Source organism: Podarcis muralis, chromosome 3 (genome assembly GCF_964188315.1).
Source record: "Podarcis muralis chromosome 3, rPodMur119.hap1.1, whole genome shotgun sequence".
NCBI lineage: Eukaryota > Metazoa > Chordata > Lepidosauria > Squamata > Lacertidae > Podarcis > Podarcis muralis.
The window spans coordinates 54,990,840-55,062,928 of NC_135657.1; the positions used below are offsets into that span (position 1 = coordinate 54,990,840).

The 72,089-nt window shown below is 42.6% G+C and overlaps 1 protein-coding gene across 2 annotated transcripts; it reads right to left on the reverse strand.

Annotated features, from left to right (window-relative positions):
- Nucleotides 1-11,251: 11,251 nt before the first annotated feature.
- On the reverse strand, nucleotides 11,252-32,229 carry OPRM1 (opioid receptor mu 1). 2 transcript variants are annotated; one of them, XM_028723709.2, is made up of 5 exons: nucleotides 31,423-32,229; nucleotides 20,310-20,662; nucleotides 18,456-18,565; nucleotides 18,045-18,184; nucleotides 11,252-13,032 (listed from the first exon to the last, which is right to left on the reverse strand). In XM_028723709.2, exons 1-5 carry the CDS (start codon nucleotides 31,635-31,637, stop codon nucleotides 12,936-12,938), a joined length of 915 nt encoding a protein of 304 aa, XP_028579542.2. In that variant the 5' UTR covers nucleotides 31,638-32,229; the 3' UTR covers nucleotides 11,252-12,935. The 2 variants fall into 2 exon arrangements, with proteins under 2 accessions (XP_028579542.2, XP_028579541.2); XM_028723708.2 differs by having other exon boundaries at nucleotides 18,045-18,565; nucleotides 31,423-32,228.
- Between the last annotated feature and the right edge of the window lie 39,860 nt (nucleotides 32,230-72,089).

Below are 72,089 nucleotides of genomic sequence, written 5' to 3' on the forward strand. Positions count from 1 at the left end.
AACCTCCAGTGAAGGAGATGTCAGTCTACCCGAGCTGAATTAAGTACTTCCTGAAAAGCACTCCTCCCAGAGCAATTCTGGCTTGCTCCCAGGTAAGAGATTGCACCTTTAGTAAAAGATGACTTCCATTGTGATTGCAAACTTAAGAATTGACTGAACATGGTAAAGAAATGGGTTTAATTTATTGTCCGTGACATGACTTATTCTAAATGTTTTTAAAGATGCAAAACAAAGTGTTCTAATATCTATGACAGCAGAATATGGTACCTGAAAACTGCTTGTATCACTAGAAAAAGCAGTATGTGTGTTTGTGTGTGTGTGTTTCTCTCTGCTGGGTTTTTGAAAATGGCACACAAGCGCAACCTGCTGGGTTTTCATGGTACTACAAGGACTTGTTAGAGTATATTTTCCTTTTTGTTCCTGTTTTGTATTATGGATGCATTTATTTGATCAACTGAAGATGCCTTGGCCAGAGGGCAGAATATAATTTACTTATATTTGCATAAGTAATGGGTTTCGCCTATCCATGTCACACTGAAGCAAAGAGATGCAGCTGTTTCCTAGCTCTTTGTAAGCACTTGGACTAAAAGCTTCATTGAACTGTGCTGATATGTGCTTAGAGGCAGAGACCCACCACAATGCAGAGCAATAACTCCCAACCCTTAGAGTCATGGTTCAGTTCCAGCCATGACTTGCCATGCCCTAGGCATAATTTCTCACATACAAACAACCCTTGTTAAAAATAAATTTCACGTAAAGGTGCTGGATTTCTTTTCTAGATGAGTGCTATGGCTAGTTGGCTGGTGTTTGTTTTTGTTTTGTGCTAATTCATAAACTAGCAAAGCACCCATGAGAATGATGGGCTGGTTCTCTGACAGATTGTCCTGAGGACGAGACCTCTCTCTTCCTCCTTTATTCTCACCACATACTTAAAGCACTAGGATATCACTTTAAACAGTCATGACTTTCCCCAAAGAATTCTGGGACCTGCTATTTGTTAAGGGTGCTGGGAGTTGTTAGGAGACCCTATTCCACTCCCAGAGTTCCCTGGGAGGAAAGATTGCTAAAGCGCCCTGAGAATTGTAGCCCTGGAAGGGGAATCTGGGATCTTCTAACAACTCTCAGCCCCTTTAACAGAATTATTTTTTTGGGGGGGGGGGAGCCATGACTGTTTAAAGTGCTTTCATAGTGCTTTCAATGTATGATATGAATGTGCTTATTCTCTCTACCCTCCTGCCTCTCCCCAATTTAGAACCCAATTTCTCCAGGAGAAGGTCACTTTACTAGGAACATAGGAAACTGTCTCAGGCCATTGGTCCATCTAGCTCAGTATTGTCTACACACTGACTAGCAGGGCCTCACCAAGGCTTGAGGCAGGGGACTCTCTTAGCCCTTCATGGAGATGCTGAATATTGAACATGGGGCCTTCTGCATGCAAGGCAGGTGTACCACCACAGTGCTATGGCTCTGGCAATGTCAGCTGGACATAGAAATCTGAGGTGAACCCAGAACCAGAAGCTGTGGGACAAGCCAATAGCCAGGCTTAAAGAGCAAATCTGAATTGGAGGACAAGTCAATAATGAAGGATACAGGAATACACCACAGCTCAAGGAAGACTCAGCTGAATTGGGAAACCCTTTCTACTCCTTTCTGCCCAGGGGTTTCCACATGGCTAATCCTGTGGGAGTAAATCCAATTGAACTCAACAGGGCTTACCAAGAATCATAGTTGGATGGGATCCTGAAGATTACCAGGTCCAACCCTCTGTATTTCAGGAATGTCAACCAAAGCATCCACAACAGATGGCCACCACCCAACCTCTGCTTTACAACCTCCAATGAAGGAGAGTCCACCATCTCATGTGGGAGTCTGTTCCACTGCCAACCAGGGTGGGTGGAGTCAGTCCAGGGCCGAGGGAGCTTTATAGAGAAAGTTGTCCAGTGCAGTTCAGTGTTTCACCACACGGGGAAGCTGCACACTGATTAAACACCTTCTGCTAAGTGATAGCACTTATTTGAGGGAGCCTGCCCATTCACACCCACAAACTACAAGTTGGGTGAGTTGGCTGGAGCTGGTGGGATGCCAGGTGGCCCCTGGAAAGTTGCCCACAAGGGTGAAAGGGATTCCCCACCTTTGAGGAGCAGGTGCAAGAACAGGCCAAAACAAGTCAAAACTTTGACACTATTAGTCTCCAGCGTTTTCTGTTCTGGGACCCACCTTTAGCCCAAACATGCACTTGAGGACTAAGATCTCTCTCTTTTTAAGCCACATATCTGGATGTGGTACTGATGTTGCTCCTGCAACAACTTAGATCAGCAGGGATGGGGAATCTGTAATCTTCAGATTTTGTTGGCCAGCATGGTTAATGGCCTGGGATTTGGGGAGTAGTAGTAGTAGTTATTTGAGTTTATATACTGCCCTATACCCGGGGGTCTCAGGGCAGTTCACAGAATAAAATCAAGATATAAAACCACAAAATACCTAATAAAAATAAAAATAGCAACCCAATACCCCCCAAAAAAACACATTTAAAAAGGGCATAGGATGTCAATCGGATAAACCGAAGGCCTGGTTAAAAAGGAACGTTTTTGCCGGGTGCCTAAAGGTGTAGAATGAAGGTTCCAGGCAAACTTCCCTGGGGAGGGTATTCCACAGACAGTGAGCCACAGCAGAGAAGGCCTGTTCTCGTGTTGCCACCCTCAGGACCTCCTGAGGAGGCGCTGAGGAAGGAAGAGGAGTGCGAGGGCAGTGCACTGCCCCCGGCAGCATGATCCCAGTGGGGTGCCATTGCGGCTGCTGCCCCCCTGCCTGCGCTGGGCACCACGCCCCCGCAGGCAGCATGCCACGCCCCCAGGAGGCAGTCCTAAGCTGATTAAGGCTTTATAGGTCAAAACCAGCACTTTGAATTGGGCCCGGAAACTAATTGGTAACCAGTGCAGTCGGACCAGGATCCGTGTAATATGCTCAAATCGCATTCCTCCGGTGAGCAGCCTGGCCACTGAATTATGCACCAGCTGAAGTTTCTGAACCAACTTCAGAGCCAGCCCTACATATAATGTGTTGCAGTTATCTAACCTTGAGGTTACCAGAGCACAGACAACAGTAGTCAGGCTATCCCTGTCCCACAACATCTGGAGGGACACACGTCCTTTTACCCTTGCAGTAGTGATCCCAGCCCACCAGTTGAAGACCAATCACTCACACAGAGTGCTAAGCCAACTTTGGTTTCCTGCGTCATTTTTTGGTGCGTAGCAGGGCAGACTAAATTTGAAGAGGACAGTAATTCATACAGTGAATCTTTATCCTCATGGAAGTTGTAGTGACCCCTTTCTTCCCCCACCCCTCTTTCTGTTCAAACTCTGCCCTTGCCTGAAAGCCTCTCCTTTTGTTCACATTCTCTTCCTTTCCTCTGCTAAGTGTCTCAGGCAACCAGGTACTTCTCATAAGGCAGAAGTTTCACTCCATAAGGTAATGGTAAAGGGACCCCTGACCGTTAGGTCCAGTCGCGGACGACTCTGGAGTTGCACGCTCATCTAGCTCTATAGGCTAAGGGAGCCGGGTCATGTGGCTAGCATGACTAAGCCACTTAGAATCATAGAATCATAGAATCATAGAGTTGGAAGAGACCACAAGGGCCATCGAGTCCAACCCCCTGCCAAGCAGGAAACACCATCAGAGCACTCCTGACATATGGTTGTCAAGCCTCTGCTTAAAGACCTCCAAAGAAGGAGACTCCACCACACTCCTTGGCAGCAAATTCCACTGTCGAACAGCTCTTACTGTCAGGAAGTTCTTCCTAATGTTTAGGTGGAATCTTCTTTCTTGTAGTTTGGATCCATTGCTCCGTGTCCGCTTCTCTGGAGCAGCAGAAAACAGCCTTTCTCCCTCCTCTATGTGACATCCTTTTATATATTTGAACATGGCTATCATATCACCCCGTAACCTCCTCTTCTCCAGGCTAAACATGCCCAGCTCCCTTAGCCGTTCCTCATAAGGCATCGTTTCCAGGCCTTTGACCATTTTGGTTGCCCACCTCTGGACACGTTCGAGTTTGTCAGTGTCCTTCTTGAACTGTGGTGCCCAGAACTGGACACAGTACTCCAGGTGAGGTCTGACCAGAGCAGAATACAGTGGCACTATTACTTCCCTTGATCTAGATGCTATACTCCTATTGATGAGGCCCAGAATTGCATTGGCTTTTTTAGCTGCCGCGTCACATTGTTGGCTCATGTCAAGTTTGTGGTCAACCAAGACTCCTAGATCCTTTTCACATGTACTGCTCTCAAGCCAGGTGTCCCCCATCTTGTATTTGTGCCTCTCATTTTTTTTGCCCAAGTGCAATACTTTACATTTTTCCCTGTTAAAGTTCATCTTGTTTGTTTTGGCCCAGTTCTCTAATCTGTCAAGGTCGTTTTGAAGTGTGATCCTGTCCTCTGGGGTGTTAGTCACCCCTCCCAGTTTGGTGTCATCTGCAAATTTGATCAGGATGCCCTTGAGTCCATCATCCAAGTCGTTGATAAAGATGTTGAATAAGACTGGGCCCAAGACAGAACCCTGTGGCACCCCACTAGTCACTCTTCTCCAGGATGAAGAGGAACCATTGATGAACACCCTTTGGGTTCGGTCAGTCAGCCAGTTACAAATCCACTGAGTGGTAGCATAGTCAAGACCGCATTTTACCAGCTTCTTTACAAGAATATCATGGGGCACCTTGTCAAATGCCTTGCTGAAATCAAGGTAGACTACATCCACTGCGTTCCCTTCATCTACCAGGCTTGTAATTCTGTCAAAAAACGAGATCAGGTTAGTCTGACATGACTTATTTTTCAGAAATCCATGCTGACTATTGGTGATCACAGCATTCCTTTCTAGGTGCTCACAGACTGTTTGCTTAATGATCTGCTCCAGAATCTTCCCTGGTATTGATGTCAGACTGACTGGGCGGTAATTATTTGGGTCCTCTCTTTTCCCCTTTTTGAAAATAGGGACAACATTTGCCCTCCTCCAGTCTGCCGGGACTTCGCCTGTTCTCCAGGAATTCTCAAAGATGACTGCCAGTGGTTCTGAAATCACATCTGCCAGTTCTTTTAATACTCTTGGATGCAGTTCATCTGGCCCTGGAGACTTGAATACATCTAGACTAGCCAAGTATTCTTGTACTATCTCCTTAGTTATTCTGGGTTGTGTTTCCTCTGCTGAATCATTTGCTCCAAATTCTTCAGGTCGGGCATTGTTTTCTTTATCGGAGAAGACTGAGGCAAAGAAAGCATTGAGGAGTTCAGCCCTTTCTGTGTCCCCTGTTTGCATTTCACCATCTTCTCCTCTGAGTGACCCCACGGTTTCTTTGTTCTTCCTTTTGCTACGAACATACCCATAAAAGCCTTTTTTGTTGCTTTTAACCTCTCTAGCAAGCCTGAGTTCATTTTGTGCTTTAGCTTTTCTGACTTTGTGTCTACACGTGCTGGCTATTTGTTTGAATTCCTCTTTGGTGGTTTCCCCCCTTTTCCATTTTTTGTACACATCCTTTTTTAATCTTAACTCAGTTAAAAGTTCTTTAGATAGCCACCCTGGCTTCTTTAGGCACCTTCCATGTTTCCGTCTCATTGGTATTGCCTGAAGTTGTGCTTTTACTATCTCCCTCTTAACAAACTCCCAGCCATCTTGAACTCCCTTTCCTTTTAGTATTACTGTCCATGGGATCTCACCCAGCACTTCCCTAAGCTTTATGAAGTCGGCTTTCTTAAAGTCGAGAAATTGAGTCCTAGTATGCTTGGCTGCTCCTTTCCGCTGTATAGTAAACTTCAGAAGAGCATGATCACTCGCGCCTAATGATCCTTCCACTTCTACCCCACTAACCAGGTCATCAACATTGGTTAGGACCAGATCTAAAATGGCTGTTCCTCTTGTTGCTTCTCCCACTTTCTGGACAATGAAGTTGTCTGCAAGGGCAGTGAGGAATCTGTTTGACCTTATGCTCTTGGCTGAGTTTGACATCCAACAAATATCAGGGTAATTGAAGTCCCCCATTACTACTATCTCCCTTCCTTTTGCATGCTTGGCCATCTGTTCCAGGAAGGCATCATCTATGTCCTCCGTTTGGCTTGGGGATCTATAGTAAACTCCCACAATGAGGTCACTGTTATTCTTCTCTCCCTTAATTTTCACCCAAATGCTCTCACTTTGGCTTTGAGGTTCTAAATCTTGGATCTCTTCACAGGTATACACATCCCTGACATATAACGCCACTCCTCCTCCTTTCTTGTCTGGTCTGTTTCTTTGAAATAGATTGTATCCCTCCATTATTACATTCCAATTGTGGGATTTATCCCACCAGGTTTCAGTGATTCCTATTATGTCATATTTAGTTTGCTGTACCAGGAGCTCAAGCTCATCTTGTTTATTTCCCATGCTTTGCGCATTAGTGTACAGACATTGAAGTCCATTAATCATTCCCCCGTGTCTCTTATTTAAGGATTTTCTCCTCCCACCACTAGGTCTGCATGCTCTTTGCTCCATTCGGTCTATGACATTTGGATGATCATCTTCATCAATTGATAGACTCCTACCTTCAGGAGCACTGTCTCCCTCCCCCACATTAGTCAGTTTAAAGCCCTCCTGATGAGGTTTCTGAGATTTTTTGCAAAAACATTCCTCCCAACCGTTGTGAGGTGCAGCCCATCGCTTGCCAGAAGTCCATCTTCAAGAAACTGCATTCCGTGATCTAAGAATCCAAACCGTTCCTGTTTGCACCATTTGCGAAGCCAGTTGTTCACTTCCACTATTTTTCCCTCTCTCCCTGGGCCACGTCGTTCAACTGGGAGGACAGATGAGATGACAATTTGTGCATTTAATTGCTTCACTTCTGGCGAACCAGAGCAGCGCATGGAAATGTCATTTACCTTCCCACCGGAACTGTACTTATTTATCTACTTGCACTTGACGAGCTTTCGTAGGTGGGCAGGAGCTGGGACCAAGCAATGGGAGCAGGGATTCGAACTGCCAACCTTCTGATCAGCAAGCCCTAGGCTCTGACCCCATCACTCCCATAAGATCAACACTATTTTTTTTAAAAAGAGGTTTCAGACCTACTGAGTTTCTTTTCTATTGCTGAGCTCAGCATGAAAGCTAATTTTGTTTAATAAGACCTATTCCTGTTCTTGTTGCAACTGCAAACTAGCCTTGATTGCTAATTAAAATGCAGAATTTATTGAGCAATCTAACCTAATTATAGGAGATTATGTGTGTGTGGTTTTTGTAACGGTAACTGACTATGAAAGCTGATTTGTGACAAAGATGTTTTCATAAGCATTGTTGTTTCAGGGTTTTTTTGTTTTTTAAAAAAGTACAATTCAAAACCGATGGGTACATGAGTACCTTTAGATATTCCTCAATAATGTTTACATCTCGGAATGCTGAATCTAAAAAGTATTGTAGTGAGTTGTATTGTCAATAAAATATTTTGACATGGGAGGCAGATAATGGTATGGGACCTTCCGCATATTATCTCCTAGAAAGTTCCAGTCAGAAGCCCCACTACAACGAATGGTTGTGAAATTGATTTCAGTGAGTCTTGCTGAGAAGAATTTTTCAATGGATTTGGCCCTTTAGCTCAATGTCTCAGTATCACAGGAAATAATGCCCCAAATTTACTGCTTGAAGATGGTTACATAACCTGCTTCATGGACGGGTTGTTTCAGGTGACTAGGGCTATAATCCAATACCCTCTTACCCGAGAGTAAGCCCTAGTGAACTCGGTTGGATTTACTTCTGAATAGACATGCATAGGAGTCTTCTGTAAATATATTTGTGCTACTGACTGTACAACTCCAATGGACTGACCCAAGAGAGAGTGGAAGGGAGGATCTCTGACCTTGTTTGGCAGCTGGACCTGGGGTGTGGGCCGTGGAGAGATGGGCCCACACAAGCAGTGCTGTGTCTCCATGGAGAGCCACGCAGCGATGGCTGATTTCCTGACCACCCGCCCTCCCCTTCTGCTGCTTGTTTCCACCAGCTTCACCTGCTGTACACCACACATAAATGAAAAAAAGTTTGATTCAGATTTTTCTTTAATAATGCATCGGGGGCAAAGAAGTCAGGTCACGATTTGTTATAACACATTTACAATGAATATTCATGCCTTCTCAGAAAAGTTCAGCAGTGTTTGTTTATGCTTTGATACGAGGTCCCCCCATCATCACTTTCAGCAAGATACGTTGAATAATGTACTGAAAACAGTTCCGATATTGCACACAAACGAATATTTCAAATTCTTGTGCTTGACTAACCCATGGAGAGAGGTTGTGATGCTCAGAGACATCGTTCTACTCCTGGCATAAAAGAAATAATGGTCTGACGTAACCGAGAGGATGTGGGAGAGCTCTTGAATGCAGTAACCTCTGAGCTCTGCTTTAATTATGCTTTCTTCAAGAGGTTCATAATGGACATGGAGTATTGGAGCGCTGAGGGTAGATCAGTAACGTTAATTGTGTTGTTTAGACAAGTTGGCTGCTGGGGCTACCCTTGTGTTCAGTTTTTCATCTGATAACAAGTAAGATGCTTCCAATAATAATGTAACATCCTTGCAAGAGCCATTGGGCTTTTCTTTAGAATTGAGGAGCCTTAAGATCAGCCTTACCCAACATGGTGACCTCCAAATGTTGTTGAACTACAACTCCCAGTAGCCTCAGCCAGAATGAGTCAGTGATGAGGGAGTTGTACTCCAAAACATCTGGGGGATACCAGATATGGGGAAGTTGCTTAAGACAATGGCCAACTGCTGCCTAGAAAATAGTTGGGCTTGCAAACAACCTGGTCAGAGTTATATCTATGGTTTGCTAGTTCAGTCTCCAGGCCAAAGACTGGTGCTGGTTTGCATGTTTGTTTCCTGACTTTCTGGAGTAAAGAAAGTGCTTTGTCCCTTTTACTATTAGTACTGAAACTTGTCTTTTTCCACCTGTAGAGCCCTATCCCTTAACTGTAAGAAACTGGGCCTGGTTTGCACTGTAGATGCTAGGACTCTTCCTTCCCATATATCAGGAATTGGCATAACTAGGGTGAACCAGCTCACATCTGTGCAAGGAAAACTTTTACATGTTGATTCTCAAAAGCCAGATTTGAGGATGCAGATGCATACTGTGCTGGGTGCTTTACAAACATACTTAAATTAGTTTTAATCCAGGGACTAACTTGCCTGGATTCTATCTGCGAGGGATTGCAGTGTTTCAGTAGCTCTAATTAGGAGGCCAAGAGTGATGTGTAAAACAATTTACAGAGAGATCAGCAGCAGCCTAGTTCTCATCAGCTGTATACACAACTGGTTTGCTGTACAGTATTTGTTTGTTATTATCCTGCCTTTCCACCAGATGGTGCACAGGCAGTCTCCTTGCTGCTGATGGCTGCCCTTTGCTCGCATACTTTGCTGTTAGGAACATAGGAATATAGGAACATATTTAGTCAGGCAATTGGTCCATCAAGTACAATATTGCCTACACTGCCTGGCAACAGCTCTCCGTGGTTTCAGGAAGGAGGCAGGTCTACCTGGAAATATCTGGGAGCTTCTGCATGCAATACTTTCCCACTAAGCTACAAACCTTCATGTTGTTTGATATTTTATGGAAGATCACATTTTGTCCAATGCATCGCTGAACATGTGACCTTGGACTTCTTCTTGGCATAAATGGGAAAAGTTCTTCTGAAGCTCTTCTGCTAAGAGGACTTCCATTTTTTAATTTATTTATTTTTGCTTGCTCTGACCTGGCCTAACCATCAGTCTTGGGACTAATCCAGATCTTAACCTGAGCAAAATTATTTTCTTTCTGATTGAGAATGCTCTTTCCTGACCTTGGGTTGGTGCTCGGTCCAATACCTAGGATCCAATGGAATCTTGGTCCAGAGCCTGCACACCTGTCCCAAAACAGGTCCATTCCTGTGAATTGCTCTTTGGTGTTAGGCACAAATCACACTTTGCAGGGCAAATGGTTTGTTGCCCCCAGTGAACACCTGGGATGTGTTAAGAGGAGGAATGGTGTCTGTAAACATGCAGTTGACATTCACCATGGCCAAACCATAATTTTTGCATTTGTGTGTCCCTGTGTGCTTATTATAGCCACATGCCCCCACTGTTAAATAAATGTTCTCAATAGGACCTTCATAAACATGGACCTTGGTCTCCATTTTAATTTTGCTTTCTGGGATTCATCCAGAGAGTTCCTCACTTAGCATGCTCCTCAACAATCTACTTTATTACTAGGTAGCATGCTGTTTTCGCAAAATCTTTCCCAGCTTTCTTTGATGCTGCTGCTTGAAACAGTGCCCCAGTGAGGACACCCCACACAGAGAAAATGCAGAGATTTGTAGGCAGTTGAGAGCCTTTCCTTCTTGATCTACAATCTAGATGAACCAATACTGAGTGGTAAAGGATGAAGCCTTGTGTTGTACATATTAACACACTTGTATGCATAGGCAGGCCTTTTGTTGGGGGGGGGGAGGGAGAACCTCAGTTTTCTCTGTATTTTTATTGATTTTTATTAATTTAGTGGCGGTAGCTGCCCCTCCCTGCCCCCCCTGGCTATGCCCATGTGCATAGGTGACAGAAAACACTATAGAATTAACTGTTGCCTTCCTGTTGAAGACACTCCCCCCCCCCATTTCTTTCTCCCTCCACCCTTCCTTAGATTTTACCACTCTTTTCTCTCTTTCTTCCTTTGAAGGTTGATTTGAGCCTAGTAGCTTTGATGGTTGGTTAGGTGGGTAACTTCTAAAAATGAAAGATTGGGATGGTGTTCAGCTAAGTTTCAGTCTGAGTGGACCCACTGAAATTTCAGTGGGTTTACGCTGAGTAAAACTCAATTCAACATCAGTAAGAGCCAGTGGTTGGGGGAATGATTTGGTGCAATGCATTATTTTGTGTCAAAATCGGGAAACAGTTAATAACATCAACCTGCATGATACATTTCAGAAAAACTGGTTCACCAAAGGCTGAAGCTAGCAAAAAGCATGATTTCAAAAGAGAATTGAGATGCAAGAGAAAAATAAGGCACTTTTTCATACATGTTTTTACATAATCATGTACACGTGGATACAAAAAGCTAAGGTAACTTGATCTCACTTTTAAAAGGAACTGAACTTCATCATCTCAGTCAAGATGAAGAGTAGACTTCCTTTTTTACACACTAAGCAGATACCACTTCCACAACTGAGCAGAGCAGCAATGAAAATGCAGCGGCAGAAATTTTAAAAAAGAAACCATGGATATGATTTTTCTTTTTTAATGCACACAAATTCATCAAAGTGCTTTTTGCTTCCTGGGTAATTTTTGACCATTTAATTACAGCACACATTAAACAGCAAGTAGAAAATGATATAGAACTACTAATTATGTAGACAATTATTACTGTTGCTTATTCTGGAGATTAGATCCCCCCCCTTTTTTACAGAGTATGCTTTTGTAAGCTGTGAATTATTTTTGCTGCTATCATATAACAGAGGAGCAGATGATGGCATTGGTAACAGAAGACAAAACCTTATATAATATGGCTGCCTATCTTTTAAGTAGTAAATCAATTTTAAGTATATTAGAAATGCTCAACTACTTTACAGGTGTAGTTATTCACACACACAAACAATTATTTTATGCACATGTAATAATATATGGATATAATTTATTTCCTAATCTATCACTGAATAAACAAGTATTGACTATGGTATTTTACAATATTTACAGTTGTCTTCTGTTTTTATACATACATTCAGCAACAACACAAAAGCTTTTCCACACTCCATCTGCTGCCTCACTCCATAATTTTGTACTTCAAATATTTGTAAATGTGTAAAGAAGGAGATTGTTTTTCCAAGTCAGCACAGAATATAGATGAAGAATCTTCTTTGGATGAAATCTTAGTGAAATGGAGGACTTCAACAGATGAGGGTCACAACCTCCACTAACACTCAGAGGTAGCTTTGATCAGTCTTGTTACTGCAGCTAGCTTGAAAATCATTTTTTCTCACTGAGAATGATATGTTGGAAATAATTGTATTGGGGGGGGGAGAGAATCTGCACATCTAAACACATATAGATAAAAATGAACTATTTCAAGTCCTATGCAAATGCATTGGCTATATACCTTATTTTTCTGTGTATAAGATGCCCACTACTTTTGGGGACTCCAATTTAAGAAAATGAGGTGAGATGGCCCAGAGGTTTTTGGGGGAGGATTGCCAAAGTTGTTGAGCCACGAAAATCACTCACCCGACGCTGAAATCTCACGCGTCACAGAAGAAAACAAGCGTCAGCCCACTCGCCGCCAGCAGACACCAATTGCACACACAGTTGCCACAGCAACAGCCAATCCACAGCAGCCCTTGTCGCAGCCACCAATCAGCCACCCAATTGCCGCTGCCACAGCCAATCTAAGCAGCCTTTGCAGCAGCCACTAATCACCCACCCAATCGCCGCTGACAAGTTCCTGCTTGCAGCTGCAACCAATTGCCCATCCCGCATATGCACTATCCGTGTATAAGACGCCCCCCCCCCCATTTTTAACATTATTTTAGAGTAAAAAAACCTTGTCTTATACACGGAAAAGTACGGTTCTTCTGAGTGATAATCTCCACTGGATTCCCTTTTCCCATACCTCTGATCCTTTTAGGGAGTGGAGTAGGGGGAAGATGGGATTACTCTGGCTTTGAGCCACTGCAGTTTGAGTCTGGTTTCAGGTAAGGCTGTCTAATCTCAGAATCATGTTCTGTGTGGCTCGATTTCTCAGTACCGTAGACGAGTGCAAAGTTCCCATTTGGTCAGACTCTCTTTTGAAGTTATTTGTGCAATGGGATTTTGCCACAGGGGCAAATCATTCTGATGGATACTATATGCAGGCACTTGCCTTGGGGCAGGTGGGCAAGAGAGAGCACCATTCTCCTCCATATCCCCACCACACTTATAGCACAGCCACCCAGTGGCACTGGTTTGGGGTTGCTACACGGCAGGGGGCCCTGTCACGGCAGAGGTGCAGTTTCAGCTTCCAGAAGTTCCAACTGAAAGGAAAGAAATACAGTGAGAGAGAAAAGAAATGAGCTAATTTCTCCACCCTGCTGCTTGCAAATGATGCTGGGCGAATTTGCTCAGCATGAGCCATCCCTTTCTCAGGGGGCAAATCAGAGTGGAGCCATTTTGAGGTGGTAGGAATACCCTTTTACATGACAACAAAGTCTGAGGAACCCAGGCTAGTTCCAGTGTAAACCTTGACGCTTCATCTCTGCAATACATGCAATGTATCCGATACATCACTAATGTATTTTCGTAGAATAAGTAACCCAATCTGAGGCAATAGATGGCTTGGTAGGAGACCCAAGCTTCCAATTCCCTTCACTCCCCTGGTAGTCATGGAGAAGCCATCATCTTGCAGCCTCAGTTACTCCTGTGTAAATGGTAATCAGCCTGCCTCTCAGGACTCCTTTTGATACTGGATGAGCTAAAAATTGCACAACAGTATCTGAGTGTAAAATACAGAACTGCAGGATGGAAAATAGAAGCAGTGGACATGGACACTTCTCCTGAGTGGGGTAGAGCTGCTTCTCAGTGGTGAGGCATCAGCTTTGCATGCAGAAGGTCACAGGTTTAAGCCCTGACATCTCTAGGTAGGGCTGGGAGAGCCTTTTCTGATACCTTGGAAAGTGGTGACAGTCAGCATGGACAATATTCAGTTGGATGGACACAAGTGGCCTGACTCATTCTAAGGCAGCATCCCATGGTGCACTTCCTTCAAAAGACTCTTCTGCCCCATAGGCTTGGAACTGTCTCTCAGATCAGCTGGGTGATGCCATTTCTCTCTCTTACCTCAAAACCTTTCTAAAAGCCCATCTGGTTGAAACTGACCTATTATCCCAGAAAGGAGGTGGGCAGTTGCAAGATTAAAGGAGAAAATATCTGAAGGTGCACACAAAGAAACATATTTGCTTTTCAGGTTTCAAGTTAATAACCACCAATAGAACCACAATGTTCAAGAAGTTGTCAAAATGGATCTGCTTCTTAAATTCAAAGTGTGGATTCCTTTTAAATGTTGGGATTCCCACCCCACTCCAACACACACTGTGCACATCCCCCACAACTTCTCACTAGGGATGGAAGGAGCTGTCAGTTTTTGTTCTTAATTTCCAAGCCTAAATTCAGTCCTCCACTTTTCTTCAGCAATTTGCAAGTTTTGTTTTTTAAAGTTTCAGTTCTCATATTGTTTCAGAAAGTGTGGATTTGTTTTTCAGTGTGAACTGAATCAAATTCCGCCACCATTCCTCCTTCTCACCCATGCAAACTTCCCCTCTCCCCAGTTGCCAACATTTCACACTCCATAAGTTGTTTCTAACATTATCTTCGCTTTCTCTAGCAACATGCCAACATGAGAGTGATTTGTGGGAAAAGTTCATTTGTAGATCCATTTGGACTTTGAAACTGAGATGGCAGTTCCCTTTGTGACAAGCTTTTGGTCAACTGTTCAGTGTCTGCCTTGTGGGTTCATGTTATGAAACTTGTAGTTCAGAACTTCAGAAGATTCTTAATAATGAAAGATTCTACCCAGAGGACGGGGCATGCTGGGCAGAGCTTCATCTTGATATCTTCACCGAGTTGAACAAAGTTTCATTAACCTACACCAATTGAAAATTTGGACCTACACAACCCAGACTATATAGAATATAAAAATACAACACACACTACGTTACATAACATATCAAACACAGAGTACAATTGTTCCTTTGCTTCAATGGGTCCTTTGTAGACTGCATTAATAGATGTTATCTTTTCTGTAGCCATTGATGAAAAACTATTGTTTGAAACCTGACCCTATTTTTGAATGTAATGTTATCTACAGTAATGTCTTAAGCAACAATCCTATCCTCAGGCCACTAAAATCCAGTTGATTTCAGCAGTATTTAAGCATTTTTTGTTTATGACTGCAGACTCACATTGCTACTACTAAGTAAAAACACCCCCATCACTTTTAAGGTTTTATTTTTAAAGTTGAAATGCTGGGAAAACAAACAAATTCAACAAAAATATGAGGTAGTTCTCATTTCCTCCTTCACCTGCTAGAGGGCCATGGAACAGTTTTGAAAATGAGTCATATAAATAAGAGGTATAGCAAGCGGAAAGGAAATGATCCCAGAATGTCCCTACACAGTGGGTTCCTTTTAAATTTTGGAGCATTCTGAAGAGCTGCAGTCCTATGGGCGTGTGTGCCATTCACAAGATTTAGCATGCATCTGTAGCTTTGGGAAGCAGTACGGTCTGTTTCAGAGCTGTTCTGTATCTTTCCTATTTAACTCATTAATTGGGACCAAATTCCATCTGCTAACAGTAAAGCTTCTCTGGCCCACTTTCACTATAATGGGGAATCTGAAAATAGTGATTCTTTTCTTTTCACAGAACTAGATGAAATTTGCAGGAATAGCAGCCCTGGCAGATATATCCAGGGGATTTGCATGCAGGGTACCTTTGAAATTTGATATTAAAAAAGAAAAAGAAAATCTTTTTCATTTTGTTCCAGAATTGGATAGAATTTGCAGGTATTATCACCTCCTCTGATGGGGTGCAGCCTGCACATTTCAGAATGATAGTTGCAGTGGTTCTCCCAAACACCTGAAACTAGCCTGCTGCCCTCAGGTGCAGTGAAGAACACTATCCCATTGCCAGTATTGAAATCAGAACTGGCTGTCAGACCAGTCAGTTTCTGTACATGGAACTGGGGGTTGTTGCCATCCCACCACTTGCCTCAGATACTAAAATGCCTTGGGCAAAATCTCCTGGCTTAAATAAATATTGGAAAGGATGCACATGTGGCATTTTTGGACTGATGCAGTAGGACACGGGCCTTGAACCTGAATCTCAGAACTACTTCAAATGAAGAATGTGAAGAGAAATGGAAAGCTGGAGAGCTGAATTAGAGTAGTGGGAGGATGGGAGGACTCAGTTTAATTCCTTGTTCAGCCATGAAACACATGGAGTCACCTTGGACTGGTTTCCTATCATCATCCAGCCAAACCTACCTCACTTGTTGTGGTGAGGATTAAATTGCAGTAAGGGAGGGGAGAACCACACATACTCACCTGAACTCTGTGGTTATGAATGCTATAGATAAGAATGAAATTTTACAATATTGCCAAGTGCCTACAGTTTGCCATTTCAAGGCAAGGTTCAACAAACCGCACAGGCAAAGTGGGAGGACTTCATAAATATTCCTAGATTTTTCACCTAAGTTGGTCTTTTCTTAGAAACAGGCACATAAATTCCTTTAATGTGCCAATTTTAGAGTACTTCTGTTAGACAAGGGCACTCAAAGTTCCTGTTGAAACATTAAGGCATTTAGGAGGCCTCCGTAAGTTTACCATATCTCCATACCAATTTTAGTAGTGTGACCCCTTTCCCCATCCTCAGAGTCATCGAATTTCAGTTCAGCCACAATGCTCGTCTCAAGATAATGAAGTAACACTTTTAAATGATCTTGATATCTTTGCTTGCTACTTAGAGTTGGTAACTACACTTCAGGTAAATTCTGAGCAGGCCTTGGTTGGAGAGATTTTACAGCTTTAGATCTGGGGACCCAAACCAGCTTGCAAAAGGAGCATCTATTCCCTTCTCCTGCTGCTCTTCACCAACAGCAACCTTGTTAACTGTCTGATCAGCTGTCCCTTATTTCTGCAATGATTTCTCCACCGCCATTGCAAATGCCCACCATGCATGCACAATGAAAATCTGTCATGGAGCCCCAGAAATGTGGTCTGTGGTGGAGGACAAAGGGGAGGAATTACTAAGAAGAGGAAGAGAGCCACCATGGAGGATAAAGAAGAAATATGCAAAAGGGCCAGACTTGGAGAAAGGGTTGTTTGAACAATTCTGAAAGTAGGGGGTCTGTGTATCACATGAGTGGTTGATAGCTGTGGTGGGAATCAACCCTGGCAGTTACTCTTTACAAAATGAAGGTGAAACAAACCTGTACTTTGGGTAGTTCACAGGGCTGGGATATTGGGGCAAGTACTGTTGGGCACCGACAGATGCTGAACACTAGTCCTCTAGACCTGCTGGCCCCTCTCCATGGTGTTGCTCCCTCTTCACTTGTCCCCTCTAAGCTTATGAGCAGTGGCAGGAGCAAAGAGAAGAATGAGCATCCTTCAAGTGCTTTTTCTTTCCCTCTGAACATTTGTGTGGGTTGTGCCCAAGGAGCACAACAGAGGGCATCTTTCCCAAGAACACCTTCCCCCAAGACACACACACACATGCCCCTGGAATGAGCACCGGGAATACCTCTACTGAATAAATTGTGAATACTCAACAGAAGATCAGGGGCTTGTTGTGAGTTCAGCCCAACCGAGCTTGCTCACAAAAACACCTCCCCATTGTGAATTTCCATATGACCCATTGCAAAATAGATAGCTATTTCAAGGTGAGATCACAACCAAATAATTCTATGGGTTACTTGTTCACAAAAGCCATGGTAGGAAAATGGATCATCAGGGTCTGCTCATGTAGTAAGAATCATAGTGATGCAGACATGTCTAAAAGCATTGACTGAAAGTCTATTGCTTGCCAATCAGAAGTCTAAAGAAGGAGGGCTATCAAGGGCCCTGTGGGCTGGCAGTAAGGCCAGGTGCTAGAAGGGCTGATAGACCTTAGTTACATTGATTCTGACTGGGTAAAAGGCAGTTCTTAAAATATATACAGTTCTAGAATGTTAAGCAATAGCAAACATTCTGTTGCTTCAAAAACTATGAAAGCATCTCCTCCTTTCTCAGCTATGGAATAAATATCACAATGATACACAGACAAGGGCCTGGCCATGCAAGGTACATCTGGGAGCTCTCTAGTTTCCCAAAACCCAATTGGGACTGATGATGTCTGGATTCATCATTCCATCACTCCCCAGCTAGGGAAGATAAATCAAAAAGAGTGGCACATCTTCCAGAAGCTACACATCAGTAAAAACTGTAATTTCAGAATTCAGGTCATCTCCAGGAGGGATTCCCGAATCCAGAGATGACATCTCCACTGCTAGTCATACCTGCTGGTTAGTCCTATCCACCGTGTTGGCAGTGGAGGCACGCTCGCGAGTGTTTTGTCGGATGTGGGTGGAGTTTTGTTGCTCCATGGTTGAAGCTGTGGGGATGCAGAACTCTCTGAAACACCTTTTGAAGTTCTCATCTAGAAAGGCATAAAGGACGGGATTAAGGCAGCTGTTTGTGTAGCCTAAAGCAATACAGAAGTGCCAGGAGACGGTCTGGAAAGTAGTTTCTGGGATATGGATCAAGGCTTTAATGATAACGTAAATATGGATGGGGGTCCAGCAGACGATGAAGACAGCCACAACCACGAGGACCATCCTGGTGATCCTTCTAAGATTCCTGTCCTTCTCCTTGGAGCCAGAGAGCATTCGGACACTCTTCAGGCGTAAAATCATGAGCCCATAGCATACCGTGATAATTAGGACAGGCATGATGAAGGCAAAGATGAAAACACAGATTTTCAGCAAGTTCTCCCAATACCATGCTGGGTGAGAGAATATAAGTGTGCAATCAACAGATCCTAGGAGGAAAAGAAAAAGAAAGAAATGAGGTTTGAGAGAATTATTTATTTACATTTAATCCTGTTCTTCCTCTTGCCCCCTCCATCCAAGGCCATAACTCTACTCTACTGTGATGCGAGCCTGTAAGAAAACTCACTGACTTTTAGTGTGATGTTTACAACATAGAATTTTTTTTGGGGGGGGGGAAGATTCAGTGTTCAAAAGGTTAATAAGGGCAGGGCCACACATACAAGTCCCACTCCAAATGTCCCTATGTATGTCTGCCTGTTCTGTCCCTGAACTTCTCATGTTGACTGGGAGTTGTCTGCAGAATTTTTATTCATGTTTGCTTGAAAATGAGCGGAACCCTCTGCATAATCAGGGACCTTGATAAAGTGCTTCTGTGCAAGGAAAAGATCCCTGAATAGAGTCTTGTTGGCTTAAATGAGCCTATTTTCCATATAGAAGCATTTCTCTAAAAAGAGAAAATAGGAGGTAAGATTCACATAACTAGGCCTCCTTAAGCTGACCAGCAATAGTTTTGGGCAAAAGGCATCACTTTGACTGTTAGATAACTTAGTGGAATTCATAGCTGTCTCCTTCCTTCTTTCCAGTTAGTAGCAAAAGAAAGTCGGAGATAATTTACTATTTAATAACAAAAAGTGTCATTCACTGCTATTAGAAAAAATCATGTTAAATATCTTGCTTTTTCATTCCCTGTTATAAGTAGCTATCTAATTCTAAAATAATTTAAATATAAAAGTGTGCCTTTACATCACAGTGCCACCACTTAAATTGGGTCTCCAGCACTAAATGAACCGCAACTTATATACATTAACTTGGGAGCAAGTCCCACTGGAATGGACCGGCTTACTTTATAGTAGACAAGATATAATCCCATTCTTAGCTGATTAGTTTATTGATTAACAGCAAAATCTTATATGTACTTATGTAGATGTAATTCCCACTGTCTTCTAAGGGGATTACTCCCAGGAAAGTGGGTGCAGGATTGTATCCTAAACTGCTTAGTTTCTATGGGTTACATAAAGAGAGACAGATGTAGCCAAAAAATAAAAACTACTTCTAAATGAGGCTCCGTTTATGCAACCATAATGTTCTTTGCAGCTTCTAGAAATTCTTCTTTCTACCCACATAATCACTGTCTGATGGAAGTGTGTGAAGAACCAACAAACCTTCAACAACTCTATTTTGCATCATACTTGTGGCCTGGCTTGTTCTTTTGCTAGAGTGTCGGCCTCTGTTTTTAGGTAAACATTATTTCTCATTAGGTATTAAAATATCCTATTTTGACACATTCCCAGTAATCACTGTGACTCATGTTTTATGTATGTGTATACCAAATTTCCTACTTCTGGGTGTTCTGGAAGTACCTTAATGTTTAGGAGGGTATCATTCCTCTCCATCTTGATATTAATTTTCAAATGTCCTCCCTTTAAGATCCACTTCCCATTTCCATAATCAGTGTGTCTCAATGTGTGAACCAAATGTCCGATTTCTCACTAGGGTGGAAGTATCACCATTTGGGGGGTGGATGCCTTTTGAGTCCCCCATTTGAGTGTGAGGTATAGAAAAGTCCCCTTTTCATTGTAAATTACATGTAGTACTGAATTTTCTGACTTTCACTGGAAGGTAACCTAGAAATTTGATTTCTGCATGAGTTTTTCTCTCTCCTTCATTCCCTGCCTTCCTGCCACTGCTGAAATAACTGAGCATCTGGAAATGGTCTGTGAAATCCTTACTCACCATTGCTCTCTTTGGTGGTTGCCATCACCATAACTGGGATGCCGATGGCTGAAGAAACAATCCAGTTACAGACGTTGACAATTTTGGCATTTCTGGGGGTGCGGAAATCCAGAGCCTTGACTGGGTGGCAAACTGCTATGTAGCGATCCACACTCATCGTGCAGAGAGTGAAAATACTTGTGAACATGTTGTAGTAATCTATGGAGATAACAATCTTACAAATGGCGGTACCAAACGGCCATGTTCCCAGGAGGTAATTCACACTTTGGAATGGCAGTGTACTTGTTGCCAAGGCATCTGCCAGGGCAAGGTTGAAAATATAGATGTTGGTAGCAGTCTTCATTTTGGTATATCTAAGAAAATCAACAAAGCAGAGGAATGAAAAGCTATAACAAGATCAAACACAGTTATAACCAGACTAGTGTCTGATTTGAGGACTAGGGATTAAGAATATCGTATTTTTGTGCTTTGGTCCAGCAATATAGTACAGAAAGAATTTTTGGGTGGGGGGGGACTTAGTATCAAGCTTATCTGTAGATATTTTATCCCTAATTCCCATTTTTCTCCTTGATCTTGATGAGAAGCGTGCTATTTCCCCCCCCACCTGTTCTAGTAGTAGAAATATAAACATTTCTCATATATTATATACATAATTAGATAAATAATTTTATGCACATATTTTGTACCTATTCATTCTGGGTTTCCTACAGGAACAAGCACATAAACAGATACATACAATAATGTATATAACTGTATATAAATACTTATTTATTAATACTTATAAAACAATGTTCTTACAGAGAGGAGAGCGGAACTCTCCATCATGCCATTGGAAAGCTATTCTAGGCAGGGTGCGAATGCCCCTCCTGTATTGGAGTTTTGCTCTGTCCTGTTCTTCTTGTGGGCCACTTAATTGAGGTGGTAAGCAAGGTGGCTATTTCACAGCATCTTACCAAATGAGAACCACAGTGATTTTAGATCTCTTCTATGGACACAGCCCCAAAGCTCTGCTTCACTCATTGTAGTTGGGATGCTCTTAAGTATCAATGGCATAAACTCCTGTTTGTGCCACAACAGCTAAAGCAGTCCCATAGGACAAGGCAGCCCATTCCACTGAACAGAATTCAACTGAGGTACTTGGGTTTAAGTCCCCTGTATGCTGCCAAAGAGCAACAAATAAATGTCTACCACAAAGTGTCATTGAACCCAACTCAAAGGGCAAAGGGGTCTGCAAGAAAGGCACGTGATGCCTGTGTTTTGAGATATCTAAAAGAGATCAAAAGCAGGAAGGCATGGCTTAAGCTGAGATGTACTCTGGCTGGTTGCATAAATTCACTTTATGTGCTTCCTGTCCTGCACCTGGCAATAGTCACGTGGATTTTGCACAGCTTTAGCATCCACACAGGCCTCTTTATATGTGAAGAGACTGAAAAATAAAATGAGTATTAAAGAAAATGCACTAACTCATAACATGGTTAGCACAACCCTTGTCCAGAGCCTTTATCAATAGCCTTAATGGAGGGGGGGGGGTCTCACTGAGGACATTCCCCTTCTCAAACCTGAGATCAGCGTGAAGATAGTAGGGTTGTGTGAGCATAAGGACAGCTCTTTTTCAAGCTAGGGTTCTGATGCTGACTCAATCCCATCTAAATCTCATTTTTGAAAGAAACCCCTTTCTCTGTCTCCCTAAATTTATGGTGCCTTTTTGCATATGTGCTCCTGCTGCAGCAGAATATCCTGAAGCTTATTTCTTTAAGTCACTAAAATTAAATTATAAGTTGCCCCACTTGACTATGCTACCTGCTTGATATTCAAAGGCTGCAATCCTATCCCTGTGACTAGTTATTTGCTAAGCCAAACAGGCCAGACCCTGTTACTCTTGATTTATACTGTATGTACACACAATTCATAAACCAACCTGAATTCATAAACTGTGCTAATGATATTCCTGAGGAAAAGAAGCAGGCATACCAATGTTTCTCTGGAAAGGTCTCTTCTATCTGATGCTGCAGTACTGGTACCCATTATAAATTGCTGCCCTGGGCAACCATCTATGCAGCTATTGGGAAATCTGGTTAAGAAATATGTGCTGTCCAGCTACTCAAATAGTATCATTTACATTTTTATTAACCTCCTTCTTCATTTTCTCCCTATTACATTTTATATTCTTAGGTTAGGCCATGTTGCATTTTGTCCTATCTTTATGATGAAGTTGTCTCATTTTTCCACACCTATAAAGAATAGCATATTTCTCCATTTAAGAAAGATGATTTCCTGTTTGCGAGGGCAGTGTTTACATTGCTCCTTTATTGTTACCGAGTGAGAATAGGACAGATAAGGAGCCGTATTCAAGATGGAATATGTAATACCCACCTCCAGAATTTTTCTATGATTAAAGTTATTTTCACTTTGACACTTTCTCATAATTTTGTTTCATGGTTTTTATTACATATTTATGACAGGAGCCAAAGCTAAATGAAAAAAGAGGCGATACCAAGCATTTTATTTGTATTTCTTTATTGCAATCCTAGCAGTACAACTCGAGATACTTGGCAGAAGATCTATTATTTTCCTTCCAATATAAACTCATAAGATGCTCCCAATTCTCTTTTATTTGCCTTCCCCAGATGGCTGCTAATATCTTTTCCAAATGAAATTTCTCTTAAGCAATGTTAACATTCAGGTACATAAGCAACGCCAGCAAGTGGCTGTGCTAAGGCTTTTGACCATTAAGGGCAGAATTACACTTAGTAGGGCTTGGAAGCCAGGATGGATTGAGAAGTCCTGCTGCAACTGAAACCTTTAAGAGATGTCACTAGTCAATGTAGACAGTCAGGATGAGGCAGGAGATGGCTTGATTAACTGGCTACAGTAAGGTCTGTGTTTGTATTCCATGCCAAAAAATAAATCTGCAACAAGATCTGTATAAATGATGCATGCTAGTTTATATTTTCTTATCTTCTATCATCTTTTTTGCTGCTTCTACCCATTTTGAGGGGCAAAGATCTAGACAGGCATTGAAGGCTCATCCTTAGCTACTAAAAGTGTTGCTTTACTCCTTCCAACTTCTGAGACTGACAGCACAATTCTCTTCATGCTATTTAGAAGGAAACCCCATGGAATTAAATGGGGTGCCCCACAGGTGTGAGTATAGAATGGAATTGCCCCCTCGGTTTCTCACTGTGAAGCTCAAAAGGCTTAAACATTACATTTTTAAAAGGGAGGGAGGGAGTAGTAGTAGTAATCGTAGTAATTTATTATTATTATTATTATTATTATTATTATTATTATTATTATTATTATTATTATACCCCACCCATCTGCCTGGGTTTCCTCAGCCACTCTTCTAACACTAGAAGGGAATTTCTCAAGGATGCCAGAACTTGACATTATTTGGCATTTAACCCCAACTTCTTGACTTTTGAACATTGTCACATTTTTTTTTTTTTTTGCATTTGAAAATGTTGCAATATAATAGATACCCCTGGTTCTACTGCTGTGGAATCTCTGCATGTTTACCTATGAAAGGTGTGCGAAATGCTACCCTACTCCACTTCTTTCCATCTCATTGTTGTAGCTCTGACCTTGGTCATTGGGCAGCTGATCATACGAGACAAAGAGTGCCTTTTGGTTTGGGTATCAATTGTAACAAGACATCAAGGAGTACCTGTCCCAGTTTTGCAAAACTAGTGCCTAAAATAGTGCTTCCCAAACGTGGGTCTCCAGCTGTTTTTGGACTACACTTCCCAACATCCCTGACCAATGGTCTTGCTAGCTAGGGATGATGGGAGTTGTAGTCCAAAACCAGCTGAAGACTCAAGTTTGGGAAACATTGGCCACAACAAAAGTTGAATCCTGACAAGAAAGACATGATGCTATCAAGAACAAGATTCTAGGCTCTTGAGTGAGGGTTACGTTTGTAATAGGAAGGATGTTAATCATCTTTTGCAGACATAGTGCTCAATCACAGCTGATTGCTATAATAATAATAATAATAATAATAATAATAATAATAATTTATTTCTACCCCGCCCATCTGGCTGGGTTTCCCCAGCCACTCTGTTCTGATCTTTTGTTCTGATCTATCGCTGAAGAGTGGGCTTTCCCTTGGGAAGGAGTGGGGGAAGGGGAAAACCACTTGGACCCATGCTTTCTAGGCATGGCAAATGGAATTGTGGGTGAGCCGTGAGATCAACTGCTTCAAAATGTGCTTTACATGGGACTGTCCTTGAAGACACATTATAAGTTGTTTTGACTTGCCTCCTGAAAAATATTAAGTGGTGACAACATATTTAGCCAATTCTGTGCCAGGCTAAATTGGCTACCTTGAAAGCACTTCTTGGCCTGGACTGGAAGTGGCAAACCAGAGAGTCTTTAATTTCCTGAATGAGCCCCTGCATTGACTGATTATGGACTGCATTTCAAGCCTTCCCTACAGAGCCTCACTGTGTGAGTTAAAACATCCCTGCATAGACTAGAGCCTTTGCCACAATAGCTTAGAATTACCTCCCCAAGAAGGTCAGAATCCACTCTTCCCTCACAGCCGTCTTGGAGAGACTCCAAAATCAGGGAGGTTTTTTGGCTGCTGCAGGAATTGGTAGGTTGCCCAGATTTCAGCTCACAATCATTGAGTTTTGATTTGTATTTTACTTTGGGTGTTTTGTGTTTAATTATTGTTTTAAAAATGCTTTCTTACATTTTCTTTGAGCTGCGTGAAAGTGCTATACAAATATTTTAAATAAACTGACAATTCATTTTCTACCTTAGCAGCAGACTAAGAAAACCAAACATTTCATCTGAAAGAAAATCGCTCAAAGATGTTATTTTTAACTATACATGTTTTAAATGGTGCTTTTAGCAAACTTTACTGAAGACAATATGACTGATTACATCCACAGCAACTAATGCAACATTCCAGTGATTCTCAGTACGCAGCACTGCCTGGTCCACTTCATATGTGTAAAAGGCTGCTATCATTTTGACTGAAAGCTCCATCCTAAAAATACTCTTTGGAAACGGACTGCGTAGCCCCCAATGCAGCTGTTTAAACACTTTGATTCTACTTCTGTTTAGATCTAGCTCATGGCCTCTCTTCCTACAGCAAACAGGCTTATGGGGCAGGGGAGTACACTTGGCATTAATGACAGCTTCCCTCTGAAGCCTAGATAAATGTTTATTACAATGGGGAAAAAAATGCAATCCCTGGCCACCTCACAATGCTAAAGTAAGCTCAAAAATGCACCCCCATCCAATTTCTAAAGCATTTCTAATGTGCCTTGAAGATGGGGCATGAAAACCGAAGCCTCCTTTTCAGAGGAAGAAAGCTTCTGGGAAACCGAAGGAAAAAAATTTGGCACCAACACTAGACATGACAGGAGAGCATGCAAATCATTTGCTTTGTGCTTGAGATCATTTTAATGGATTTGCAAAAAGCAACATATTGCATCCAGATGAATGTTCCTGGCAGAACTATTTCCAGGCCTCTTGATATCGTACGACTCTGACATTCTGGTTTCTTTTTCAGGTCTTTGTTTACAGATCACAATAACTGTGCAGTCTCAAACAAAGAATGTCTCTAGGGAACAGGCCCAAGTTCACCTAGTATTTAAATGCCAAGAAGGTAAATGGAAAGATCAAACAATCCCTCCGTCTGTTAGGGTAAAAGAAGTGCTGGCCCTCAAACTCTGTTATCAGGTCATATAATCAAAGTATGTAAATACTTTTGCAAAGCTTATACAAAGAAAGCCACCTGCTCTCCTGGAAAGGTGTGTGTGGATCAACCAGGCCAGGTTCAAGGTTAGTGTACTAAGCCCTGAATAACTTAGGCCCAGAAAACCTTAATGACCTCTTTACCCTGTATACCCCAAGTCAAGATAATTGAAGGGGAAATCAACATTGTGGGTGTTGATCTATGGAACTCCCTCTCACAATAAGTTAGATAAGCACCGCCCCTACTGAGTTTCAGGTGCCTGGCCAAAATGGCCGCTGACCGGACCTCACTGTGAGTGGCGGTTGTGGCCCACCGCAGCACCTCCACTTTGCCCCACTGCACCGTGACATTTTCCTGGCTGTTATCATGTCTCCTCGGCCGCCGCAGAGGCTCATGGGTTCCCACCAGGCCCGCTATTCAAACTGGCCAGTCTGTGGCAGCCAAAGGGGCATGGCTAGGGGAGCAGAAATGGAGCAAGCAGGCTTCACTCAGGTTCGCCTAGGGGCCGGATATGGCCGTAAGGACCCTCTCTAGGGCACCCTGTCCCCAGCCACCCCCATCTGCCCAGGCCACTCCTCAGCCCTGTTTTGCAATCTCCAAGAGTGCTTTTTGCCTGACTGCCATAAGGCCATGAACTCTGCTAATGCCTCTCATGCGCTTGGATGAAAGAGGATGTGTAAGTGTGTATAGAAATTAGCCTGCTGTACAAAGGTAAACATTTACCATCCATGGCTCCACCCAGTGGCAAGTGGCCCCCAGGAGGTTGCCTAGAAGGCAATGTGGCCCTTTATCTGAAGAAGGTTCCCCACTCCTGATCAAGAACAGAAGAAGTGTCTCTCAGGACCCAACCAAAGGCTTATTGTAACGGTTCACAGTAGCCCATCAGATATGAAGCTCATGAGTAGAAGATGAGATCAATAGTCTTTCTCCACTGTTGTTTCACAGTAAGTAGCACTGAGTGGTATGCTGAATACGAACCTGGAGGTGGTTTAGCCATTGTGACTGTATAGCCTTGTCCTTCATGAATTTGTCTAATCCCCCTTTAAAGTCATCTCAATTGGTGGCCATTAGCACATCAGTAAATACCACCATTTAACTATGCCCTGAGTAAATTAGAGCCCATGATTTAGGGAGGCTTACTGGACTTGTATGCTCTTCTTTCTCAGATGTTTTGAGCAGTCTTGGATTAAACAAATCCTTTCAGTCATTGTATTAACCTAAAATAATTGCCTGTATGGATCTAAAATAATCTACCAGAATGGAAGCATTCTGCATATACTTCCTTTTATGCAGGGTCCTCACACTCTGCAATTTTCAGGCAGGGTGGTCTTTGTATAGCTGAAGACATAAATTGGGATACCCAATTTCTACCTGTTGCAAAAATGACTTAATTCTTTGCATTGCGGGGGCAGGGAGTGTAATCAAACATGACTCAATCAAAATTTCAGGAAGTGAAAAACACTTTGGGGACTGTAACTCTATTCACGTTTATGCAGACACAAGGCTTTCTCAAATCCAGTCAATGGCAGTAAGAAGTGTTTCTTCTGATTGACAGTCTTTACGTCTAGCATGCCATTATTATTCTATAGAACTGTTCACAGTACCAAGAGAAAGTGAGTTCCCCATGGTCATTCATACTCAAAGTACACATGTTCCTCCACTTGATCCACATTTTCTTTTTTAAAAAAGTAAAAAGCAGTTGTGGGAGACTGGTATTTTTATCAGAGCACCAACAGAAGGGAGCTAATCCATTCTGCTTCACTCTTACCTCTCCTTATGCCACTTTCCCTAATCTCATGTTGATTTTCTCTCCAGAATGGGAGACATGCAGGTCCCAATATATTTGTTCCCACAGGTGCGAAAGCTACTGGGGTGGGAATCAATGAACAAATGCTTAAAAAGTAGGAGTTATACAGTCACCCACTCAAGATTGTCTCTTCCAGCAGATACTTTGCTTTATTTCATAATTTTTTAAAGGAACAATGTCTGGATTATGCATTGTCACACTATGCCTGCTACTTTTTAAATGTTCTGTAAAAACAATAAAAAATTAGATTTACCAAAAAATGGGGGGGGGGGTACATGTGAATGAGTATCACATGTAATTTGAGCCTTAGAGAATTTCATAGCCAAGTATAGATTGAAATGCAAGTTCCTCACACCAAAATTCATCTACTCTTTCCTTTTGGCCCCAAAAGGATGCCTGTTACTTTTGGTTTTTTGTATGTTCAGTATTGAGGTTGCTGCTGATGTGCTTCTCAAGGAGCCTCCTAGAGTTCAAATCCACTGCTGTCAATGAAAATGTTGCTCTTGGTCATTGTGGGGTATGGAGTGGGAAACCATTCATCAGCTCAAATACACACCCACACCTATATATATATAATTTCTATTCTATCCTTCCTCCAAAGACCTTTCGGTAGCTCACAATGTTTCTTCTATTTTATTGTCATAACAAGGCCAACTAGTTACCTCAATGGCTTAGTGGAGATTTGAATTGGATCTCCCTGGCACTAATCAGGCACTCTAACCACTGTTGAAAAAGCAATTAAGTCATTATGCAATGATGAGAAGGAAGGAAATGCATTTGAATAATTAGTCTTATAGCAGTGTGGGACTGTGGATTCAACTCCTGGATGTTCAGTGGGAGCCCCATACATGCTGTCCTGAGTCCCATAAAGGAAGAACAGGAGATAAACGAAAGAGCAATGACATTGTAAATGCGTCTACGAAGAAGGAAGCCAATTGAGTCAAGTAGGGCTTACTCCCAGGCAGATGGAAATAGCATTGCAAAGAGACAGAGAAAGTAGATTTCTTATTGCTGCTGCTGAAATAAACAGCAGATGTTGCTGAAATAAACAGTAGATAATCATTGTCAAAGGTGGTGTTGCTTCTCAGTCACAATCCCTACTTGTGCAACCTCAGTTAGCTCAGTTCTTAACCAAAGGATGAAATAATAATAATAATAAAGGCAATACAGGTCAGCCTGCAAGGAGGTCATAGCGCTGTATAAGTAACAACATGCACCACTCCTTCCCGCTAAGAGCAGACATAGGTGGTGAATGCAGGGCTGGTGTCCAGTGTTAGCATGGCTGGACAGCTGCTGAGGACAACCCAGCAAAGAGTTCCCTAACAAGAGCTTCCCTGAACCTATTCCTCTTCCTGTTTGATCACTCACCTCTCTGGTTCAACCAATGGTGGGGGGGGGGGAGGAGCAGTCGATGCCACTGTCTGCTTGCACATTGGCTCTCTGCCTGGCAAGCAAGCGGGTCACCACAATGATGAAGAGGATGGGGACAGCAGTAGGAGCAGCTGGTGATAATGGTGGTGAGGAGGTAGGCTCCCTGAGTGTGGGGGAGAGCACAGTTTTGCCTAAGGCCCCTCTAGAACCTGAAGGGTGATGCTGGTGTTATGCGGTCAAAACTGGGCCATTGAGAGAAAAAGAGGGTGGTATAAGTAAGCTTTGGAAAACTCTGAGGTTTGTTGAAATAGAATGTCAACACACGGACCCAAGGGTTGGGGAGACACACACCCCAACAAAAAGAAATTAAATTCAGTTGCCAATGAATTTTGAGTGTCAGCTGGAAAAAAGAGGCTGACTTCAGCTGCTTATTGCTTATATAGTTTCCCAGGGAAGTAAGTTAAGGGAACTTTTGAGAGGGGTACACTGCAAGATTTTGTTACAGGTGCTACTAAATCTTAAAATATGACTGAATACCTTTATGACTTGCAAATTAAGATTTTGCTTCTTCAGGCTTTTGTCCACCCCAGGTGGGATTTTTCAGATAAATAAACTGGTTTCCGCCCCCCTTCCAATGTTGTCTCAGAAGCACCCGTTTCCACCTGTTGTTATCAATCGTTTCAATAGATGGTGCTGTGTTCTTTTAGATATTGATTGTAATCTCGTTTCTCCTAAATGTTAGCCGGGTGCTAGGAGCAAATTTGATTGCTGTCCTACCTGGCATTCATTAAAGAAATCTAATTTCACAAAGGCAACAAGAAAACCCATTCCACATACAGAAGAGTGTTGTGTCGCCCCCCCCCCCCAAATGGGCAACAAATCTCTTTGCACTAAACTTGCATCTGACAGAAGTATTTCCGTGGAAGAATATTGCACAACATTTCTTTGGAAGAGGAGCTTACTTGCCCAGAAAATGCAAACCTTTAAATGGGGGTGGGTGGTTTTCAGATCTTTTCACAACTGAAATAAAGTGGGAACATTTTGGGATGAAAGTCAGTAGGGCAAATGGAGGGGGGATATGACCATTAAATTCTGCTATTTTTTTCTGAAAGGATTGTTGGTATTCATCTCTTTATATATAAGTAATTTATTAGTTGGGAGGCAGGCAAAAGAGTACAGACATGTATATCTAAGACAGCAAACCTGACCATAGAAGGCACTGCTTTTGAGCTTCTTGTGAAGGGGTTATTGTTTTGTTCTTTTCTCTCTCCATGGATATAGGAAGAGCTATGACCTAAAGTTTTTTCCCCTATCTAATACATATATATTTCACCCGTAAAAAAATCATATTCTCACTCAAGAAGAATTTCTTCTCTTTTTAAAAATAAGGTCTTATCACCTGACCACCACTCCAACTCCAAAGCGATTTACTTGCACAATCAGACATGCTCCCTGTTACAACTTTCTTTTTTCCAGTTACACACTTCTTCTTGCTGCCAGCACAGAGTCTTCAGAACTGCCATTCATATCAGTCCTGAGGCATCAAAATAAGAGGCAATGACTGCATCTCTTCTCAACATGATTCCCCACCACCACCAGCAAAGTCCCATGAATACATTTCCTCCTGAGGGAAGAGGCATCAACATGGTGGCAGTGGTAAGCATAGCCAGGGATTGGTGAGGATGAGAAGTGCCATGGCACCATGGGCACCAATTGGTTTACTGCAGTTTGGTCCACCTTAAATGTGTCCAACAAATATCTCCTTTCGTGAACTGTGCAAAGGGGTTTCTGCAGAAAATGGGTCCCACATGAAAAAGAATCCCTGGTTTTGGAAGGTCTTCCAAAGAGCACCTTCCAGCCAAACCTTTAGGTCTGCATTCCCCAACCTGGTGCCCCCTCTGAGACTACAATTCCCATCAACCCCAGCCAGCAGGGTTGGGGAAGGCAGATTTAGGGTTCTCAAGGGCACACTTATGTTCTCCGGGTCTTTCCTGACCAAAGAAAAAGAACTGCATTTCTCCTGGCTGCACCTTCTTGAAGGAGCACCCTGAAAATGACCAGGGAACCACCTCCCTTTCCAGTCTCCATGATGGGGTGGTGGGGAGAGCCATCGCCCCGAAAGTTGCCCCAGCCCCCCCTCCTTGCCTATTTGCACGAATGGCCCTTTCGCTGGAACTCAGGAAGCACCCCGCCACCGCCTCCCCGCGAGACCCGCTTCCTCTTACCGGATGATGACATACATGACCAAGAAGTTGCCGAAGAGTCCCACCACGCACACGACGGAGTAGAGAACCATGATGACGATGGCCGTGACTATGGAAGGGCTGACGCCGTGGGCAGAGCACAGGCTGCCTCCGTTTGCCTCCAGGCTGCTGTTGGGGCCGCCACAGGATAGCTGGGTGCTGTTGGGCTCGCTCTGGTTCCAGGGTTCGCCCCTCATGGTGCCGGCCAGCGGCCGCCCGACCACAGCGAGGCTCCAAGGGGCTGCGGGCGCTGTCCTTGGTGCTGACCGGACAGCCTCAGGGCAAATTCCCCTTTGCAGTGCAGGAGGGCGTCGAAAGCTGCCCCAGACGCAGGAGAGAGAAGGAGGGAGGGAGACGGACCAGTGGGTTACACCTCCCAGCTAAGCCAGTGGTGAAGCAGGAGACGAAAGAAGCGCTGCCTTCTGCTCTGAGCTTGCCGCCGCTTCCTTCGACAGGAGCGCACGGAGCAAAAGGGCCGGAGAGCGCAGAGGAGTCACCAAGGAGCCCGGGACGAATGAAGCAATCCAAAAGCTTGCGCTCCCTCCCTCCAGATGTGCGCGCGCTCCCGCTCCCGCACACATGTGCGCTCCCACAGCTGGCTCTAGCACACGCGCGCTCACCTGTGCCAGGGGGATGGCTAAGCATGGGGAGGAGGAGCCTCCAGCTGATGGGACGAGGAGGCGGGGAGGGACTCTTTTTAACCCAACCTGCACAGAGGCAGGAGCGCTTGAGATCAGGCGGTCCCGCTTCGCGAGCGAGCTGTGGCGCTCTCCTCACCCCCACCTCCGCCGGTCTCTCCCTTCTTTAGCTAACCAGAGCAGCCGCCAGGACAAAGGTGGTTTAATAATCGCAGGAAGAGGGTTAATTGTTCGTGAGAGTTGGGTTCCAGCACAGGGAGTGGCCAGAGGGCTGAGTTTCTAGGTTGAGGGGAAGGGGGTTTAGCTACTATCGGTCTGCGGTCCGAGTCACGGGCTGCGACTACCTTGGATTATGTAACGAACTTGGAAAGTTTGTTCTTTCCGTTCACGCAGCTTCCCTAGAACAATGAGATGGCATTAGGCTGCAGTGGCCAATGGTTGCCAGCAGATTGGTGCTTTGTTTGTTTTAAATAAAGGAAAGCGAAGAGGGCTCTTATCCGGAAGACCAGTGATCGCATGACTCAACCGCATTTATACCCTTGTCAGAAGTCTCCCTCGCATAGTAATTACAGGACAGTCTTTCCGCAACGGGCACAGTTCTACTGCTGCTCACTGCAACTAAAAAGAAAATTAAAAATCTGGTCAGGTGTGAGCTTCCAGTACCAGAGAGAGGGGAACACATGGCCTTCCGTAAATGATATCAAGCATATTTTTTTTAGAAGGGGAGAGGTGCGCACAATGTTGGAGTAGAAATGGTTGGGAGGCTGTTGCCTTTCTGTTGCTTCACCACGTTTTTTATTGTTTAAAATGTTTGTCATTAGATTATTATTTTTTATGCTAAAAGCTGCCAGAGGTTTAGTAGTAAAGTGCTAACAGCAGGATCAAATTATTCCAGCTTTTGGAATACAACACTTAAGAAAAGTAAGCAGGTGAAGGTCTCCAATGCACCAACTTCTTTGAAAAGAACAAATAAGAACTGTCAGTTGGATCCATTTCCTTGTTGTAGCCTGAGTTCCTGGACAGAATGCTTGCCCTTGCCCATCATAATTCATGGCCCGTAAAATCCAGTAGGAGAGGGTGGGCTGGTCAGTCCAGTGAGTGGCCAATACCTCAGAATGGGAGGGAGTTATGCCCACCACATTGAAAGAGGTGTGGTGAAGCCCCTCTTAAAGAGGCACTCCTTGGATCCAGAGGTTTTGAGAAAGCTGCTGCTGCCCAATTTCTTATGGGAAGTCCATCAGCAGGACCTGAGTGCAACTACACTCTCTTCACTTGCAATTCCCATCCTCTGGTACTCAAAGGCATACTGGTTTCGACAGCAGAGGCATAATATAGTGATTGTAGCTAGCAGCCACTGAGAGCACCTATTTGAACAAGCTTCATCCCCTCAGAAGGGGCTCTCCTGTGCCTGCAAATTTATCCAATTAGTTAATAAACAAATTAATAAGTAAAGAAGCTGTAGGCACTTGTTGTAAACATTCCTTGTGTTCCCTAATGATGACTGTTGTCATCAAGAAAACATGGGTCAAATGAAGGGATGCTTTCAGTAGTACACATTGTTTGGAAACTACATTATTGTTACCTTGGATTTTCATGGCTGCATGCTCTGTGTATATGACTGAGGTCAAAAAACAGTTGACAGCATGCTTTGAGCTGTATATATTACCTTGTTTGATTACACATGCTGAGTAGTAGAAAGTGTTCTTTGAAGCAGCTCCTGCATTTCTCCTCTCTAAACATAGAATTACAATTATGTTCCCGCAAGACCTGAGACTATGGCTTGATTATTTAATGGAGCTATCCATTTGGGGCTGATCTGGCAAACTGTGGAAATGAAATTCCACGAGGTGCAGATCAGTCAAAACTGACACTCCCAATGGGGTAATTCACGAGTTTCTTAACTTCAGGTGTGGTTTGACTTTGTTAAATGTAGGTTTGGGTTTTGTGTGTGGTAGACTAGGCGGAGAAGTGGCAACTTGCTCTATTTTTTCAGTAGTCTCTTTGGTTCATCCTGTTTGCTCGGTCCATCTTGTGCTTCCCCTTCTACTGCACCTTAGCAACTAAGTTCTGGTCATCTATGGGCTCTGTCAGAATTTGTTGTATTGCACATCTCCAAATGGACCTCACAAGTGCAGAAATTCATATGATATATTGAATCCAGCATCCTCAGGATTTCACTTTTTAAAAATTCAACACACACAAAGTTTCTAGTCCTTGGGATTGCAAAGTGAAGTTCAAAAACATTTTGTGGAGCTGTGCCTGGTGAAATAAAATCTGCCTGTGTGTATCTGTGTTAGAAAAAAGAAAGCTAATGGTTCAGGTGTGAGGAGTCAGTGGTCTGTATGAATGTGCTCCCCCAAATTAACAGCAACAACAAAAGAACTGTGCAGAGAAAGAAAACTGGTGTGTTGATTTTAACTTGCACAGTTTGTTCTAGTCAAAGCATAGGTGCTACCTTTGGCCATCATTTTCATTTTCGCTGTGCTAATTTCACTGTTCTGCTTGACTGCAAGGCAAAACATATGGACTGCAAAAGAAAAACAGAGAGTGGCAGGGCTTGTGCCTGACCTTATGCAATTATTTGCTATCACAAAGGCTGCAAGAACAAAAGAACAAAGCCAAAAGAAAACAGCAGCTCTTTGCAAAAGATTGCAATGGTATCTACAAGGAAGGATTGGGAACTGAGAGAAGGTATGGCCTTTCCAATAGCAGAGACAGATATCCCCCGCATAAGGTTTTTGGGTGCAAGAACAAAGTTCTTATTGGACTTACCCTTGACAGAAATACTTGCTTTCAGCTGATTTTCCTTTCACAACAATGAATACTCCCAAGAGGAAAGTGTTCTTTTCAGAGCTCCTCTGCAGAAATTGTATGTGCTGGAGACAGGTAGAAGAAAGAAAGGTTGCTGTACTTTTGCAGGCAACTATAGCTCACTTCAAGAAGATTTTGGACTGCATCCCAGTCTGGGTACTTAAAAAAAAGTTAAGCAGGCAGAGTCCAGAAGAATGCATGAGTACTGAATATTAACATCATTGTCCCAAGCATTACTGGAGGGATAGCTCAGTTGGTAGAGCATAGAAGCCTTTTTCACAGAATTGCAGAGCTGGAAGGGACCATGAGGGTCATCCAGTTCAACTCTCTGCAACGCAGGATTTCCCCGCCCCCCCTCAACACGAGCCTGAGATTAAGAGTCTCATGCTCTGACTGAATCACTCTGGAGACTCTTAATCTCAGGGATGTGGGATTCTGTCTAGACTAGATGATCCTCGTAGTCCCTTCCAACTCTACAATTCTGTGATTCTATGAAAGGAGTTGAATTCCATGTAAATGTGCTTAGGATCACAAGGCAACACTTCTAGGAGTGAAACCAGGAGGCAGGCAAGGGAAGGCAGGCTGATGGCACCTATCACTGTGTGTGCCCTTGTTCAGAATCTTGTCTTTTCCTAAGGCACTTTAGGTCTCAGAGCTGGTGACAGATTTACCTGTAATCAAATCTTTTGCAGCCACCCTCAGGGAAACCTGAAATGTCATTTCTGCCCAAGCGATGACTAATTTGTTTTGGGAGAAAACTGAAGTTACGTAGACAGATATCAATGTTCAGTGTGAAGACAGATTTCTTTGGGTGAAAATTTTGGGAAGCTATTCTGGGAGGGAGGGAGAGAGAGAGAGAGAGAGAGAGAATGAGAGAGAACAACAACAGACAAACTGCCACTTCATGAGATAACTATGTAGGGCTGCAAACTGCTGCCTTGGCATCCTCACCCCAAGGAAAAAATAGAAACTGATCTCCGACACAAAATATCATCTAATTTTTAGGAAGCGTATCAGTTGTGAATCAGTGGCTGCTCTTTCTTTCTTTCTTTCTTTCTTTCTTTCTTTCTTTCTTTCTTTCTTTCCTTCCTTCTTTCTAAACGTAAAACCTGGTTTAGATACTTTCCTAGTCATCTGTTCTTCTGTGGGGTTGAAGAAAGGCTGCATGTCCCTTTCTCCAAAGGAACATATCATAGAAACTTGATTCCTTGAGAACCATGTTTGGGCAATCTCTGCACTTCTGAGTGGTACCAACAGTGTGAGTTGGGCCATCAAATGTGGACAGTCCACATCACAAAGTACTTCAGGAGGCTGTTGGAAGCAAGGGCTTAGCATTCATTTTTTACATCCCATAAAAGGCTTGGCCAGCTGAGTAAATGCCTGAACCAGGAGGACTCTGATTCTCCTTAAGAGGTTTTGACTTCATGGGTTGGATCACAGGTGTCCTCCTATGAATGTGAATGGAAGGACTCAGTGGGTGAGGCCATTTTTGCCAACCACTCCCTCCTGCTGCTGTGGAGGATGTCCCATCTAAAGCTGATTTTCAAGGCGCACAGGGGAAGACCGAGTCAGCTAACATGGTGTTATGAAGGTTGTGCACCACCTTCAATCTCTGTCAATGGGTAGCAAGATTCCAAGGGGTTTCAGGCGCTCACCCAGGGTTGTGTTTCCATTGGGAAAACTAAGGCACAGTGGAGGCTTGTGATGTATTTTACACACATCTACATCTAAAGTCTTCAATGTAGAGGGTGCAGAACATTATACTCCAAGAGTAAGGTTACCAGATGTCCCCATTTCCTGGGGACAGTCCCTGGATTTACAAATCAGTCCCCATACAAGATCCACTGAAGTTGAAAAGTGTCCCCGGATTCATTGAAAAAAATCTGGTAACCTTATCCAAGAGTCTCTCGTTCTCCTCGCATAGCTTCAGGAAACCTGGGTCTAAAGCAGCAGTCAGTCATGGCCCCCAGTCTCTCAGTGCAGCCTCCTCCAGTCAGCACATGGAGTTCTGCCTACTTCCTCCCATCACCTTGGCAACCTCAGAAATCTCCTGCCTCTGTCCACGCCTCAGGGCAGAGGGGAAGGATAGTTTTTTTGCACTGCCAATTTCTCTTCATGGCCAAGTACCTGGCTCCCCATTGTTTCTCAATGGCTCTGCAGTTAGCTAGCCAGGCCAGGCTGGTTTGTATAAGCTAACCCAGGAATTCATTGTCTCACACAGTTCTGCAGTATGCATTCTCCCTTCATATCCCAAATATTATCTAACTAGTACCATTTATTAATTTCTACCATTCACTAACAGACTCTGGTACACTAGATCTGTGACAATAGCCCCTCCTGCCATTAGGAGGGCTTTTTCCATGAGTGGATACCATAGGATCTAGCCTTATTTTGGCTTTTAAAGCAAGCATTAGGCTTTGAGTGGCCTGAAATTAGGGATGGGAAAAAAATTCAGTTCCATTCACATAGAAATGCGAACATACCACATTCACAATTTTTGAAATGGTATGTGAACTGGAGAATTTGCAGTTCTCCAAATTTTGGCAATGCAGTTCTCCAGTCAAGTTACAAAAACTGGCAACTATAATAAAAATGTGTATATTACAAAAAATAACATACAAAGATGTATTATGTTATGAAGCACTGCTTGTGAAATGTGAATCTCAGTCAAAACTACATACAGCAATATGTTTATGAGGAGAAATCTGCACTAAAATGCTGACAATTTTCCATCAGCATGTATAACAATTGCAAATCATTGCAGAAGTGTGGAGAATTGAATTTATGATTTGAAAAAAATGAAAAGTTGGAAAAGCACATCCTGGAATACAGGAGCATTGCTAAGCAGAAGTTCATGATACAAATTTGCATACTATTAGCAGATAGCTAGAAGCCTCTGGGTGCCCAACTGCCCTGTAAGCAAAGGTGGTTTTTTTTGAGGGGGGACTACTTTTTTTAAAGGGGAGTCATAGGGTCAGGAGACCTTGGGCTCAGGTCATCTGAGCCACCCACTAACAACAGCCATGCTGGAATATAACTAGCAGTTCAAAAGCATGCCAATGCAAGTAGATAAATAGCTACCACTGCAGTGGCAATGTAATCAGTGTTTCCATGCACTCTGGTTTCCATCACAGTGTCTCTTTGTGCCAGAAGTTGTTTAGTCATGCTGGCCACATGATCTGGAAAGCTGTCTGTGGGCAAATGTCTGCTCTCTGAAAGTGAGATGAGCGCCACAACCCCATAGTCACCTTTGACTGGACTTAACCATCCAGGGGTCCTTTACCTTTTACCTTTTATAACTAACGAGATGCACCCTGCTGCATTTGTGGAACTGAAGTCTAAGCACGTTTTGCTAAGCTGGAATTCTGAGCTCATTTGGATCTGCTGCTCGTCTCTGAAGGCAACTGAATTTATGTGCCTTAGCTAAGAGCATAATACCAGTACTGATCTGTCAAGATTATCTTGCTATCATTTGATTTCTTTCATTCTCTGTGCTTAATGCTATGCCTCTATTTTCTCACACTGGGCATGATTTTGCTCAAAGGTCAGCATGATAATGGCCAACTAACTGGCTTTATTGGGAGAGATTTATAGTGCAATCCTATGTATGTCTACTCAAAAAGTAAATTCATTGAGTTCAGTTATGCTTATTCCAAGGTAAGTGGATTCAGGATTGTAATTTTCAGCATATAACGTACCTCTTGCATCAGAATCAATGGCATGTGAAGTAGCATTGATTCACTACAGAGCGAAAGACAGACACAGACTCCTTGTAACTTCATGCTTTCATAAAAAGACTGCATAGCTGCCTAAATACCAGGCACCGCTGCAAAGTAGTATCATTTGGGTGACAAAATGCTGTATTTTGGTATGCAAAACATGCCATGGTTTATTTTTATAACCCTTTTATGTGCAGATTCCAAAGTCAGACACCCATTTTGTCACCTTTGGGCAATCTGTGATAGTGGGTTAAAATGTTGCACTGAGAATAAAACTGAAAATGTGAGCAAGTGCCATTGCTTTAAAATGCAAAACAAAGCAAAACAAAAAACCCAAATCTGATCTGGCAGCAATAAATGACTAGGCCATCAAGGAAATCAACAATTGGTACCTGGTCTATAATTTTTTTCATAAGAGAAAAGCCAGAGGCAATCCAATATATTTACGTGCCTGAGGTGAAGGACTAGACAACATTGCCACACTGAGAGATCAACTGGACTGGCAGTGGGACAGTTTAGGGGGACCTGGACATGACATGTTGTAGGTACAGTTCTGTCCTCCAACAGAGGAGAACGGCCAGGGGGGGGGGGAGGAGGGGCCTAGGACCCAAACCAATGGATTCAAGTTACAGGAAAAGGGATTCCAACTAAATATCAGGAAGAACTCTCTGACAGTAAGAGCTGTTTGACAGTGAAGCAGACTCCCTCTGAAGGTGGTGGGCTCTCCTTCCTTGGAGGTTTTTAAGCAGAGGTTGGATGGCCATCTGTCATGGGTGCTTTAGTGGGGATTCCTGCATTGCAGGGGGTTGGACCGAATGATCCTTGGGGTCCCTTCCAACTCTGTGCTTCTGTGATTCTGCGAAAACAGTTACCACTGCCTTCCAATATTTGTTAATGCAACTCATAATCAAAAATATTAAACAGAAATTGTACAGAATTAGTGTTACGGCAGTTGTTCAACAGACACTAGTTCTTCTTGTCTTTCATACATTTTCAAATGTCAGCATCTAGTTCTCTTTCAGTGTGACATTTTTGCAGGTAAGTTGTTTAATTAGGGCTGGAGGGCACAGCATCAAATGCACAGTCACCATTTTGGTTTGAGAAAGCAGATGTGTTTTCCTCAATATGATTGTGGCTGTTATAAGTTTGGCTTACTCTAAATGGGTTTATCAGGAAGGTTTTGCTCAGGGTGCTGAAGTGAACAGTAAATGTACCTTAAAAGCCCTAGCCTTTGGCATATGACATCCATCAGACACCCATTTGGAGAAGGGGCTGAGAGACAGTTAAAAGCAAATTTTATTGTATTGAAGGACAGAGGAATGAGATTGTCAGAGCTGTGAGTTAGCTGAAAGGGAAGCACCTTGGAGTCCAAGGGCCTTTCTTTGAAGAATATGATGCAGGATTCACATCTATGCTTTCTGTTGAGGGAATTCATTGGCCCCCACTATGGTCTACCTGTTTATTTGGAAACAAAGCAAATACAACAACAACAACAACAACAACAACAACAACAACAACAACAACAACAACAACAGTATCCAGTGCTTATGCATCCAGCCCCTTGACTTTTCATTGCTCAGGGAAGCAAGGAGCTCCTGACAGACTGGTGTCAGTGGTGGGATTTTTTTTTTTTGTATGTGATAAATGTGTAACCCCAGATGGAGCAAATGTTGAAAGCAACCAAAGCATCCCAACAACAAGGTAATCAGAAAACGGAGCATTCATTTAATGTGGAAATGGAAGTTTTGAGGACTTTTAAAGTGAGTCCAAGAGGACACTGCATATACGGAGACGTGAAAATCATTTGATTGGCAGCTTCCAATACAGAAGCCCAGACCAGGATGGCCAAGGAAGTCCAAAATGTGGGAAAGCAGCTCTCAGGCTTAGGCAGCTGGAAATTGCCACTGGATAGGGAAGATTTATCCAAGAGCCCTTGATTTGTTCAGCAGCAACACTTTCTAACTGTAGGTATTTTATATTGTTTCAATAACCAAGCACAATTCAGTTTCTTGAAATCAGGTGGTTTATGGGGTGGGGAGGGGAGAGAGTCCTACACATAGATACCGGCAGAGGCAAGCACTGGTTGTTCCAACAGAAGAAAAGGAGTGCGGGATCAAAGGCCCTGACAAGGAGGGCAGCAAGGCTTGGGGGGTGAGGCTACTTCAGTGCTTGGAAGTTAATTGATGGTTCTCCTGCCTAGGAGTTTCCCTCCAGAACTTTCACAACTCCTATACTAGCATCATAGTAAGTGGAGGTCTGAGGAGATGTACATTTCCCTCAGCTGGCATGGCAAATAGTTAGGTGTTGGATCAGGTCGAGGCAGCTATAAATTGCTACAGGGAGGGATTGGGATTTATAGTGATTTGTGCTAATCTGGAACTAAAAATCAGTCTCTTTAAATACAGACAGACAGTCTCCCAGGTTCTGCAATTAATAATTACAGCACCAGATACGGAGAATGCCAGGATGGGGTGAAGGGGAGAACAGACAAAGGGATGGGAGATGGACTTTGCTCACTGAGACCTCTTGGTAGAATCTCATGCCAAAAAGTTTGTTGTCTATGTTTTAGTCTTCATTACTTAGGCAGGGCCTTCTTCCCACCCCCTGGCCCCCATTTGGGCCCTAGTTTTTAGATTAGCTTCGCATTGTATTTACAGCTGTGTTCTGTTTTCAGTGTTTTCAGTATTTTGGGATGTGTAAGCCTTGTAAGTACATTTTATATTGTCCAATATATTATATACAGTCAGTGCACAATCAGCACTCATACAGTATAATTTTACATTGGTTCTCAAAATCCGTACCAGAAGCCCGTTTGGCTCCTGAAATGTTCAAAAACCGAGGCACTCAGTGGAAGCTGTGTCACACATTTGGGTTCTGAAAAACATTCAGAAATGGAAACATTTACTTCCAGGTTTTCAGCATTCGAGAACCAAAATGTACAACAATGGAGGTGTACTGGAACCACCCTTCTGGGGGCTACCATGCCTTCAAATATTATGTACCTATATGGAAAAACAAGAAAATTATGGCCATTTTGGATTCCCAATGCAAATCAATTGGATTTCTGATTTGGGGGGGGGGGGCATTGCAATCCAGATCATCCCAGGTCAGGGTCAATCTAAATAACCGTATCAGACCCTGAATCAGATTGGGGTGTGTGTGTGCACAGCCTTATACCCACCCACACCCACACCCACCCACCAGCTCTGTGAGTAACAGTTACAACATTTGTTGTGTATTACCATTCTGAATAACTTCATTGCATTGGAAAATGTTTTGGCCACTGTTTCGGACTGGGTTACGGCAACTGAAATCAATAGGTCAAGTAGTTCCTTACTGTTCCCAGTAGTATGACTAGCTTCTACAGTACATAAGGATTCCTGGAAAAACCTTTGCATAAAAAAGAAAAATGCTATTCATATGATTTTGAAATATGAAAGTTCCCCAGAGATGTGCCTAGTTTCACTCTACTGTGGCACTTTATCACCTCTTCAGTCGTGAAATGACACTTGGTATATATGAGTTCACAATTCCTGGGAATCTTATTCATAAATCCAGATAGTTAGATGAGATGGATTTTTTAAACAGACATGATATAAAAATGCTAGGAGGCTTACAGTCTATTTTCTACATTTTGCAGGGCTATTTTTCTTAGGTCTCCTTTCTCAAGCTAATACCACATGCACAGCATTTACAAACTATGTATTAAAAAAGCATTAAAGGAATCCATAATTTAGAGTATGTGACATATTTCTTTAATTACTAAAGAAGTAATTGCTCAAGTGTCCACTAGTTTCATAATCAATTGCAGAGTGGAGAAGATGAAGTTAGCATTCTCATTTGCAAGTGATTTAAACAGAAATGACCAATAATATTGCAAGTACAATTTGGATGTCTACTGGAAACCAGGTTCTCAGGAGTGCCAACTTGGCCCAGCGACTATGGGTGTCTAGGGCCATGGATGCCATGCAGCATGCATGGCCCTGGCACCAAAATTTGTGGATGCCCAGCCCCTTCATGGGGAATTTTGTGGGTGCTTGGGCACCCAGGGCCCCAGGAGTTGTCACCTATGCAGGTTCTAAACTAGCTCAATCCAATTCTTAAGCCTGTAACACTTGCCTGGGAATCATATCCTTTGGAATCCTATCCTATTAGGCCCTTTCCAACCATACACTTTGCAAACAGGAAATTCATGTGCATGCCACAAAACATTTATAACAATTTGCGTTCCGTCAGCCACTTTATATCAGTCTCCAGCTAGTCTCCAGGTCTTAACTATTAGCTCCCAGAGGTATGTCTACTGCAAGAAGGAGGAGAAATATGCCTGGCTCTTTGAAAATTTGAATGTTCAGTGTCAGCAGTTCCATCGCTGAGACAGGGAATTTGAGAATTGTGGGTACCCAAGCTGGATCTGGACCACTGCAATAGAAAGCTGTTGTCTATTCTTCTGAATAGGAAACCGAAATATTTGCTGGAGAATTCACAAGGCTAGGCACAGAGAGATACTTTGCAAAGTATAAAGGCCTTTCCTTGAATATTTCCACTATTAAATTGCACACGCATATATCTAGGACAGAATATTTCTTGCTTCCTGCAATCTCGTCACAGCCTAAAGGGGAAGCGAAACAATGGAACAAGAACTTTTGGCTCCCACTGTGCTAATTGCAGTGCCAGAGCAGATGCAGGAGGGTGTGGAAGGAGGGGCAATGAGGAGAGAAGGCCTGAAGTTCCCCCTATTAAAATGCTTTAAGAAAAAGAAAAGTAGAACCAGGAATTGTCTTCATTGCTGCTGCCTGCTGCTGAATCTGTAAATCATTTTAGGAACTCCACCTCCCCTTTTTCAGGAGGAGACACAAAAGAGAGCAAACCTTGAAACTTCACAGTTTTGTTTTATTTTTAAATCATAATAGTATCCATGTGCCTTTTTAAAATACCCTTTAAAATTGGCATCTTTTTCTCTCTTTAGCTTTGTACATATTAACAGCTTAAAATGCACCAGTGTCATATTGCCACCACTACATTTCAAGTCAGTTTGGGTGAGAGTGGGTTTTTTTTGTTAATTTTTATTAATTTTTCTGTTTTACAATTTAGAATACTGTACTCATTAATATGTCCTCAAAATATCAATGACTTCCGTTCTTCTCTTTCCATGGTTCATTTTGCATATCATAAATCCCTGCAGATTTTACAAAACCTAAACCATTCAGTATTCCATTATTACATTCACCAAAACTTATTTACACTGTTGAATTCATCCTAATGCTGCCAACGTTTTCAAGTGTACACAATTCCCCCCATATATTCAATAAACGTTTTCCAATCTTCTCTAAATGTATGTTCTTCTTGTTCTCTTATTCTACATGTTAAGTCTGAAATCTGTGCATATTCTGTCAGCTTAAGTTGCCATTCTTCTTTAGTTGGGACTTCGCTCTGGTGAGCTAGTGATTGTCAAGCTGCTATGCTGTATAAAATTAACTATGGGAAAAGGCAATTTTGAAAGAACACGTGATGCATTCAGATGGGTAGCTGACCTACAGGGATATTGTGTGCCCCACTTGTTAGGTTAGCAGAAGCCTTTGGATATGGACAGTTGGGAGAAAAACCTGGAAGAGACAATAATCTGCTGTGAAAGTTGTGATCCAAGGAGACGTTAACATCCCAATCTGAAGAATATCCATCCATCCATCCATCCATCCATCCATCCATCCATCCATCCATCCATTTAATGTTTTCCTATCCCATCTTTCTCCCAAGTTGGGGTCCAAGATGGCTCTTGGGATTCAAGATGACATAAATCACCCTTCTCTAATCTGCTGCTCTCCAGCTGTTTTGGATTACAACTCCCATCACTCCCAGCCAGGTGCAGACTTGGGGGCAATGGGTCCTTTATGGGGGCAATGGGTCCTCTCCCTTATCAGCGAAATTGTAAAGGGAAATGGTTTCATGGTCAATTTCAATGCTAACCTCTAAGGAGGAAAAGTCAGTTGCATCAATAAGTGCTCTCCCTTTGTCCTGGGGAGGAACAAAGCACAGAAAAGACATGTCACACTTATCCTGTAAGAAGCCTAAAGCAGTCTTCATACCAACTGTGCTGGCTGGGGCTGATGAGAATTGTAGTCTAAAAGAGCACCAGGTTGGGGAAGGTTGGCTTAAGCCCCCAGCTAGGCCAGAAGGGCTAGGCCAGTGGGACAAGTAGTGGGACAAGTAGTGCTTCATCCTGAGGCCCTTTGATTAAGGTTACCAGATGTCCCTATTTCCCGGGGACAGTCCCTGGATTTACAAATCAGTCCCTTGACAAAATCCTATCATTCCTATTGAAGTTGAAAAGTGTCCCTGGATTCATAGGGGGAAAAAATCTGATAACCTTAACTTTGATTTACAGCTGGTAAGCTGTAAGCTGGTAAGGAGGGAAGGCAAGGAGGTTTTCTGGGCAAGCGTCTGCAGCAAGCATCAATGGACAACATTGCTTTCAGAACTTATTTCAGGCCTTTGTTCTGCGTATCCATCTTAAATACATTTGTCCCCCTGACAGCTGAAACCATGAAGAATGGGTTTGACTCGTCGTGAAGGCAAGTTCTTAATAGAAAGCTTCCAGCTTCCATGATTGAATTCCAATGTGCTTCTCCCTTGTTGATGCTTACTGCTTGCTTCACTCATTTTGCATTCCACATTTCAGCTCACTGAAGTCAATTGGGGGGGGGGAAATCTTATTAACTTCAATGGGCTCTGGAGTGGCCCCTTAAGATAAGCTACACCTGTCTGAGTAGATAGCGAGCAGTTCAGAATACTCTTTATGCTGCCTCTGAGATTCCATACTTCCGTCTCTTTAAATAGCCATGACATCTAAAAACCTTAAAAGCTGAGATCGCATTGGGGGAGCAGAAGGAATATTTGGGGTTGCCACCTTGCTGAATGGCATCTCACTATACTTTCAGGCCATTAATGTGTTTTCCTGAGCAAGCAATAAGGCAGCATTAATACAGGCCAGTTACTGTCCAACCTTTGCCCTATAGAAGTCTTCTCCAATCTTGGTTCCCAAGATCTTGGACTACATATCCCATCGGCCCTGACAATTAACCATGCTGGCTGAGGATTATGGGAGTTGGAGGCCAACAGTGTCTGAAGACCCAAGTTGGAGAAGGATGCCCTGCAGGTTTCTTAGAAGGGATCCAATCACTGAGCAGTTACATTCAAAGGCAAAAGTAGCAGTGCTGGCATTCAGCTTGTAAACCTTGTAAACCCCTCCTTAATTTTCCAGCCACCTCCTTTCATTGTGCTATTTTCCACAGCATGTGCACAACCTTCCATGATGCTAGCTGTGATAGACTGATAGTGCTAGAGGGGAAGAAAATGCCTAAATATAATTCAACCCTCATCCATAGAACGTCATCTAATCCAAATTAATCCATTGCACCCAGCCTTTGGATCCACACCATATTTAAAGTACATCCAGCACAGATTTAAAGCACATGACTTCCCCAAAGAATCATGGGAACTGTAGTTTCGCCTTCACAGAGCTACAATTCCCAGCACCCTCAACAAACTACAGTTCCCAGGATTCTTTCATGAAGCACATTTGCTTTAAATGTGTGTTGGAAGTGCTTTAAATGTATAGTGTGGATCTGCCACAATTTTTTCAATGGGTTTTTTATCCATGTCTTTAAAAAATAAATAAATCTGAATAGTTTCTTGTGGACTCTTTGGGGGCCTGAAATAAAAGGCAGAAATTTTCTTAACAAGATAAAAACGAGTGTGTTGCAATAACTTTCACCTGAAATTTGCAGTCTAGGGATTTTGAAATAATACAGCACTGCTTGAAATACATAACTTCCATACATACATATGTACATAAACAATCAGACACAAGGCTGCTTATATAGTGGGATAGCATTTTATTTCAGTTCAAGGTTTTGCTTTTAGCATCTAAAGCTCTGTACAACTTGAGGGTAGTTTATTTGACGTACCACCTTGCGTATATGTTCCTGTAATGGGGGATGCCCCAGTCATCAGCTGTTAGTGTGCCATCTCCAGCTCTGTGGGATCAGCTTCCAATCAAACTCGGTCTTTTTGCTTTTAGTTTTTTGCTGTTGGAAGTTTATCTTTCAGAGAGGGCTTTCCCTGAAAGATGACTCGCCTATTTTATATTGTATACTATACAGAACTTGTGTAATTAAATGCTTTTCAGATCTTTTGCAAAATTGTTATGTAGATACCTATTTCTCTCTATTTATTGTTCCTTTATATTTCTATTGTACGCCACTTTGGAATCATTTGTGGGGCAGCTGTCAATCATTCCTTAAAAAGGAATGATAAACTTATCCTGCATTCTTAGAGAGCCAGTGCATTTCTTCCTCATTATTGGCAATGCGTATTATGCTTTTTCCTGACACAGAACTGGTTTGCAGTTTAAAATCTTAGCAGTGCAAGTGATCCTAAGACTAGAAGAAAAAATATCAAAGAGGAAAACCTAAGGATGAAACAATAAGCATGCATATGAAGAAGGAATGAAGTTCTCTTGCAATGAATGCTATTTCCTCCCAAGGCAAGATGTTGCAGTTGGGTTTCAAAGGGAAGTTGGAGGGGGTTCTGCTGAATATATTGCTCCAGTTTTAGTAAGCGACTTCCTCCCCCGGTTTCATTAGAACTTAACACCAGATACCGTCAAGCTTGGGTCGGTGCCTGAGAAATCATTAAACAAATGTTATCACATATTGAAGGAAGGCACAAACAACCATATTGTGCACAGCATGCTGGAAATATTTAGACACAGCTCCTAAAAATATGTTGTGCATATCACTAGCCCAGGGAAATACACCCACCCCACAGCCCTTCTTGCATCATCATTTCAGTTGCTGAAAACCACAGGTGGGGAGAGGGCTCTTGTGCTCAAATCCTGCTTGCAGGTTTCCCACAGGCGTCTGGCTGGCCACTGTGAGAACAGGATGCTAGATGAGATGGCCCACTAGTCTGAACCAGCAGGGCTTTTCTTATGGTCTTGTTTTAGGAAAGCAAGGCACAAAAAACCCAAGTTTTGTCTTTCAGAAGAAACAACTGTGGTACACCCAAAAGGGAATCGCCACCCTCTCCTTACCATTCAATGAAGGATTCATAATCCCTTTTCCTAGGGATGGCTGGATCTGTCATTTTTTTGTTTCTCTGTTTCTTAAACTACTATTCAATCCTCTAGAATCCCACATCATTTTATCATGATGATGATTGTTTTAAAAAGTCCTCCCGAAAACTAATTAGCATTTTAACACGAATTAGTTCTCTCTCTCTCTCTCTCTCTCTCTCTCTCTCTCTCTCTCTCTCTCTCTCATCTTGATCACCCTATACCCAGAGGTCTCAGGGCAGTTCATAGAATAAAATCAAAATATAAAACCACAAAATACATAATCAAAATAAAATAAAAAAATTCCTTCCAGTAGCACCTTAGAGACCAACTAAGTTTGCTATTGGTATGAGCTTTCGTGCGCACGCACACTTCTTCAGATACCAAGTTTTGGTCTCTAAGGTGCTACTGGAAGGATTTTTTTTTTATTTTGTTTCAACTACGACAGACCAACACGGCTACCTACCTGTAACTATAATCAAAATAAAAACAACAACAATTATATACAGGCTTGTATGTAATTTTGTGTAATACACACATTTTTAAAAAAACAGTTTAACCTAATACAATGCATTTTTGTATGCTATACTCACTAATATATGCATTATTCTATGCATCACTTGGCTGGGGAACTGCATTGCAAAATTTTGAGAAGTGAAGTTTCTGAAGGATTGCTGTCTTTCAGTTTGTGTAGTTTTGGAAACTGTGAATTACGTAGGTTTACTTTTAAATGTGAAATGAACCATTTCCCTCTCCCCTCTACCTACATATTAGCATTTCTGCTCATCCTGTTTTTCTTTAGCCACTGAAGCATTTCATGCACATTGGGACTTGATCACTCCATGCTCTCTGTCTGTCGCTAAATAGTTTCCATGTGAATGGGTTTGTGGAGAATTGGTACTCTTAATCATGCTGATGTTCATCATCCGCAGATGATTCACGTAGGCCCAAAGGACAGTACAAGTTCTTTTTACTGCTAGTTCAGAAAAATTGGCAAGATTGGCACCAGAGACAAATTACCCCTGCACCAAAATAGCAATGAGAGATCTAAATAGGTAGTAACTTGTTTAATGAGCTATTTCCCATTGCCAATTTGTTGGGTTTTTAAAAACTGCCTCCTACTCCACTGCCTTTAACAAAACTTGTTCTTCAAAGAACAGCGGGCTTATAACCATCCTACAAAATGTTTCAGCTGGTGTTTTCGGCAGGTAGTGTTGTTGCGAAAGGAACAGATCACCCTCTTTTTTCTGGTCAGTTGGCAACCCTATCTATAGCATTTTCTGTTTATTAGCTAAGTGAGGCAGCATCTTGTGACATATGGAAGCATCCTATGATTTACATTATAATATTTGGATGGGGCCAAATAATTGCCACCCTTTTGTCTGTGTGTCAGGCAGAAACTTTGCAGGTGAAGATTTCTTCATTGCTGCACCCATCCATGCTCCTGTTGAATTTCTGCCTGGCTGTTAAGGGACTTGCCAGAAATTACGGTGGAAGACTCAGAGCATTAACTGTTAAAATACTTTGTGCAACAAAAGAAACTTGGTTGGCTTTTTGCTCTTTCCATTCTGCCACTCAGCCTTTCATGAGGAAAACAACCAATTTAAGATGGACAATTTATTATTGGGGAAAGTTACACACAGTTATGGGACAGAAGTATAGTTCAGTAGTGGAAGCTGGTCCGTTGGGGCACTGCTCCACTAAACCCAGTCTGAATTGAACCAGCTCCTTAGCTTCCTCCGCTGTCAAACTTACAACCAGTCTAGGGCAGGGTTGCCGTGCCTGTCCTTCCTCCTTAGTCTCAGTATTGGCCTGGTAAAACTCAGCAGGGAGGAGAAAGGTCAAGCTAGAATTAGTTGGTTCCATCTGTCATTTGCTCTGGATCTGCCTATTGTTGGACTGTCTGCCTTCTGCCCCACCAGTGCCAATGGGCATCAGCCACCACTGGTAGGAGAGCAAGTGCTTTCCATGCAGGAGCCGGAGTCAGGTGTAGGTCAGCAATAAAAAGCAGTGTCAATGAAATCAAATCTTTATTCAAAACAATGCAGGCCTAGTGATTACAGCAACTCTACCCCGTGGGTCTTGCCTCAATGAGGCAGTTGTGAGGACTGAAGGTCCCCCCCTTTCAACAGCTGCCTACGTCCCCTCCTCTTCAGGGTTTTTTCCAAGCAGTCTTAGACTGCTTTTGCATGCAACCAATCTCTCCTCTGCTCTTTTCATTTATGAAATGTTCTGCATGTTCTAGGAGATGGGGGGGGGGCAGAGGGGAGCTGGTTGCAGGAGGAGGGGGAGACTTCATGCATTCTTAAATAGCCTGCCTCATTGCTGTCTCTTGGCACCTCTCCTCTCCAGCCTCTGAGTCTGGCCTGCTCTATGCCCCAGACTCTTCCTGCTTCAGCTTCCGACACCTCCTCCTCTCAGTCTGCTCCCTCTCCCCTCCCCTGACCTCACATCCTTGTCCCACCACCAATCCCCTGGCTCTGAGCCATCTTCCCCTGGAGGTTCCCTTGGGGGTTCCCCAGTTGGTGCCTCTCACCAGTCCATGACAAGAAGGTCCCAGATTTAAGTCTCTAGAGATGCATGGATGAGGTAGCAAGTGATGGGAAAGAGCTCTGCTTGAGATCTGCAGCCAGTCAGAGTGGACACTACTCTAGAGGGACAAATGGCCTGACCTGGCATAACTGTCGTGTGTGGAGCAAAACTTAAACATATTGCAGCAGAGTTCCTAAAAAATAGACCACAGGCAATTGTACTTCATCCAGCAGAGCTTTACTGCTGTTGTTTTTGTTTAGTCGTTTAGTCGTGTCCAACTCTTCGTGACCCCATGGACCAGAGGCACCCCTGTCCTCCACTGCCTCTCGCAGTTTGGTCAAACTCATGCTGGTAGCTTCGAGAACACTGTCCAACCATCTCGACCTCTGTCAGCTCCTTCTCCTTGTTCCCTCAATCTTCCCCAACATCAGGGTCTTTTCCAGGGAGTCTTCTCTTCTCATGAGGTGGCCAAAGTACTGGAGCCTCAGCTTCGCGATCTGTCCTTCCAGTGAGCACTCAGGGCTGATTTCCTTAATAATGGAAAGGTTTGATCTTCTTGCAGTCCATGGGACTCTCAAGAGTCTCCTCCAGCACCATAATTCAAAAGCATCAATTCTTCGGCGATCAGCCTTCTTTATGGTTCAGCTCTCACTTCCATACATCACTACTGGGAAAACCATAGCTTTAACTATACGGACCTTTGTTGGCAAGGTGATGTCTCTGCTTTTTACTGCTACTGAAGGCAAATAAGCTTGGGAACCTTTGTTGCCATTCATTGCTACTCTGTTTCAGAAGAAGAGAGGTAGGTGCTAAGTAGAACATAGGAAGTGGTGTTATTGTCAGTTTGCATTTCTTAGTATTGATCTGATGTGTAGAGATCTTTCCTGTTCTGCTTAGTTCAAGAGGGTTCTTGATGCTTGTCTGTAAGAAAGAAGGTTAATGATGTTTGGGTTACTCCTTCAGGGAAGCTGAGTACAGCTGGTTTAAACTGGTTCTGTTATCCTTTCTGTCAAGGTCATTCTTCTTCTTCTTCTTCTTCTTCTTCTTCTTCTTCTTCTTCTTCTTCTTCTTCTTCTTCTTCTTCTTCTTCTTATTTGAATGTGCATAGAACCTCTGAAGCTGGAAACAGGTATTTGGAGTGATATGGGCAACCACTCCATCAAGTCCTATTATTTGCCCATTGCCGCTCACAACACTGTAGTTACAGTTTCAGACCCAACAGGGGGCAATCACACACAGTCTCTTCATGCTTGCAGAATGTGCTACAGGAAGCTATCAGGCATCCTTAAGTCATCTAGAAAGAACAAGAGAGCACCTGGGTCATCCTGCAATCCACATTCATTTAAGAGAAACTGGATGTTCCTTCTGACTCTTGAGATAACTTTGGGTTATCCATTGGAAGTCAGGCTCCATCTCAGACAGCCACACATTACTCCCAAGGGCTAAATTAAACCCCCCCCCATCAAAAACTTTCACTGGAATAATCGAATTTGCAGATGTGTTCTACACAAGAAAAGATGCAATCAGCCAGGCTGTGTTCTCAGCTTTGTTGGGGCTTAATAATAGTGAACACACCTATACTATGCGTTAAGCAAGCGTGGTGAGGTGCAGGAGGAAGCTGAGAGCAAAAGAGAATTCTGTTTGTTAGCTCTGCTAAGTGGTTTGCTTATTGCCATGGAAACATCCACATCCTAGCAACAGCTTGTTTGTACTAAGCTGACATGGAATGATGAGCTGATGCTGCCAAAGAAAAGGAAGATGCAAGTGATTTGGGTGTCTCCATGTTTTTCAGAAACGTTATGGTTTGTTAAAAGATGTGCCACAAGGCTCCTTAACACCCTCCTTTCCAAATCAAATGGCATAATAATGAGGAGAAATGGGAGCTGGGGTTGTGTCACTTTTGAACACCTGGAGTGAATCATCACTTATAATAATTTGAATCACTCACATAGCAATCATGATTCATTAGCAGAGGTTTCAAGAGCATATTAAAAATTAAATTAATTTTAGAATGCTTAGATATTGGGAGTCTATTTTTCTAGATCAGAACAAAAACACCCTTTCAATCTGATAGCCCTCCTTCCCCAGCTGCTGCACTGATTTATGGAACTAATCCTGTTGATATTGAAACCACTAGTGGCTGTTTTTTTTTTAATGCCTCGACACTGTATACTTTAGGCATCCTGTAGCTAAAAAGAAGAAGGGGAAAGGTGTACCTTTGCAAGTGATCGTTGATATAATATGCACTCTGTTGCAAGCTTGGTATGCAATGATATAATATTGGCACAGAAATTGAGAACAGCAAGCAGTTTCAATATTATTGCAAATAATTGACTCGTACCTTCTGACAGATAATAGTAACTATGTATTTGTATTTGTTCAGTACACTGTATCCATCAGCCAAAAACACTTGGTTTCAAAAGTGTGCAGCTGCACAGAGGATTGTAATCAATAGATGAGCAAATAATGAAATAATAGTGATATTGACAACCAAAAGTATAGGGCAATTTTAGGTGTGAAGATGCCTGGCAGCCTGCTTACAACACTTTACATCAACCATTTATATCAATACCAGCATTGATATTCCATGCTTTTATGACTTTCACTTGTTCTTAAGGGCATCCATATTTACTTGGATATGTTTTATCCAATGGACCTGTTACACCATATTTGTACGGTGTTTAATGCCTCACCACTTCCTTGAGCAGTAGGGTGCTCCATAGAGAGCACATTTGTGGTTACTTCCTATGAAGCAGAGAGTGCTGCACACATTTTGCATTTTTTTAAATATCTTTTTTATTTTCAAACATACAACTTATAGAGGTGTGGGCAACAGTCATCCAGTGCTTGTCTTTAAATCTTTACTATTTCCTGGAAAACAAACAAGATATTTTAAACCACTGCTTTTACCATTCCATTCTTAGCTTAATTTGTGTATCAAATAAATACTAATTCATAAAGTTTGTTTTAAATAAAAAAATTAAAATTATTTGAAGCAATCAAAACTTGACCAAAGGTAACAGCTCAAACTATTCTATGACTCACCACATGTTTCAGGGGGTTCAAATCCAAATTGTATCATATATATTGGAGAAATAAAATACCATAGTTTAATTTAAATTCAGTAAAAGCACATTCTGAAACAATAATAAAGACTTTATAAAGTCTCGGCAGTGTGGGGCAGATATTTGAAGATAGATCTGTGGTGCAAGGAGAAGCCTAGTGGCCAGAATATAGAATTTGGGAGCCAGAACAAAAGCCTAAGAAGTCTAACAAGATACCATCTCAAGTCACTAGGAAAGTAGGTGCATAATAACTAGAAATTGTAACAAAGAACCTGAACTCAAGTTTGCTTATTTCCTCATTCCTTCTAAACCACTTTCCATTTGTGTCATGTAGTTTTAATTTGTAAACCTGAGAGCAGGGGATGTTTTTCTGTAGTGATTTGAAATTTCTGGGCAAAAATTATGTGAATAGAAATATTAAAAGGCTTGGGAATTTGATAACAGCACAATCCTATACATGTCTACTCAGAAGTAAGCACCAGCTCCTCTGAACTGAATGGTTATTACTCTCAAGGTAAGAGTGTATAGGATAAAAGCCTAATTTACTTTTCAGAACAGAAGGCGGCTATCATTACACAGTCCCCATTGGAGTATTTGCACCAGTTTTTAACAACAGCAGACGTATGAGTAGACTAGGGATGGAGGAGAAGTGAGAGGGGGTAAGTGGTAATTTTTAGCAATGGCAGAGGTTTCAGCAGAGTGAATGGGAAGTGACACTGAGGGGGGAAAGAAGTGGCAGTTCAAAGCAAGATGTGAATACTTTCTATGTTCTATCAAGGCCACATAGAGGACATAACCATGGTTGTTTTTCTCAGTGGATAAGAAACGTTTGAGTGACTTTAAGACTGAAGATAGAATCTTTTAGTAGCACACAGACCTTTATAAGAAACTCAGAAAATAAAGCACTCAAGGTGAGGCCCAGCGTACACACTGAAGTCCCAGTCCTTTTCAACCTGTCCGCAATTACTGATAAACACAGCCAATCATATTTACTAAATGAGTTTTAGTGCTTTTCTTTCCCTAATAGATAAAGCCAGTTCCACGCACAAGCCAAGATCCATTTTTTGGTTCTAATTCCCTCTGGATGCGACCACCAGTCCTGACAGTACTACTGGTAATCTAACCAATAATCTGTTTCCATAGGCTGAGTTGGTTGAGGAGCTAGATGAATAAAAAGAAGTGCTTAGCCATTTACAGATGCTGTCTCGCTGTGAATGCCAACACGGACAGCAACAAACACGTCTCCTTCTTTTAGTTATATATTACAAAGAACTTCTTGTCCATATGCTGGACAACAGATAAGACTTATTCTTGCCTCTGTTATGTCCACTGCAAATACTTGTCACAATAGACAGCATCCTTAATTAATGTTGCCTCTCTCTTGTTTATTCTTATATCCTGAGGGAAGGCGTGACTCCTTTACAGACAACAGTCAGTCCTCTGTTTTAAATTTTCTTTTATTTGAAGGGCAGTCCAGTCAAGTCCAGGAGTAGTACATGAGGAGCTGTAAACAGGACCTCCTAGCAGTGGAGTCACTGCTACTTTGTGGGAGGGAGAAGGTGAGGCAGCAGGGAAGCTGGTGCTGTGTGGGCTCACCAGCAGGAGTATTGGATTGCCTCTGCCAAAGCACCCATGCCGTTGAATCTGCCTGCTGCCTCACACCCCCTAGGATATGGTAGTGACTCCGCTGCTGGGAGGTCAGGGGTGTGGTGCCACCGATCCTTACCAGCCCCTCCTGGTCCAGCCCAGTTCCAAATTAAACATAAATAACTAAGAAGGGAGATCATGGGCCCTGAAGTCATCCATCAACTGTTAACAACTGGACAGAACCCTAAGTAGGCCAGCGGGACCCTTGGGCCTTTCCCCAGAGGGTCAGTTGTCTTGATTTCTGTTTAAATTATTGTAATAATTTCTGAATGTGCATCTATAGCTGCAAATAAGCACATGCAAATTGCATGCAGATCTGTGCACTGTTTTGTCCTCTCTTGTGAGGATGCATTTGCTCTTCTTGAGTGATGTGTAGGTGGCCACCTTGGCATTATCCCTGAAATGTAGAATGAGAGGACATACTTGCATGTTGGGGTGGTTAACCTCTGGTCCTCCAGATGTTGCTGCCCTTCACCTCCAAGGAGCCTCAACCAGCATGGCCAATGATCAGAGATGATGCAAACTATAGTCCAGCAACATTTGGAGGGTTGCAGGTTAGCCACCCATGCCTGCATCAACTTTCTTCACCATGGAACACAAATCCTCTATAATGTGAGTGCATGACCCAGATGGAAACTTTCAGTCAGCACCACGACCAAATCATAATAGTGCCTGATCCTCGTCCTGTTTGTGCCTGACTTGCATAACAGAGGAAGAAAGTCATAATATGTCACATTTTCTTGCATGTGTTATTTTTCTGGGTAAAGCGTGGACTGAAATCTCTATATAGAAACTAAGAAGAACATAACAAAATTTCCAACTTTCTTTATTACTTTCCATCTTGACAGTTCCCACATTTAGTAACACAATATTCCCACATAAGCCAGATCAAAGTGACAAAAAAATGACACAATTTTTAATTGGTGTGAAAGGGCACAATATACCACATATATATAAAAAAGATATTCCCATTCACTCCAAAGAGCAGGAAAATTTCACAGTGGATTGTGCCTAAATTGGTTTCTTCTTTCAGGCTGATGACTCATTAAGAGTCCAAGGGTAATTGATTGATGATTCAGTAATGGGAGCTATTGACAGGAGATGATTTCTTGGTAGCTGGGGTTCTCTCTCAGGTTTGAAGGAAGAGATCCTGTGAAAGCTTGGTGAAGGTGATGTTCTTCCAGCTGAGAGCCAAGAGAGTGCAAAATGATGTCGCATGTAAAAGCAATACCCAAGTATGGTTTAACAAGCTAAGCTCCATACCCCTGCCTGCACCATTATTGCCATTCCCTCCCCCAGAGTTGGAGTGTAAAAGTCTGAAGCAGGAAAACTCCTCTACTTCTGAAGGCTCCTTATGAGATTTAGAACCCTGCAGACCTCTAGCAAATAGTTCTTCTGTGCTTTTTAACGCAAGCTGACACATCCTCATTATGTTGCACTGGTAACCAATATGGACTTCTACCTTGAAACTCTGGTGATAGGCATCCACACTTTATAGAGGTTGGCAATAGTAATGGCTACCTTCTGGAATGGTTGCAGCTGCCACAGTCTTTCTCCCTCTACCCCACTTTGTAATTTCATTGAGCAACATTCATCACTAAACGGATAACACATCTCCCCCTGTGGAACAAAATTAAACCTTAACCAGATTCACTAAAATTATACCACTATTTCTTGACTTAACTCTCTACCCAGTGGACAGATCTGCAGCACTTGAGGGAACATGCTGTGTCTCTTTCAGTGTGGCCAGACAGCTAGAATTCAACTTTTTGTTGCGAGCCAAAACTGGAATAGCAAATTGAGGTGGGGGAAAGGAAAGGGCTCCCTTCAGTGTCAAAGTGGAAAAGTTGAATACTGCAAGAGAAGGGAGTTTGATACCTTCTTGCCCAGGGAGGAACCCCAGAGCCTCAAAAAGAGAGCTGCTTAACACTTGGTGTTGCTACTGGAGGAAGGGACAACTCTTTGAGGAATGGCAGTAACTCATGACACAACATCTGCTTTGCATGCAGAAGGTCCCAGGGTCAATGCCCAGCATCTCCAGGTAGTGGACCAATTGCCTGACTAGTATAAGACTATGCACTATGCTTGTTCCTATGGACAGCCTGTAAGGGGCAAACAAAACATTTCATTTTTTCCAGAGCTGTGGAAACCCATTGATCTCCAAGAAAGAACTTTGGTCTGGTAAGTTCTCACCCACCTAGGAATCAAAGGATCTGCCAACTTTGTTTCTCCCTGTTTCTCATTTTTCCAGCCTTAAATTCAGTTCTCCACATTTTTGCAGCAATTTGCAGGGAAAAAATGGAAGCTTCTTATCACCCTTAATTTTCCTTTCTGAAGAAAAGAAAATCTCTCCTAGACTGTTACCCCTGTCTTTCTATTTAGGGTTTATCTCCTCTCCAGTGCCACACAACCTGCAGGCTTCCTGGAGCCTGTTCCACACAATTATTTTTAGGCTGTGGGTGACATGTTCATTGAATAAATGCAGTTTTCTCCTGCCCTCCCTCCTCTGGATACCCGGTGACGCTGTTGTGTGATTTATTTATTTGTTTCTATTCGTAGGCTTCTCTTTCACAGGGGTTCAAAACAGGCTGCAGCAATCATTGTTTCAAAATCTTCATTTCTGTACCTGGAGGGCTTACCACCCGAGTCACTTTAATTAAACAGCTTGGGAAATGAAAGAGGTCGAATGAAGTCATTAAAATTCTATTTTTAAGGAGATAACTTTTAAGAGTTATACTTTAGCAATACCGAAGACATTTTAGCTTTCTGTTGCTTAACACTTGGAGCGGCTTAATTCTGGTACAAAAAAGGCGTACTCATTTTAAGGAACAATTCTACTGTGTGGTTTAGGTCTTCTTGGACCCCCTTTGTATGAAACGGAAGCAGGGTTGAGAGCTACTTTCAAAAATCCTATTTCTAATATTCTTGTTTTCTCCATGCAGGGATGTTTGTAGAGAGCATGGGGCTTCTCCACCGTTTAAGTCTGAAGTAGCATGGTCCAGAAATAACTCCATGTGGAGGTCAACACCAAGCTGTGCATTTAGACCAGCTGGGTGTCCTTTAGATGTTTTAGACTCTCCCATCACCTCCTTCCATCTTGGCCAATGGTTAGGGAAATATGGGAATTGTAGTCCAACAGCATCTGGAGGGCAACAGGTTGGGAGAGACTGGCTCAAGAAGTCTGTCTCTTCTGGGTTAGAGCAGGGTCAGTGTTCTACTTATCCCTTTTCTAATTATTCCTGTTGCAGCAGTGGATGTAATGGGAAAAGAAGCATGAATTGGAAACCTCTCAGTCTTATCCACACAGAGTATCATTCCATGTCATTGACAATGCTGGCTGTGGCCTACTGCAGAACTGCCTCTCATTGCTCCAGAGTATCATCAGCTGCCTGCTGACTTTATGTTGTTCAAGAATATGTTATTGCATGCACATGTGAATGATACCCACACATTCCAAAAGGAATTTATGGACCCATCACAGCCTCTATTTTTGTAGGACTGTTCTTTATTTCAAAATATTATGGCTCCTGATTGGACATAGTAGCTTCTCTTCTTTTTCCAGAGACTGCAGCTCTGGGACAGCTGTTTTATTGGAATTTTGCATTTGGCAAACTCTACTTTAAAAGGCCTTACTGGCTTACAGAAGCTGTGTCAGTTTCCCTTTGATAAAGGATTTGGCTGCAGCCCTGGACTCAGTTACTCACTTAGTCCCAATGAACTCAGTAGGCTTAACCAGGCATAGCGGACTGCAGGATTACATTATTTGTCACTTATCTGGATGCGTAGAAGCATTATGAGCTTTTAATTCAAGTTCATCTTTATAAGGAAGCTTTATGGGATCTGCCAGATGAGATACCAACTGCATGCTTAGTGACTACATTAGAATTTTTACAATAAACAGTTGCAGATTACCCAAGGGGATGTAACCAGATTCAAATAATGTCCAAGGCACGGTATTTTTAGTTTTAGTTTTTTGCTGACGCATTGCCAATTAATGTTCCATTACTTTTGCTGGAGGCATGCAAGTTTTTGCATACAAGGCACAAAGGAGGCACTAGCTTTGGCGTCGTTAAAGTCAATAGGCTGTTTTCTCCCAAGTTACTTCCATCGTCCATTCGTGTGTATCTGTTTCTATAACGGACAATAGAACACTCAGATTTTCACACTTGGCCTCCACCTTCCCTTTAAAACAGGCCTATGATTAAGTAGAGACCACTTTTGTATCTCTTTTGTAAACTTTGTGAGGCCTGAAGGTGAGCTCACTGCATTAATTTTACTGTAGGTTTTTTCCCCTGAATTGTTTTATCTCCAGGTTTCAAAATCTTGATTATGATGGTAGGGCTTCTGTCACATTTTCTAACGTTCCTTTCGCACTGCAGTAACTACTGTGTTATGGAACTGTGGCTTTTTGACAGATAAACCAGCATGTTGCACTACATTGCATTCACACCAATAGACATGGTGTGACACAACAAATGCCATTGGACAGTGTTGCTACTCCGCCACCTTGCCGGACATGTGCGCTTCTCTGTTCCTCCATGATTCACCCATGAATATGGCAGGAAAGAACTGTAGGCTGGTATATACCACTCCACATTTTGTCACTTCCCTCCAGTGATTTCCTGGGTTAATGGGGCTGCAAATTGATGTTTTGCGCTGGAAGCAATTAACACAGAAATGAGTACTAAATTTCCACTAGATTCCACTAGCTTTCTGGAATTGGTTTTTACGTTGTGTGAAAGCTCAAATATAATGCAGGTATTAAGTTTAGGAAACATTGCAGAAATGGTGTGTGAATGCAACCTCTGAACCATTCTAGGTAGGTGTCATCAGGGGTAACCATTCAGAGAGCACAACTTCTGAGCCTTGGTAGTGTGAAGAAGTCCTGACCAAAATTAATGCCTTGCAAAAGGACAAAAACATTGATCTGATTCTTAATATTTCTTTGATGTTGGAAACAAAGAAGAAGCCCACTTTGCAATGCGTAACATGCAATTATTCTAACTGTGAGAGAAAGCACTTTGGGTTGTTGATTAGATTTTCACATTAGATAGAAGCCTGCTCTTCTCCTTGTCACCTATCAGTTCTGTCATATTCTACAAAGGATGTGGTGCCTTTGTTCTGTTGCTTATGAATCTGTTTGGTAGATTAATCTCTCCTATGTGCTTTGCATTTAAAGCATGTTTTCAGCTTGGTTCTCCCTTGCATTTTCTGCTATTGTCCAGAGGTGGTGCTGAGTGCTCAGGCACTACATTGTTTAAAATGGTCAAGAACAGGAAGAAGAATCTTCAGTCTCTCTTTAGTGATCATTTCACCCTACAAGTGGTAAGGAAGAGGGGGGAAAACACTTTTTAAAATGGAAATACAAACCAGTATGTTTAATAAGCACTGTGCACTGAATGAGTTTCTAAGACAAAGGCTGATATTCCATGTGCACTCTTCTGGGGAGTGCTGTTTTAAATTCTTATTTTCTTCGTATTTCCTTTTTTTGCATTGTTTGAATTCTTCTTTTATCTTGCTGCATCCCCCGCATCTGCTTTAAATTATTACTGTATATAAGAACATTAAAAGATCCTTGCCTGATCAGACCAAAGGCCTATCTAGTAGGAATGTGCACCAACCACAATATTCAGTTTCAACTCAGAGCTTCAAAAAACAACACAGTTGGACTTGATGCTTCAAATCCACTTTGTTTCCCCCATCCATATTCACTATTGGGAAGTTTTAAAACGCTTATAACTTTTTTTATTTGACAGAAGTGGATAAAATTTGCAAGCAAATGGTAGCCCCTCCAGATTTGTGCAAATTACAAGTAAAAAATTCTAGGGACTTTTGTGCTGAACAACTCTAAAATGTGATCACCGCTCTTCCCCTGCAGAAGGAAACCATCTCTAACTTTTTTTTGCAGAACTGGGTGAAATTTGCATGCAAGGCCATCCCTCTGAGGGCGTAAATGCTGCCAAATTTGAGAAGGACTCCTTCACTTCCTGAGTAATCATTCCTGCTCTTTAAAAGTGAGATCAGTCAGTTGTGCACGAGTGCTTCTTCACCTTTCCCCATTCTGACATCTTACTTCCGCTTAGAGACATAAAACTTAACCTTGCAGTGCTGCTCCCTGCAATAACTACTGGGATTGTAGAACACTGGCCAATCCCTCTGATTACAAGGCAGACGACAGCCTTATTCCTCTGTGTCCTTGCCCTACTCTGTATTTGCTCTCCTTTTCTCTCCGTTAGCCCACCTAGGTGTTATGGAAAGCTTAGAGACATTGCTTTTGCTTTCAAAAATGACTGCAGCATTTTTCAAAATATCTGGATGACTAAGGTGCCACTAAGTGATTCAGGGTTCTGCACTTTGAATTATGTTGCCTTGTAGAGATTCCAGTACAGCTGACATGACTAGTACCCATTGCTTGCCTTATCTTCCATGAATTTGTCTAAACCTCATAGATAGATGATAGATAGATGATAGATAGATAGATAGATAGATAGATAGATAGATAGATTATAGAGTTTGACCCTTAATTTTTATTCAGCCTCAGAATAAATGTACTTTTTTTGAATTTGTCTATACATCTTTTAAAGTTATCCAGGTAATAGAAAAGTAGGATATAAATTATTAACGGATAAATTATTAATGGACTGGAGAGGAGGAGGAATGGTGGAGGTCACCCCCCCTTCTCCAGTAACTCTCAGAGAAAAGGGAGGCAGTCTCAAATTACAGCAGAGCTTTGAGGAAGATAATAGCTCAGAGACAGGTGAACAGCAGAGTTATGAGGTGTTAGGAGGAGGAGGGGAGGCAGAGCAGCTAGCTGACACATCACTGGACAGCATAACTGACCCTCCTTCTCCCAAAATGTGGTGTTCATTACGTGTGCAAGAAGAAAGGGCACAGAGGCAGTTGACCATGGACAGAAGCCGTAGAGGAAGGTGTTGTTGCTAAGAGTGAAGGGGGAGGAGCTCAGTGCGAGCAACACCATCAATGAGGAATGACAGGATTATTTGTCTTTCACTGTGATACTGAAATAAATCATAAGTAAGAACTTTCTTGTTTCCTCCCTGCTTCTTGGTGCCATCAGGGGAGGGAATTTTTCACACCTGACATCACCTAACTTGGGGAAAAGCCTCTTTGAATGTGTGAAGACTTTTGAATAAAAATGCACAACATCATGTTTCACAGTTTCAATTGTATTAAAACAAAGACAGAAGCTTGAAAGGAGAGATAGACAGAGACCTGATTGCATTAGAATGGTCATGTTCTCTTTGGTGTTTTCTTCTATCATTCTCCCCCCCCCCCCCCTCAAAAACCCAGACACCCTTTCAGGATGTGTATAATTGGGATGTGGTATCACAGTGGCTCAAGAGTATCTTGATGTCAAAGGTAGAGTGATAGCCAACTAATTCATACCCAAACGAGACCCACTGAAATAAAGTCTACTTTCAGTGGGTCTACTCTATGATTGATTAACACTGGATATCACACATAGTTTCTGACTTCTTACAATGAATGACTACTGACTGTGATTATTCTTGTTGGTGGTGGAAAATCACACTGTGTATATGCTCAGAAGTCCTGTTTGGGAGTTCCGTTTTGCATTTTAAAAAATCAGACTGTGACATTACCACAGCAGATTTGAAGTGAAGGCATGTGGCAAAATATGTTCAGAGAGGGAGAAACACTGTGTGGGTTTAATCAGGGGAAAAATCCATGGAGATAATTTTCATAATTAGTTATACTGATTTAGATATAACTCTGATTATAATGAGCTACATTGTGTCAGTCAGCACATAGCTGGCTGTGCTGTTTTCTTGGGAATTCTTGAAATAAGATACCTCAGTCTGAATCCTCCCCTCCCTTTTTATTTCATATGAAAATCCATCATGTTATGTGAGCAAATCCTTAGCACAATAAAGGGATCGCCATTTCTTTCAGCTGTCTCTTCTATGGAAGAAGATACTCAATATGCATCTGGAGCTCAGATTATATTTAAAATGCTCACCTCATTTTGGGTACTCTAAGGATGGATTACTTAGAGGACGCGGGTGGCGCTGTGGGTAAAAGCCTCAGTGCCTAGGGCTTGCCGATCGAAAGGTCGGCGGTTCGAATCCCCGCGGCGGGGTGCGCTCCCGTTGTTCGGTCCCAGCGCCTGCCAACCTAGCAGTTCGAAAGCACCCCCGGGTGCAAGTAGATAAATAGGGACCGCTTACTAGCGGGAAGGTAAACGGCGTTTCCGTGTGTGGCTCTGGCTCGCCAGAGCAGCGATGTCACGCTGGCCACGTGACCCGGAAGTGTCTCCGGACAGCGCTGGCCCCCGGCCTCTAGAGTGAGATGGGCGCACAACCCTAGAGTCTGTCAAGACTGGCCTGTACGGGCAGGGGTACCTTTACCTTTACCTTTAAGGATGGATTACCAAGAAATAGTCCGTCTGGAGCAACCCTCAAGCACTAACTTTTACTGGCAATTGAGAATTGTATACTGTAGATGTAAATAAATGGAATATTTGTATCATGGTAAAGCTGATTGGAGTCTACACTGCCATTTTTTATTAAGCAACCAGGCTCTTGTAAAATCACCTCCACATAGTAATGTGGCAGTGTGGCATGTTGAGGTATGTTGACAGTGTGTGTGTGTGGAGAGGGGAGAGTTTTCAAATTCAGAAATGTTGTGTGTGAATCTGCCTTCAGCTGCCATGTTATTAATGCAAACCTGCATTTGTTATGTTGATGTGTATAGCTGTAGGTGTGTATGTGTGTGTGTGTCTGTATCCATGACAAATCTATAAATAGATACATAGCAATGCACTAGGAGAGTTTGTGGTGATTAAACATCTAGTCTGGCAATGACTAGATGAACTGCATTACAGTCACAGAGGAATAGGGTAAGCCAGGGGTCCTTGACTGCCATTGGTTAAGATGGTCAGATCTTAGAGACGTGTACAATGGCAGAAAGGCTTTGGGAGACCAAGCCGCTAGAATATGGGTCATCCAATGAGACGTGAGAAAGGAAGACATTCTTTGCAGAGCACATAGATGGAGGTGGATGGACAAACTGGGTAAATTATGGTTAATGCTGTCAGGGTTGTTGTTGTTGTTGTTTGGTAGACCAGATGCTAGCTTTGTGACAAATGACTAGCCAGAGATTAGTTGTGTTATGGCTATGGTTGCTGCATTTTTTCTACCATTCTCCAACAATTAATGAGAAAAGAAATTGTAGGTGAAAGGGGGACGGGAAAAAGAGGAGATATGGGGTTGCATTTATCTTACTTCTGAAGTGGCCATGGGCTATTTGTGGGTGCCCTTCCTTTCATTCTACAAATCATCTCACCACTGGCTTGTATTCTGCAGCCTTCCTGGGTGCCCACACTTCACTTAAAGCCCATCCTGACCTCCCATGGGGCACTTTCCCACCAGGAAGCATGGCCAGCTGCCAGCCCAGCCAAGAGGTTGCCGAGTGCCAGATAAATGTTCAGTGGCTAGGGGGAAAAAACACACCACCCTCAGCCGCCTTGCAATGACAAGGTAAGCTCAAAGCTCTGCACCTTCAGAACTTCTAAAGAAATTATTCATTGCACTGAGAATAAGACAGAAAAAAGAAGCCTCTTTTTCAGATTAAGAAAACTTTCAGGAAATTGGAAGACAGATTTCAACACAGCACGATGCAGAAAACTAGTAATACTACATGAACAACAGAAACATTGGCTGTGGGTGTAGAGAGAAAACAAATGTTTGCTCTTTTCATGCTAGTTCCTTCACCTGAGAAATCTAAGTTGCCCTTCCCAGGACATGAATTAAGAGTGGGTTGCTTTGATGTATTGATACTCAAAGCTGGCAATGTCATTATACAATCCTAGCCAAATTTGAGCTGCCCCCCCCCTTCCCCATATTGAGTAGCATATATAATCTGAAGGTCCTTGTCAATTTTTTTGTGCCTAACTGTCAGGGGCAGGCTTGGGTCTTTCAGATTTCAGCCTTCTGCTCTGCACATGCACTACATCATAGTTGCAACACCATGTCGCACCCCCTAGGCTTGGTGCCCAGTGTAAGGTTACCATATTTTTTTCAAAGAATCCGGGGTTATTTTTTTAAAAAAATTAAGAGGTAATTTTCTTCTCTTCTGTGGTCTCCTCTATCGTGCAGCCTTCCTCTGGGCCCCAGCCTGCTCTCTTGGAGTGCTAGCTGCTGTGGAGTAGGCTCAGGTCAGACCTGGGCTTGGCCATGTGTCCTTAACCTCCCGGTGCTCTCCTACGCCTCCTCCTCAGCAGATGGGGTGGCAGCGCAGCAAGGTCGGGGCTCCCCTCTTTTTTCTCTTTGCATCAGCTCTGGGGTTTTCCTGGCCCCGGAGCACTGCTGGGCAGTTGGCTGGGTGGCCAGGCACTCTTGCTCCCAGCTTGCTTTGGGTTGGGGGGGTCAGCAGTTCCCCCAGTTGATGTGCCAGGCATCCCCGGTTCCCCCTCAGCAGTGGCAGCGGCAGCAGCAATCTCAGCAGCCTGGTAGTGCAGTTGGCTCTGGCTGGCTTCAAGAGCTGCTCGCTGCCATGGCGCCTGCCTTTTTGCCTCGCCAGAACTCCCCATATGATGTGTCTTGTGCCATTGAACCAATCACACAACATTCATTCCCTACTAATAAATCTACAACACTTAAAATATAAATCCGGGGACATTAAATGAAATCTGGGGACAGATTTTGTCTGGGGACAGATTTGTAAATCCGGGGACTGTCCCTGGGAAACGGACATCTGGTAACCATAGCCCAGTGTGGTGAACTGGTAGCACTGACCTAAATCTTCATCTGGTAATAGTCAAGATTCTTGATATGGGAAGTTGGGGAGTTACGGGTTAACTGACAGAAAATGTGCAAGTTTGACCTTTTGTTTCACCCCAAGCTCCCTCACCCCACTCCATGTTCCCGCCTGCCTTTGTGCCAACTTGAGTGGGCAATCAGAGTTGATCTTCCTTTCACCCCTGCCAACACCCTGAAGCAGATCACACTGCAACAATTTCACAAGTAACAATCCATAAATACTTCTCCAAGTCCTGTGCATGGGTCATGCTGTTCATCTGCCAGGAGGCCAGAGTGAGAGAGGCCAATTCCAAACTCAGCGATTGCTGCCAAAAGTAGATCACACAGAAGACTTCTCCTATCTATCTAGCAGCAAGAACAAGTTCGGAAGTCAGAACAAACTTTTCTCGTTTATCTTGGTGGTATCTTCTGTATATTTTATTAATAATTGTTTGGCGAAAGTACAGCAGGTGTGATCCAAGAACAGTATGAGCAGCCTGATTTATTTCACCCTACATCTCTGCTTTGAACCTATTACCCAAGAGAATAGTCCTATTTACTTTAAAGCTAAGGTGTGTTGCAAAGCAGGTTCTCCATCTTATTTTTTTTTTTAATATTTTTTATTGCGTTTCTTTTCATAATTTTGTACATTCCAAACAATACAGAATAAATCAAATACAAGAAACAATTTTTTGATTTTTTTTTAACAAAAGAAAAAGAAAAAAAACCATTGTACTTCCCCACACCTTCCAAATCTGCATTCTTTGTAATATCTATGTCAGCAATTTGTTACCTTATTTCAAACCTTGTTACAACTTTCAATTATTATGTATCCCTATTCGATATTTTGTATCTCAAATTTGATACCTTTAAAATAAACATAATATGTTTGGTTCACTTTATCCTCTTTTCTCTTTTATCACTTATTTTGCCATTTGCTTAATCATATTTGCTAAAGCATAACATTTCCGTTAACATGCACTATCTTAGGGTTCATACAACTTATAGTATTTTTGCAGGTAGTCTTTAAATTTTTTCCAGCCCACCTCAACCGATTCCTCATCCAAATCTCGGATTCTGCCGGTCATTTCAGCTAACTCCATGTAGTCCATCAACTGCGTCTGCCATTCCTCCAACGTGGGTAAATCTTGTGTCTTCCAGTTCTTTGCGATGAGTATTCTTGCTGCTGTGCTGGCATACATAAACAACGTTCTGTCTTTCTTTGACACTTTCTGGTCCACCATGCCCAGCAGGAAGGCCTCTGGTTTCTTAGGGAAGGTATACCTAAATACCTTTTTCAATTCATTATAAATCATTTCCCAGAAAGCCTTCACTTTTGGGCAGGTCCACCAGAGATGAAAGAATGTCCCTTCTGCCTCCTTACATTTCCAACATTTATCATCAGACAGGTGATATATCTTAGCTAGCTTGACTGGGGTCATGTACCACCGGTATATCATTTTCATAATATTTTCTTTCAGGGCACTACATGCCGTGAATTTTATTCCGGTGTTCCATAACCTTTCCCAGTCTTCAAACATAATGTTATGTCCAACATCCTGTGCCCATTTTATCATGGCAGATTTATCTATCTCATCCTGTGTATTCCATTTAAGCAGCAAGTTATACATTCTCGATAATATCTTAGTTTTTGGTTCTAGTAGTTCTGTCTCCAAATTCGATTTTTCCACTTGGAAACCAACTTTTTTATCCATTTTAAAAACCTCTTGAATTTGAGCATAATGTAACCAGTCTCGCACCTTATTTTTTAGTTTGTCCTGGCTCTGCAGCTTCCAATTGTCTCCAATTTTTTCAATTATTTCCCAATATTTCGGCCAATGGGCCTCCATATTGGGCCTTTTTCGAGCCTTGGCCTCCATCGGTGATAGCCACCTCGGGGTTTTACTCTCTAATAAGTCTTTATATTTCATCCAGACTGCAAAAATTGCTTTTCTGACAATATGGTTTTTGAACAATTTGTGAACTTTAACCTTGTCATACCATAAATATGCATGCCAACCAAAAGCATTATCAAAACCTTCCAGATCTAGGACATCAGTGTTTTCTAGCAAGAACCAATCCTTCAACCAGCAGAAGGCTGCAGCTTCATAATATAACCTCAAGTCCGGCAGGGCAAACCCTCCTCTTGCTTTCGAGTCAGTTAGTATTTTAAACTTTATTCGAGGCTTTTTGCCCTGCCAGACAAACTTAGATATTTCCTTCTGCCATTTTCCGAAACATTCCACTCTGTCCACGATCTGTAGGGTTTGGAACAAAAATAACATTTTCGGCAATACATTCATCTTTATAGCTGCAATTCTACCTAACAAGGAAAGTTTCAGTCTTGACCAAATTTCTAAATCCTTTTTGATTTCCAACCAACATTTTTCATAGTTATCTCTAAATAAATTCAAGTTTTTGGAAGACAAGTAAATCCCTAGGTATTTCACTTTTTTAACCACATTTAATTCTGTTTCTCTCTGGAACCCCTCTGTTTCTGTAGATGTCAAATTCTTGGTCAGAACCTTAGTCTTTTGTTTGTTCAACTTAAATCCCGCCACCCGACCAAACTCTGCTATAAGTTCTAGAACTCTTTTTGTACTGGGTTCTGGCTCCTGTAATGTTAAAACTAAGTCATCTGCAAAGGCTTTCAATTTATATTGTTTCACTCCGACCTCTATCCCTTGTACCAACCGGTCCTCCCTAATCATGTTCAATAGCACCTCCAGGACTGATATAAATAAAAGAGGGGATAGAGGGCACCCTTGTCGTGTCCCTTTTTCAATTTTGAATTCCTCCGTCACCACATTGTTCACTATTAATTTAGCTTTCTGTTCTGAATAAATTGCTTCTATTCCATTTTCGAACCCCCGTCCCACTCCCATCCCTTCTAAGTTTTTCTTCATAAACATCCAAGATATATTGTCAAATGCTTTCTCCGCATCAATAAAAATTAACACCGCCCTTGTGTTCCTGTTGGTTTGCAAGAGTTCTAAGATGTCAATGATGTTTCTGGTGTTTTCATATAAATGTCTACCAGGGAGAAAGCCTGCTTGGTCCTTGTGAATTACTTCATTTAAAACCTTTTTAAGTCTACTTGCCAAAATGTCTGCAAATATTTTGTAATCCACATTCAGGAGTGAGATGGGACGGTAGTTCTTTAGCTGGGTCTTTTCAGATTCTGTCTTAGGTATCAATGTGATGAAAGCTTCTTTCCACGTTTCTGGTGCCCTCTTCCCATCCATGATCTGGTTGCATACCAGGTTGTATCAAGTAGTCTTTCAAAGTCTTATAGTATTTGGAGGTAAGACTTCCGGAGGCGGCGCGAAACGGTGATGGCGGTCCTCTTCGACCTCTGAAGAGGGGCTCCGCAGGAAAGGGTCGTTTCGCTACGGCACAGCGGCGACCCACTAAGAAAAACCACGGGTAGAGTGAGCCCGTGGCCGGGGGACTCGGCGGGCACCTGGAGCGACCCCGAAATCGCGGAAGGGACCCCGTAAGGGGCTCCGGAGTGAAGGAGGGGTAGCGGTGCTGTGAGTTCATCGCTCTTTCTGCGGAAGCGAAGCCGCGCGGCTGTCACAGATGAGCGCCGACCTTTCTTCCTTAAAAGATCTGGCTGAGACAACAAACCCGTGAGTAAGGACATTAAATCCGGGGAATAAATTGCTTTTAAATTGGCTGAAACCGGGAGACGATAAAAAGGAAGTCCGCCTTCCGGTACTGCTTACAAGATCAAAGCAAAGGATCTGTCAAGCGGAAAGCAGTTGAAAAGGGAAGCGTTAAAGAGAGCCTTTCATGCACTTTTAGAAGTGATTGCGGAAGAGGAAAGATAGACCTACTTGTGAGTAAACTTTTAAAAGAAATTTGGAGAGACCCCCCTCGGTTAAGGGCTATTGAAAGTCAATTTCTAAATTGCTGGGCTGCCGGAGGGGAAACTGTTTTAACTGCGGAACTGTTACAAACTTTTATGAAAGTGATACTTTTGAGCTTAAACAAGTTGGATTGGATACAAGTGGCAGGCACCTTACTGAAACTTTGTTAAAAGTCCAAAGCACTCTGCAGGATTTTTTTCTATTATCTTTTCTGGGACTATTGTGCGTTCTTAACATAACAGGGACTTTAATGGCGGAAAAGTTACCTTCTTCTCTCTGAATTTTGGTGGCACTCCCCCTAGAGGACTTTGGGAATATAAAGGCCTGGGAACAGCTTTTTATGTTTACTCTCTCTTACTGGATTGTTTTTAAATTGGACCTGTCTTTCCCATGGGACAATAAAAATTTGACCTTGAACATTGACTGATGAGTGGTTCAGGAAAAACAAGAGCAGCTAAAGCTAAGGAAGCCAAAGAGAAGGAAAAAGAAAAAAAACAGGCACAGCTCGTACAAACAACTCTGACTCAGGGACGTAGATCTTCGGTCCCAGCTGTGCTGGGCGTACCAAAGGCAGAAGCCGAAAAGCCTAAAAACTCTGCAGAGGAAGATATGGCAGCAGGAGGATCTGAGGGAGTTCTGAAACAGATCCTGGAGCAATTGGCAGCTTTAAATCAAAAGGCTGACAACCAATCATTAAAAATTGATCAAGCTACATCCTCAATCCAGAAATTGACTGACCAGGTTTCCCAGCACACACAAGCAATTGAAAAATTGCAAGGAGCTACAGCGGAAAATCGTAATCTAGCTGGGGAAGCTATTCAAATTGCAACGGCAGCTAAAAAAGAGGTTGAGGAAGTTAAAGGAGAAGTCAGGCCTTTGCACAAACAAATTGGTGAACAACAAGCCTATCTTTCTATGGTGGAATTGAAAAATCGTGAGAATAACCTCAGATTAAGAGCAATTCCAGAAATTGAACAAGAAGATTTGATTGGATTTTTGACAACAGAATTTTCAAAATTCTGGAACATAAAGGAAGAAAGCGATTTTAAAATTGTTTCAGCTTTTCGACTGGGAAGACTGGTAAGGAAGGACAGAGCCAGAGATTGTTTGATAATTTTGAGATCAAGGGAAGAGAGAGACAAAATATTAGGCCTACATTTTGCAAACTCATTGGAGATACAGGACAAAAGGGTGCAAATTTACAGAGACATACCAAAACAGTTATTGGACTTGAGAACCACCTATTCAGAATTGGCGAGATTGTTGAGACTCAACACAATCCGTTATAGGTGGGAGTTCCCGCAAGGAATATCTTTTACTTACAAGCAGAAGAAGGTAAAAATAAGAACACCAGAGGACTCACAAAAGTTCCTGCATGAGCACGGAGAAGATCTTCAAAAAGAAGCAGCAGCACATTGGCCTCTACCACAATCTGAGATACCGCCTGGAGGCGGACCAGGCCCTGCACCCTCGGAACCAGAGGATAAAGAAGAAACACCACTCTAGGTGCAACAAAATAGTACAGGATGTCTCTGCAGCTACTTAGTTGGAATATAAACGGTGGAAATTCCCCGGAAAAAAGAAGGAAAATATTTCACATACTGAAGAAAGAACAATTGGACATTATTTGCCTACAAGAAACTCATGTGACCAGGCTCCACAGGAAGGTTCTAGTCAACAAAAGACTAGGCCAAGAATTTATCTCATCAGACAAGGTCAAGAAAAGAGGCGTGGTGATATATGCCAAGGAGAGCCTGGCACCAAAATTTGTATTTAAAGATGAACAAGGAAGAATTCTGGCGATTGAAATTCAGACACAAGGAGAAAAAAATTTGATATTAGGAATATATGCGCCAAACGACGGGAAATCAGAATTTTTCAAGAAGCTGCATGAGACTATGCTGGATTATATGGACTATAACAACATCATAATGATGGGAGACATGAATGGAGTGGTGTCTACACATATGGACAAGTCCCAAAATCAAAACTTAACATCGGATGGCAGACTGCCGAAAACCTTTTTTGAACTGACTGACAACTTGGATTTGATTGACATATGGAGGACAAAGAACCCCCTAGGTAAAGAAGGAACTTTCTTCTCTGAGGCCCACCTGTCCTGGACACGGATCGACCAAATTTGGACGTCTAGAGGGCTGGCACCCAAGACCAGAAAGGTGGAAATCTGCCCAAAAACATGCTCCGACCACAACGCCTTGAAATTAGAATTCAGACTTACTCAAACCGGTTCCTTCAGATGGAGGATGAATGACACCCTTTTAAGAGATCAAGAGATCGTGAAAAAGGCCCAAAAAACTTTAAAGGACTACTTTGAGATAAACTTGAACACTTCAGTAGAAAAAAGAACGATTTGGGACGCTAGCAAAGCGGTCATGAGAGGGTTTCTTATACAACAAAATTCAATCAAGAAAAAGCTCTGGAATGGAAAGAAAGACAAAATAATGGAGAAGATTC

Excerpts from the sequence above, each read along its gene's own strand:
- OPRM1 (XM_028723708.2), bottom strand. The coding sequence starts at position 31,637 with ATGAGGGGCGAACCCTGGAACCAGAGCGAGCCCAACAGCACCCAGCTA. Across the intron at positions 20,663-31,422 it reads GTCATGTATGTCATCATCCG|ATATACCAAAATGAAGACTG; the intron begins GTAAGAGGAAGC and ends TGATTTTCTTAG. Across the intron at positions 13,033-18,044 it reads TGGATAGGACTAACCAGCAG|TTGGAACTTCTGGAAGCTGA; the intron begins GTATGACTAGCA and ends CTTTCCTTTCAG.